This window comes from Pristiophorus japonicus, chromosome 12, assembly GCF_044704955.1.
Source record: "Pristiophorus japonicus isolate sPriJap1 chromosome 12, sPriJap1.hap1, whole genome shotgun sequence".
NCBI lineage: Eukaryota > Metazoa > Chordata > Chondrichthyes > Pristiophoridae > Pristiophorus > Pristiophorus japonicus.
In genome coordinates, this window is record NC_091988.1 from 58,968,289 (window position 1) to 59,040,377 (window position 72,089).

Sequence of the window (72,089 nt, forward strand, 5' to 3'; positions counted from 1 at the left end):
TGAAGCATTTTCTCTGCCCTCCTGGGACTCGCCTGCCGTGACGTAGCTCAGAGTGCTTGTTTCTGGAGTCTAGTATCAGGCATGAGGACAATGTGGCCCATCCATTGGAGCTGATCGAGCGTGGTCAATGGTTGGGGATGTTGGCCTGAATGAGAACACTGATGATGCACCTATCCTGCCAATGAATTTGCAGGATTTTGCTGAAGCACCGTTGGTGGTACTTCTCCAGTACTTATGATCTAGTTTAATTAAATATGTTGTAGGCAAATACCAATTTCCCATGCTTGTCTAAAGCATGTACGAAGTTCACTACTTATGATCTAGTTTAAATAATTGTTTTGTAGATTAATATCAGTTTTACATGAAGCATTAATCCCTTTTGTAAAGAGATGGGCATCACATTTAAATGCATTACTGCTTTCTGATACGAGTTGCTATAAACGGTTAAGGTCAAACGTGTTTACTTTCTTATAGGACAAAAGAAGAACGAAAAGCCCACGGCGGCACTGCACTGGAGGGTCAGCCTAGATTTAGGTGCTCAAGTCCCTGGAGTAGAACTTGAACCCACAACCTTCTGACTCAAAGGAGAGAGTGCTACCTACCCACTGAGCCACAAAGGTGATACATAAATGAAAGGCGCTACAGAAATACAAATCTTTCTGTCTGGCTGTTGTTGCTCAGGCGCTGGCGTGTGGTTGCAAACTACAAGTCCCGGCTGGCTGCTACAGAAAGGGGCGGGAGAGAGGTGCTTCCTCATTGCGATGCTGGTGGTGACCTCTATGATGCAAGGAGTAGGTTTCCGCGAGGAATGAGACGTCCTTGTGGACTCGGGAGCAGAAGCCGGCAGGGTTAGGACCCGCAACACCACCAAAAGCACAGCAGCGAGGAAAGGAAAGGGAAGGACACATACACATACACATACACCAGTCTCTGCGAGAAACCCGCTGTCCTTCCTCCCGGAATCTGCACACAGGCCTGAAGACTGAGCAGGTTAGTGACAGCATCAATCGATTGCATTGTCTCGGTGAATGATATCATCGGGAATTAATGATTAATGATCGATAAGGAGGGAGGAAAAAAAGTTCCCTTTCAATATTTATTGCAGGGGTTACTTCCTGTACGTCTTTTGTCGATTCAACATTGGACGTGAATCGCTCGAGGCACACATTCTGAGTACGACTGTATGAACAATAATATTGCATTATAAATATTTGCATGCATAAGTCCCTGTTGTCCTTTCCCGATAGATGTACCCTCGCATTTTCTGGTATCGCGGATGGGTAATGTGTTGGGGTATTGATAGTTTGCAGTCACACATGTGTGGAGGGGAAAGGAGAAAGAGAGAGAAGGGGAGTGTGTACCTGCTTACATAGGGATTACAGCACAGAAACAGGCCATTCGGTCCAAACAGCGTCCTCCCACCTTTCCTCCTCTAACTATCAGCATAACCCTCTATTCCCTTCTCCCTCATATGCATGTTAAATGCATTTAATCGCTTCAACCACTCCCTGTGGTAGCCAGTTCCACATTCTCACCCTTCTCTGGGTAAAGACGTTTCTTTTCAATTTCCTATTGGATTTCTTGGTGACTATCTTATATTGATGACCTCAAGTTTTGCTGTTCCCCACAAGTGGAAACATTCTACTCTATCAAAACCTTTCATAATTTTAAAGACCTCGATTAGGTCACCCCTCTGCCTTCTCTTTTCCCCAGCCTGTTCATCCTTACCTGATAGATGTACCCGCGCATTATTTGGTGGTATAGATGGTGATGAGTATTGGATTATTGATTGTTTACAGTCACAATTAATTATCTGGACAGGGGAGTGAGGGGTTAAACCATGTATATTTGGAAGTTTTGATTCAAAATAATCAAACCATAGCCACCAGTTTCTTGCTGAAAAGGGGAACTGAAAGCTGAGATATTTCATAATCTCGAGGTGTGGGGACCCGAGCTGCTTGTGAGTGAAGATCAGAAATATGTGGTCTTTTTAATTCTATCCCTGTTATTTATTTAGCCTTTGCTTGCCCTCTTTAGGTTTCCCTCATGCCACATACCATCCCCCATGCAAAAGGACGGGTAGCTGGGGGCCGGATGTGGTTTTGTAACTAGCAGCTACAGATGTGCATGGGTGATTCGCATTCAAATTTAGATTTTTAGCTACCAACTTCCTCCCTGTGAGGGAAGCACCTGAACTCCACTTGACAGCACCTCATTACATGTCGAGCAGCCACCATTACATGACTACCTACGCTGGTTACATATTGCATAAGGACATAAGAATTAGGAGCAGGTGTAGGCCATTCGGCCCCTTGAGCCTGCTCTGCCATTCAATGAGATCATGGCTCATCTTCTACCTCAACTCCACTATCCCCATAAACCCTTGATTCCCTCAATATCCAAAAATCTCTGTCTTGAATATACTCAAAGACTGAGCCTCCACAGCCCTCGGGTAGAGAATTCCAAAGATTCACCACCTTCTGAGTGAGAAAGTTTCTCCTCATCTCAGTCCTAAATGGCTGACCCCTTATTCTGAGACTGTGTCCCCTGGTTCTAGACTCCTCAGCTAGAGGAAACATCCTCCCTCATCCACCCTGTCTAGCCCTGTAAGAATGTTGTATGTTTCAATGAGATCACCTCTCATTCTGTAAACTCTAGAGAATACAGGCTTAGTCTACTCAATCTCTCCTCCTAGGATAATCTCCCCACCCCAGGATCAGTCTGGTGAACCTTTGTTGCACTCTCTTCTTGGCAAGTATATCCTTGGGTAAGGAGACCAAAACTGTACACAATACTCCAGGTGCGGTCTCACCAGGGCCCTATATAATTGCAGTAAGACGTCTTTACTCTCGTACTCAAATCCTCTTGTAATAAATGCCAACATACCATTTGCTTTCTTAATTGCTTGCTGTACCTGCATGTTAACTTTCAGTGATTTGTGTACAAGGACACCCAGGTCCCTCTGAACACCAACATTTCCCAATCTCTCACTGTTTAAAAAGTACTCTGCTTTTCTAATTTTCCTACCAAAGTGGATAACTTCACATTTTTCCATGTTGTACTCCATTTGCCATGTTCTTGCCCACTCACTTAGCCTGTCTATATCCTCTTGCAGTCCCTTTGCATCCTCCTCACAACTTGCATTCCCACCTAGCTTTGTATCACAGAAACAGGCCATTCGGCCCAACCAGTCCATGCTGGTTGGAGGGTGGCCACACAGAAATTTACCGTGGGGTAGATTTTCATCTTCACTGCCCTCCCTGCCGGTAATCTGAATACTTGGCCTTTATAAAAGCTGCCTGATATTTATTCCATTGATACAAAGCAGGGGCGCTCTGCTCCGACAGATCGCCAGTCAGGTGCTGAAGGTGGAAAGCTACTCCATCATTTCAATTCATAGAATTGTACAGCACAGATGACCATTAGGCCCATCAAGCATGTACCGGCTCTTTGAAAGAACTATTCGATTTAGTCCCACTACCCCTGCTCTTTCCCCGTAGCACTGCAAATTTTTCCTTTTTATGTACATATCCAATTCCCTTTCGAAAATTACAATTGAATCTGCTTCCACCATTCGTTCAGACAGTGCATTCCAGATCATAACAGCTCACTGTGTAGAAAAAAAAAATCTCCCTCTGGTTCTTTTGCCAATTATTTTAAATCTGTGTCCTCAGGTTCCTGACCCTCCTGTCAGTGGAAACTGTTTCTCCCTATCTACTCTTATCAAAACCCCTCATCATTTCAAACACTAAATTGTTGCACTTTTATTTTTTTTTAATAAGGTGTTGTGTACAAGAGCAAGTGACCTTGTTCCACATTTGTTTATGCAGGAATTGATCTTTTTATATCTGTACACCGTTTCTTTTATAGGAACATAAAAACATAGGAACAGGAGGAGGCCATTTAGCCCTTCAAGCTTGTTCCGCCATTCAATGAGATCATGGCTGATCTGTGATCTAACTCCATATACTCCCTCTTTCCCCCCCCCCCCCCCCCCCCCCTTGGTTTTGGTCTGCATCAAGGTGGCAATCTGAATCACACACAGAGTATGACATGATGGGCATGAACCCAGAAACTGGAGTTTTTAAAATTATTTGTTCATGGAATGTGAGCGTCGCTGGCAAGGCCAGCATTTATTGCCCATCCCTAATTGCCCTTGAGAAGGTGGTGGTGAGCCACCTTCTTGAACCGCTGCAGTCCGTGTGGAGAAGGTACTCCCACAGTGCTGTTAGGGAGGGAGTTCCAGGATTTTGACCCAGCGACGATGAAGGAACGGCTTAACATTTCCAAGTCAGGATGGTATGTGACTTAGGAGGGGAATTTGGAGGTGATAGTATTCCCACGTGCCTGCTGCCCTTGTCCTTCTAGGTGGTAGAGGTCGCGGGTTTGGCAGGTGCTACCGAAGAACCCGTGGTGAGTTGCTGCAGTGCATCTTGTAGATGGTACTGCAGTCATGGTGCGCTGGTGGTGGAGGAAAGAGTGAATGTTTAAGTTGGTGGATGGGCTGCTTTGTCCTGGATGGTGTCGAGCTTTGAGTGGAGAGTATTCCATCACACTCTTGACTTGCGTCTTGTAGATGGTGGAAAGACTTTTGGGAGTCAGGAGGTGAGACACTCGCCGCAGAATACCCAGCCTCTGACTGTTCTTGTAGCCACAGTATTTATGTGGCTGGTCCAGTTAAGTTTCTGGTCAACAGTGACCCCCAGGATATTGATGGTAGGGGATTCGGCGATGGTAATGCCGTTGAATGTCATGGGGCGGTGGTTAGACTCACTCTCTGGTTGGAAATAGTCATTGCTTGGAACTTGTGTGGCGCAAATGTTACTTGCCACTTATCAGCCCAAGCCTGAATGTCGTCCAAGTCTTGCTGCATGTGGGCATGGACTCCTCCATTATCTGAGAAGTTACTAATGGCACTGAACACTGCAATCATCAGCAAATATCGCCACTTCGGACATTCTGATGGAGGGAAGGTCATTGATGAAGCAGCTGAAGATGTTTGGGCCTAGGACACTGCCCTGAGGAACTCCTGCAGCGATGTCCTGGTGCTGAGATGATTGGCATTCAACAACCACAACCATCTTCCTTTGTGCTAGATATTACACCAGCCAGTAGAGAGTTTTCCCCCTGATTCCCTTTGACTTCAGTTTTACTAGGGCTCCTTGACACCACATTTGGCCAAATGCTGTCTTGTTTCACATTGTGGTAAAGAATATTTGTACACTCAGAGTTGGTCACTGGTCCTCCTACGTGATGCTGCTTTTGAAATCTAATTGTCATCCCAAGGAGACAGAATAGCAAAGAGTGAATCCAATCTGAATACATTTATTTCAAATATCATCAAATTATTTTGAGGAAAAATTACATTTGGTGGGGTGTAGATGCAAACGTACTACAGGCGTAGTGTAGATTACTGTATAATGGCATATTTTCCGGAAAGTGCTGCAGAACTGTAGCAATGATAAAAAAGTAAAATAGTGCTGACTGGTAGAATTCCCCAATATCTTGTGTATGTGATCAATAATTTAATTATGCAGTGACTACAGTGAGGTGTTGTTTAACAGTAGAAATCCAACACTCATTAAAGATGCAATACTCAATCACTTGGAAACGAACTGACCATCGCTCCATACTCTTTGCATTACTGTCCAAACCTTCACACTATTTTCCTCTCCCTCATTGTAAAGTGTGTTTTTCCCGCTTTCCACTCTGTCCCTGCCATGCTAGGCCACACCTTGGAACATGCTGTTTACTGAAGGCAGGCAGGGCATCTAATCCTCTGACCGATGCTACACTTGAGCTTGCGGCCCGCAGGTGAACAAGGAAAGTGTGACGTATACATCACTCGTTGCCTCCCATTCAATGTCGTCTCCGCACTGTGGCTCGGCTGAGGTTTGAGAATTGATCCAGTGGGTCACAGAGTCTTGTGTTGTTGGAACACAAAGGCACCAGGCTACAACCATATGGAAACATTGATATCCTATTATAAGCCTTGCTTGGCATACACTTCCAGTCCAGAAACCTTTGGTCCCATTGTCACAATTTTAGGTCACGTTTTGACATCAACGTTTTAGTTTATATTGGATTTGCTGTGTCAATGGTCATGGTGTAGGATGGTCAATGTTAGCGTCCTCGACCAGGCCAACATCCCCAGCATTGAAGCACTGACCACACTCGATCAGCTCCGCTGGGCAGGCCACATCGTCCGCATGTCCGACACGAGGCTCCCAAAGCAAGCGCTCTACTCTGAACTCCTTCACAGCAAGCGAACCAAAAGTGGGCAGAGGAAACGTTACAAGGACGCTCTCAAAGTCTCCCTGATAAAGTGCAACATCCCCACTGACACCTGAGAGTCCCTGGCCAAAGACCGCCCTAAGAGGAGGAAGTGCATCCGAGAGCTGCTGAGTACCTCAAAGTCTCATCGCTGAGAGCATGCAGAAATGAAGCACAGGCAGCAAAAGGAGCGTGCGGCAAACCAGACTCCCCACCCACCCTTTCCTCCAATGACTATTTGTCCTGCCTATGACGGGGACTGTGGTTCCCATATTGGACTGTTCAGCCACCTAAGGACTCATTTTTAGAGTGGAAGCAAGTCTTCCTCGATTCCGAGGGACTGCCTATGATGATTGATTTGTCATAGTGTAGTTGCAGACTCTGACCACTAGGTGGTGCTGTTTCTGGAACCTCCCCACTCCAGCGCCATTTTGTATATATATAAAAAAACTCATTTACCCACTGACCATGGGCAACTAACCAGTATATTCTAAACATTCCAGGAAAATATCCATTGTGATTCATTGGAAAGCACCAGGAATATATTACAAATACAGTACTGTCGAGGTGGCTGAGTTAACATCTAGTCTACATGTGACTTAGCAGGAAGCAAACATGATTTAACCCAGTGTAAAGTGGGCAGGGGAAGGGTACTACAATTGGCACTCATTCATTAGGGAAGAGAAAACTGTTGAGGGTTGCCACTCCTGCTGACTGCTATACAGACCGCCTTGCTGGAAGTGTGTATGTGTAGATGATGGGTGAGGACTGGGTTTGGCTCACCTGTGATATCTGTCACAGTCTTTTACCTTGCACGGTCTTAATAGGGTCCTGACACTCAAAGAAAAACTTGCATTTATATAGCGCCTTTCACGACCACCGAATGAAGTACGTTTTGAAGTGTCGTCACTATTGTAATGTAGGAAACGCGGCAGTTAATTTGCGCACAGCAAGCTCCCACAAACAGCATTATGATAATGACCAGATAATCTGTTATTATGTCGATTTGAGGGATAAGTATTGGCCAGGACACCAGGGATAACTCCTCTGCTCTTCTTCAAAATAGTGCCGTGGGATCTTCAGCATCTACCTGAGAGAGCAGATGGGGCCTCAGTTTAACATCACATCTGAAAGACGGCACCTCCGACAGTGCAGCGCTCCCTCAGTACTGCACTGGAATGTCAGCCTAGATTTTTGTGCTCGAGTCCCTGGAGTGGGACTTGAACCTTCTGACTCCGAGTGCTACCCACTGAGCCACAGCTGACACCTAAAAATTCTCTCTGTCAGGGAATTGAACCCCAGTGTCCTGTGTGACAAGTAGTGATACTTACTACTGTCCCTGGTACCATTCTCTGCTACAAGTATCCCTGATTTCTCATACCTTTACAATGATAAACCTATTTGAAAAGTTGTATCAATATTATCTCAGTAAATGTACACTCTGCTGATATTGATCCTAGCCATTGTTCTTTTTGCCATGGCAATTGCTGACCAGTGGGATGTCTCCTATGTTTAACTTACGAGCACACCGTCTAGCTGTCTTTTGTTTACATGCCCTTCATTTGTATAATCATCTTTGCTATTTTTAGTACTGCTTACATTTCTCTCAAAGTCATTTGTCCTCCATCTGTCTGGTTGCTGAAGGACTACAGGTCTATTTGAATGATGCTTGTCTCCTTGTACCATCCACCTTTTCCCCACAACTTTGTACCCCAAGTACGAGTCGATGAGTCAGAGAATCTTATCGTTTTCACATTTACAAATCACAGATTAAATTCCCTTTTCCATACTGTGTTGTTTATAAGTTATCATTCCATAGCACATATTTAAGTACAGTATAGTTTCTATTGGTTAGTTTTTAAACTTGAAAAGAAATACTTGGATTTATATAGCGCCTTTCACATCCACTGGACGTCTCAAAGCGCTTTACAGCCAAATTAAATACTTTTTGAAGTGTATTGTGGGAAATGTGGCAGCCAATTTACGCACAGCAAGTTCCCACAAACAGCAATGTGATGATGACCAGATAATTTGTTTTAATTATGTTGATTAAGGGATAAATATTGTCCGGGACGCCGGGGGATAACTCTCCTGCTCTTCTTTGAAATAGTGCCGTAGGATCTTTTACACCTCTGACAATGCAGCGCTCCCTCTGCACCGCACTGGAGTGTCAGCCTACAGTTTTGTGCTCAAGTCCCTGGAGTGGGATTTGAACCCACAAACATCTGGCTCAGAGGCGAGATTGCTACCCACTGAGCCGCAGCTGAAAGCTAAAAACAAAATGATTTGTTACTGTAGCGTACAAAAGTATATGTATAAATACAATTTACAACTCGGAAATAGTGAAGATGGGACAGTAATCTCTGAATTGTGAGCTTTGTCTTTTGCAAGTGTCCCTGTCTTGTGATGCTTGGCTTTCCCAGATGGTTCCGCATTGCCTGGAGACAGTTCTGGCTTTCCCAGATGCGCTACCTGGTGTTATAGTGAGCTGATCAAACCAGGAACTCCACGGTTTCAATCCCTGGTTTGTACCCAATTTCAGTAGAGGAGCATGACAATTGGCCTCCAGTGTTCGTGGACTTGAGAGGGGGAAGAAAGTGATCAGTCAGGGATCCTGCTGCAGATCACTACCCAGTGACATGCAGGACTTGAACACATGTATCTGCTGGATTACCAGTGCAGAAACACAACCACTACACCACACTACCATACCCTACCATATCGTGACAGGTTATGCAGTAACATCATTTGCCACTCGTTGAATCTACTGCTACAAATATAAAGCCTCAATCAAAAATAGTTCAGATATTTTCAGCTTGAGTTTGCCACTGCGGCAAACTCAACAGCCTCACTTAATGGCAAGATTTCTTTCAGCAGACTTCACCCAAGCAGTTGTAGGAACTTGTCCCTTTTAATGCCCAACGTGTAGACATGTATCTGCAGAGTCCTTTTTAATTCGGAACCAAATTCTAGGCCAATGTATTCCCCTTCGGGGTTTTGAAGTAAAGGGAGTCTGTTGACTTAAATGTTTCACAATGAAACATGTTTCACAGGGCAGTTATTCCCAAACTTGTCACAGATGATCAGCCTCAAATCAAAAAACTAGAATCTGGACATTATGAAAAAGAAAGAAAGACTTACATTTATATAGCACCTTTCACGGCCACTGGACGTCCCCAAGCGCTATACAGCTACTGCAGTACTTTTTTGAAGTGTAGTCGCTGTCGTAATATAGGAAACGCGGCAACCAATTTGTGCACTGCAAGCTCCCACAAACAGCAATATGATCATGACCAGATCATGGCCAGGGTGCCGGGGAGAACTTCCTGTTTTTCTTCGAAATAGTGCCATGGGATCTTTTACATCCACCTGAGAGAGTAGACGGAGCCTCGGTTTAACGTCTCATCCGAAAGTCGGTGCCTCCGACAGTGCAGCACTCCCTCAGCACTACACTGGAGTGTCAGCTTAGATTTTTGTGCCGATGTCTCTTGAGCACAAAAAGCTATGCTGTGGGGTATTATCGAACAAAGTCTTGGTATTAAACTTCTCTGTTCTCTATTTTAATTGAGACGTCAATTCATTTTTAATTAACTCCATTAAAGTAGCTGAAGGAAGAATATCACATGAAAAGTTAAGTGTTTGTCTACTAAGATAACCAACATCATTTCTAGCCTCGATTAAATCTATAACATAAAGCACTTTATTATATCTTGAGCTGTCCCAAAGTAGTTAATATACGAACATATGAACAATGACGGACAGGTAAAGATCCTATGGTCCATTGAGCCTGTCCCACACAATTGCGATACCTTGTGTATCACAATATATATTCTCCACTCCACCCCCAACCATGTGATCTTCTGGGAGAAGCAAAAAGCAGATTTAAAAAAAACCTAGGCCAATTTGAAACATCTGAAGTTCCTCTCCGACCCATCTCGGCGATTGAAATGAGTCCAAGAGGTCACTGAATCCCTGGCAGTACCTACCTGCTGTACGAGGTGATCTGCGCCCCAGCCAGAAACACAACCAGCTCTCGCTTGAAGGAATTCAGCGAATCAGCATTCTCCACATGAAATGTTCCACAGGCCCACTATTCTCTGGGAAATGAACCACCTCCTGACATCTAATCCAGATCTGGCCTTAGACAAATTACATTTGTGACTCCTGGTCCTCCCTAACCTTGGAAATAATTACTTTGAAGTGGAGCTACCTTTGCAGTGTGGGCAAATGCAGCAGCAAATCTGCACACAGCAAGATCTCTCAAACTAACAACATTAATAGCTCGTTAATCTGTTATTTTGATGGGGCGTGGGGACTGTGTGATGTTGTTTGAGGGAAATGTGTTGGCCAGGTCATAAAATTCCTCCTATTTATTGAATAGTGCCATGGAACAGGCAGGCAAGGCCTTTGTTTGACATCTTAGTTGAAGGACAACAATGCAGCACTCCCCCAGTACTGCAGTGAAGTATCAGTCCAGATTATTTGCTCAAGTTTGGGAGCGGGACTTGAACCCACAATACCGATATTTTAAAAGCGGCAGACACAATGTTACCCTGGTGTCTCGCAACGACCTTCAGCTGATGGAAAGAGCAGATTTATCACAAACTTGGAACTTTACGTGCATTATACAGGTGTCATGGAAATGGTAAAGTAGTATTTTTCTTTTCCCTTTACTCCTTCTTACTGGAGGATGACAACTTGCATTGAGCAGGTCAGAGGCTGGGTATTCTGCGGCGAATGTCTCACCTCCTGTCTCCCCAAAGCCGTTCCACCATCTACAAGGCACAAGTCAGCAGTGTGATGGTATAGTCTCAACTTGCCTGGATGAGTGCAGCTCCAGCAACACTCAAGAAGCTCAAAACCATCCATGACCAAGCTGCATGCTTGATTGGCACTCCATCCACCACCTTAAGCATTCACTCGCTCCTCCATTCTACCTTCTCAAGGGCAATTGGGATGGGCAATAAATGCCGGCCTTGCCAGCGATGTCCACATCCAGGAACAAATTTATTTTTAAATAGGGAGATGGTTCCATGGGCCACAGTGGTCCTCTCATTCCAAGTTTCCAATGATGCGCACATCTGAATAGTGAATATCTGTTGGCTACTCAACTCTGGGACTATCACAGCGATTCAGATCCTGCCCTTGTATCCACAACTGTGCAATTTTGGCTGTGCTTGTCAATAACAATTTGGACTGGGGATCCTGGCTGCTTACTCAATGTTTCCCTTCCCTGGCCCAGGGATATCGAGACCAGACTGCAGGTACAGCTGTGGTCAACTCACTGCACATAGACCAGCGACCCAACCTGGTCTACATGGATCAGTGCCACAGCATGTGGTGCTCACTGATCCACACAAATTGTTCGTCAAAAAAAAACGACACGCCTAGTATAATTACCCAGTTGATCCAACATGACTAATTGCTCCTCAAGCGAACAGTGCAATTCGAACTTCAAGATTAAAATTATTGGGATTTATCACTAATGCTAACAAGCCTGCAATAGATAGGTGTGTTTGTGTGTGGGGGAGTGTGATATAAGAAATAGGGGCAGGCCATTTGGCCCCTCGATAAGATCATGGCTGATCTGGAAGCCTGAGCTAATTTAAAAGGATTATGAATATTACAACTGTACAGGACATTGGTTAGACCACATCTACAGTTTTGGTCTCCTTATTTAAGGATTGGATATACTTGCATTGGAGGCAGTTCAGAGAAGGTTCACTAGGTTGATTCCTGGGATGAAGGGGTTATCTTATGAGGAAAGGTTGAGCAGATTGGGCCTATACTCATTGGAGTTTAGAAGAATGAGAGGTGATCTTATTGAAACACAAGATTCTGAGGGGGCTCAACAAGGTAGATGCAGAGAGGATGTTTCCCCTTGTGGGGGAATCTAGAACTAGGGGGCATAGTTTCAGAATAAGGGGTCGTCCATTTAAGACGGAAATGAGGAGGAATTTCTTCTCTGAGAGAAGTGAATCTTTGGAATTATCTACCCCAGAGAGCTGTGGAAGCTGAGTATTTGAATATATTCAAGGCTGAGATAGACGGATTCTTTGAACTATAGGGGGAGTCAAGGGTTATGGGAAACAGGCAGGGAAGACTATCCGGGGCACTAATGCCCACTTTTGCACTACCCCTCCCCAACTGCTATTGGTGTTAAATCCTTGAGGAGCGGAGCTAATTCCAAGAGGGACTCCTCCCTGCAACCTCCAGGAGACCATGGCAAGGAATTTCTTTACTCAGAGGGTTGAAAATCTTTGGAATTCTCTACCCTAGAGGGCTGTGCATGCTGAGTCTCGAGTGTATTCAAGGCTGAGATAGATAGATTTTTGGACTCTAGGGGAATATGGGGATAGGGCAGGAAAGTGGAGTTGAGGTTGAAGATCAGCCATGATCTTATTGAATAGCTGGGCAGGTTCGAGGGGTCTTACAGCCTACTCCTGCTCCTATTTCCTATATTCTTATGTCAGTCATGGGATGCACTATTGCCTCTGACTCAGAAGGTCATGGGTTCAAGCCCCACTTCAGACGCTTCGGCGCATAATCCAGACTGACACTCCAGGTGCCGTCCTTTGGGTGAGACGTTAAACCGAGGCCCCTTCTGCCTTCTCGATTGGACCTAACTAATCACCAGGCACCAATGTTCAATCTGATTGGTTTTGCACCTTTAACAGGCTGTGCGGGCCCATTCAAATTCTCGCACATGCGCGGTTTTTCCATTTAAAAGCCGATGAGTGGCCTGCACGGGACCTCCAGACCGAGGCTGCGCAGCTTAATGGGAACATTGCCTGGTACTATTTCAAAGAAGAGCAAGGGGAATTCTCCCCGGTGTCATGGCCAGCATTTATCCCTCAATCAACATAACTAAAACAGACGATCTGGCCATGCTCTTTGTGGGGCCTTGCTGGGTGCAAATTGCCTTCATTACAACAGTGACGGCACCTCTGAAGTATCATTGTTTCCCTGTATTCTGCAAATAACCTGGTTCTAAACCCTGCCAGTGCTCTATACGTGGTGGTGTTTCCATCCATTCGCTGTAGGAAGTGCTTGCAGGGTGCAGTGCTCCACACTACAAATCTCTGACAGCCCGGCTGATAGCAAGATGGCATCCTGTGGCAAATTCCACACAAAAGGTCATAGTGCCCTGGAACTCCAGCATCCTGTGCTACAGCACAAAAGCGAAATATTGTGGATGCTGGAAATCTGAAATGAAAACAGAAAATGCTGGAAATACTCAACAGGTCAGGCAGCATCAGTGGAGAGTGAAATAGAGTTAACATTTTGGGTCGATGACCCTTCGTCTGAACTGGAACAATTTTGAGATGTAACAGGTTTTTAAGCAAGTGCAGAGGCAGGGAAAAGGGGGGAGGGGAGGAGAGAAAAAAACAAATGGGAAGGTCTATGATAGGGTGGAAGGCAGGAGAGATTAAGAGACAAAAGGAATGATGGTGCAAGGCAAAAAGAGATGGTAATGGGGCAAGTCTAGACTCCACTTTTGTTTAAGAACAATTTGTCCTATTACCATCTCCTTTTGTCTTGCACCGTCATCCTTTGTGCACAGAGTTTGGGCCGTTTAATCCAGTTTGTACTGACCATGGGACAAAATTGCCTCAAATTTGTTAATAATTGCCACTAAGTTGGCGACCTCACTTAGAGAGGTCTAGTATGGGGAATTGAAAACTGGTCCAACGGGGTCGATGCATATTGCTGGGGCGGTTTACTCTGCATTTGACCCATTCTGTACTTGGGAGTGTTTGATGTGCAAATTTACAACTTTCCACCTTGGTAACCAAAATATTCCCCCAATTCAGGAGAAAAATGTTGCATTACTGAGGTAAAAAGAACAAAATGCATTGTCCACCATCAAAAAAAAATATTGGGACTACACTGAATCAAATTGGTACACAACCTTAAAAGGACATATGTGTACTCGCATTCCCATCATGGCTATGTTGCCTGTTTCAAAATTGATGCTCTGAGCTGATCTGGGAGAAGATGGAAACGTTAATATAGTGGTTATGGTACTGGACTAGTAATCCAGAGTTGTACCAAATCCACATCAAAGAAATAGACTACTCCCTCCCTAACAGCACTGTGGGTGTGTCTTCATCCCACGGACTACAGTCCAAGAAGGCGGCTCATTTCATTCATTCATGGGATGTGGGCATCGCTGGCAAGACTGGTTTTTATTGCCCATCCCCAATTGCCCTTGCGAAGGTGGTAGTGAGCCGTCTTTTAGAACTGCTGTATTCCGTGTGGTGAAGGTACTCCTCCAGTGCTGTTAGGGAGGGTGTTCCAGGATTTTGACCCAGCGACAGTGAAGGAACGGCGATATATTTCCAAGTCAGAATGGTGTGTGACTTTGGAGGAGAACTTGCAGGTGATAGTGCTCCCATGCGCCTGCTGCCCTGGTCTTTCTAGGTGGCAGAGGTCGTGGGTTTGGGATGGGCAATAAATGCTGGTCTTCTCAAGTAGAAATGGGCAATAAATACAGGCCTTGCTAGTGACACCCACATCCCATGAATGAATGCAAAAGAACACTTGATGTTAAAATCCCCTGTAGTAATGCTATGAAGCTTTGCTTGAGTTATCTCAAGAATCAGGAGACAATGGGACGTGACCTTCCCTCTTTATATAACATTTGCAATTGTGCAAGAGTTCAGTCAAGTTTGATATTCTTTAGTATAATGCTGGAATACAGATGAGCTACAGAAGGGATTTAAGGGCACAGTTTTGGTCTCCTTAGCTAAGGAATGATATACTTGCCTTGGGGGCGGTGCAACAAAGGTTCACTGGTTGATTCCTGGGATGAAAGAGTTGTCTTATGATGAGAGATTGTGTAGAATAAGCCTATACTCTCTGGTGTTTAGAAGAATAGGAGATGATCCTGTTGAAACATATAAGATTCTGAAGAGGATTGACAGGGTAGATGCTGAGAGGTTGTTTCCCTTGGCTGGAGTGTCTGGAACTAGAGGGCACAGTCTCAGGATAAGGGGTAGGCCAGTTAAGACAGAGATGAGGAGGAATTTCTTCACTCAGAAAGTTGTGAATCTTTGAACTTCTCTACCCCAAAGGACTGTGGATGCTGAGTCTCTAAGTGTATTCAAGGCTGAGAGAGATAGATTTTTGGAGTCCAGGGGAATCAAGGGAGATGAAGATTGGGCAGAAAAGTGGAGTTGAGGTCGATGATCAGCCATGATCCTGTTGAATGGGGGAGCAGGCTCGAGGGGCTCTATGGCCTATTCCTGCTCCTATTTCTTATGTCCTTATGGCATACAATCAGTTCTGTCATTACCTTGTCATTAATGTGATATCCTGACCTTTCTGTCTCCTGAAAGCTCAACATTTCCAGGCCTGTTAATTAATGTTAGAATACATGCGGACTCTTCCCATAACAGCTGATGTCCTTTTGCCTGTCTACAGTCACCCAAGGAATGAGAGTATGGAGGCTGATGTTCACAACAAGAAAGTAGCTTGGGAGGTCAATGGCTCGTTGGCCCCAGCTGAGCTCCAGCGCAGTAGCAGATCGGAGAGTCCCACGCCCGGGCTGGTGGAAGGCACAGAGCCAGGTAAGAAATTCGTGTCTAGAGCAAGGGAAAGAATGAGAGAACTGAGGGAGAACATTCAAGGTTCTCGTTTGGGGAGTGTGAATTGTGTCTGACAGTTAAATTGAACTTTCCAACACTTCAACTGAAGAAGAACAACAATAACATGTATTTATATAGCGCCTTTAATGCAGTAAAACACCGCAAGGTGCTTCACAGGAGTATTATGAGACACAGAATTTGACACTGAGCCACATGAGAAATTAGGGCAGGAGCTTGGTCAAAGAGGGAGGTTTTAAGGAGCGTCTTAAAGAAGGAAAGAGAGGTGGAGAGGTTTAGACAGGGAGTTGCAGAGCTTGGTTTTTAGGCAGCTGAAGGCACGGCCACCAATGGTTGAGCGATTATAATCAGGGATGCTTAAAAGGGCAGAATTAGTGGAGCGCAGATATCTCTGGGGGTTGTGGGGCTGAAGCAGATTAGAGATAGGGAGGGGCCAAGCCATGGAGGGATTTGAAAACAAGGATGAGAATTTTAAAATCTAGGCGTTGCTTAACCAGGAGCCAATGTAGGTCAGCGAGCACAGGGGTGATGGGTGATCGTGACTTGGTGCGAGTTAGGACACAGACAGCTGAGTTTTGGATGACCTAAAGTTTACGTAGGGTAGAATGTGGGAAGCCAGCCAGGAGTGAATAGTCAAGTTTAGAGGTTACAAAGGCATGAATGAGGGCTTCAGCAGTGAATCAGCTGAAGCGAGGGCGGAGATGGGCGATGTTATGGAGGTGGAAATAGGCGGTCTTATTTATGTTGCAGATATGCGGTCGAAAGCTCATTTCAGGGTTAAATGTGACACCAAGGTTGCAAACAGTGTAGATCAGCCTAAGACAGATGTTGGGTGTGAGGGGTAGGTGCGGTGGAAGGGGGATGTGGGTGGAGAGCGATACGAGGAAGTAGTCAGGGATGGCCTTATCTGCGATTGACACGATGGGAATAGTGAGGACACGAGAGCTGGCAAGGTCGAGGGGGAGGCTGTGAATATGGGTTGGGGAGTTTACATGGAGGAAGAGATTAAGGGAGGATAGGAGGCTAGTGAACTTGGAGGAGAGAGCGCGTGATGAATTGAGATGGAGGTAAAAAATTACAGAGGATGAGAAGTCGTTCGGTGCAGAGGCTAAGGGAGGAAAGCAGTTAAGATATATATTGGTAACATTTTTATTGTACTTGGGTGGGCGGTGGAGAAGGAGAATTTTAAATAAGAGGGGTAGAACAAGGTGAGATGCTCAAAAGAGCAGAAAGTGCCAGAGGTGTAAGGGGGACAGACCATGGTGTAATTTGGTGATGCCAGATGTGTTGCCCTCAACTGAGATTAGCTGACTGAGCAACACTGGGAATCGAACCAGGGACCCTCTCTGTCAGTATGGCTTTGTTACTCTGCCTTTACTCACCAACATCGATGCATATAAGGGGAAACTAGATAAGCACATGAGGGAGAAAGGAATAGAAAGGCATAATGATTGGGTTAGATTAAGAAAGGTAGGAGGAAGCTCGTGTGGAGCATAGACGCCAGCATAGTTAGGCCAAATGGCCGGTTCCTGTGCTGTAGACTATATTGTGTCAGAAATTGTGCATTCTTTCTTTTCAAGTGAAAAAAAGAACGACCTGTGTTTCTATAGCGCCTTTCACAACCACAGGATGTCCCAAAGCACTTTACAGCCAATGAGGTGCTTTTTTTTTCAAGTGCAGTGTTGTAATGCAGGAAACACAGCAGCCAATTTGTGCACAGCAAGCTCCCACAAACAACAATGTGATAATGACCAGATAACCTTTTTTTTTAGTGATGTTGATTGAGGATTAAATATTGGCCAGGACACCGGAGATAACTCCCCTGCTCTTCGAAATAGCGCCATGGAATCTTTTACGTCCACCCGAGAGAGCAGATGGGGCCTCGGTTTAATGTCTCATCCAAAATATGGCACCTCCGACAGCGCAGCACTCCCTCAGCACTGCACTGGGAGTGTCTGCCTGGATTTTTGTGCTAAAGCCTCTGGAGTGGGACTTGAACCCACAACCTCCTGACTCCGAGGCGAGGGTGCTATCCACTGAGGTATGGCTGAGGCTCTGTAAATCTAGCTGTGCCCACAATTTTATTTTAAACTCCCTTCCTGAATTTAAAATGTGCAGGCACGGCTGGCAGCTGACTGAGGAGTAGGTGCCCTGAGCTCCCAATAACACTGGCTAACCCCAGAGGACAAAGTACAGGTCGACCTTAGAAAATACAAGGAAGTACAGATAGGCGAGACACACTGCTTCATATCTCCCTGCTTAATAACATATGTAGATCAGAGTTCAACTCATTAGAATCTGAAAACCTTTAAACGGAAGAAGGAGGAGAACATTTAAAACCCTTTGGAGGATTGCAGTACCTTCTAGCAGTTGGTTATAAAATGATCATATTGGCTGAAGCCTAGAAACATAAAAACATAGAAAATAGGTGCAGGAGTAGGCCATTCGGCCCTTCGAGCCTGCACCACTAATCAATAAGATCATGGCTGATCATTCCCTCAGTACCCCTTTCCTGCTTTCTCTCCATACCCCTTGATCCCTTTAGCCATAAGGGCCATATCTAAATCCCTCTTGAATATATCTAACGAACTGGCATCAACAACTCTCTGCGGTAGGGAATTCCACAGGTTAACAACTCTCTGAGCGAAACAGTTTCTCCTCATCTCAGTCCTAAATGGTCTACCTCTTATCCTACGGCTGTGTCTCCTGGTTCTGGACTTCCCCAACATCGGGAACATTCTTCTCACATCTAACCTGTCCTGTCCTCTCCGTTGGGTGCTGGTTCATAGTGTGTTTGTGTCGGGGTGTGGTACAGCTAGGGAGAGGAACTATGTTTTTGAACTTCAATCAGACATTAATGGTTAAGAAGCACTTTTGTAATAAGGGAGAGCCGAGTGTTACTGTTGGATAGAATAGAGTCCTTTTGCCTCTGGGATCCAAGGATTGATTCAGCTCAGATTGGTGTCAGGATTTCTACATGTTTTGACAGCCTCAATCCGATGCTAATCCACAGCAAAAAACTGTTCATAATTTAATACAAATTGGCACTGAACTGGCACATCTCACTCGGGTGTCACAAGGGACAGCCATCATTGGAAATGGAAAAGTGAAGCTGGTGGAGTGAAGGTGCCTTTGGACCTGACTCGTGTTGTACTTGTCCTGGGTACAAGGCGAGGAACCTGTTTCACATCGCAGAATTGATATTCTTCCTCTTATTGACCACAAGGGGGTAACCAAAAATATGAATTAAATAAAAATGGTGTGTTCATGTCCTACATCTAAGTGCATCTTGCATGTGCATGCAAAAATATTTAATTCAAGCCAGTTGCTTACAGAATGATGTTCTGTTGTTGATGCGTGAGGGTATTCACACCAAAGAATTGACAACTGTCACACGCTCATTGCAAGATGATCAAGCAATAATCCCCGATTTAAAAAAAAAAATCGCTCAACCATTGGTGGCCGTGCCTTAAGCTACCTGGGCCCTAAGCTCTGGAATTCCCTCCCTGTTCCTCTCCGTGCTCTCTACCTCTCTCCCTCTTTAAGACTACTCCTTAAAACCTACCTCTTTGACCAAACTCTTGGTCACTGTCTTAATATCTCCTGTGGCTCGGTGTCAAATTTTGCTTGATAATCGCTCCTGTGAAGCATATTTTTACTACTTTAAAGGTGCTATATAAATGCAAGTTGTTGTTGATCAACAAGATATGTTTAACAGGAAATTTACTGTAGCCTTACATGTTTCTGCCAGATAGCCAGTATTTCACTAAATCAGCTAAACTGCTCAATTAGATTGCAGCCCACAACTCAATCCCAAGTATATCTTTTTTTGATTGGAAACAATTGTTTCTTGTCCCAGTGCCCTTTGTACTATACATATACCACCTGAACCCCATGATAAGATTACAGTCTGTAGTCCATTCACAGATAGATGTTCCTCTATATCTAACAATGCTTTTGGACCCCCTCAATGACGAGACAGTCTGAAAGTTCACTCAGTTACTCATTGTTCATGTTGCTTACTGCCGGTGACGAGGCAGGCATGAGAATAAATGTATTTACACATATCTTTGATCTAGGGGCTGGACAAGAGAGTGCAATGTTTGTCCACACGAGATCCTATGAAGACCTGACTGCGGATGATGACGTGCAGAGGGGTCTGGACAGCGTTGACGAGGCCGCCACGGAACAGTCCCAAATCGAAGAGATCAGCAAGGATTTCAACGAGCTGAGCACCCAACTGACGGGCGTGGCGATGGATGTGAACAAGGAGATGAGGGATAGCGACGCAGAGGGCGAGGGGCCGTCAGGCTTGTCCCGCAGAGAATCTGCGCTGTCCGAGAAGGAGGAGGACGTCACCGCAGACTCGTGGCGGCAGCACCGCAAGCACATGTTTGTCTTCAGCGATGCTGGCAAGCCAATTTATTCCCGTTATGGGACAGAGGAGGCCCTTTCTTCCATGATGGGGGTAATGGTCGCGCTTGTGGCCGTTATTGAGGCAAGCAAAAACGTCATCAAGTCCATCCATGCAGGTGCGTTTGATGGTCTTAATGACCTTTCGTCGCGTTACGCTGTTCCATATGAATTTGTATCTTGCTTTCCCTTGTACTGGGCCCAGCCAATAGGATGAGTGGGTGAAAGTGGTGATGAAGGCATTCCCAGAACGATATGTAAATAATGATTTTCCAAATCACCGTCCTTCTGCAATGCACATATAGTAATTATTTCTCAGCACAATAGTATTGCAGTGGCGAATTGCATTTTTCCCTCGTTTGTCTTATTTCGATGGAACACACCCTGTCCGGGGTTGAGAAGGTATGGCCCGTTCAAAGGAACATATGAAATAGGTGCAGGAGTAGGCCATTTGGCCCCTCGAGCCTGCTCCACCATTCAATAAGATCATGGCTGATCTAATCTTGGCCTCAACTCCACTTCCCTGCTCGCTCGCCATAACCCTTGACTCTCCTACAGTTCAAGAATCTGTCTATCTCCACCTTTAAATATATTCATATTCAATGATCCAGCCTCCACAGCTCGCTAAGGTAGAGAATTCAAAAGATTCACGACCCGCTGAGAAAATAAATTCTTCCTCATCTCTGTTTTAAATGGGCGGCCCCTTATTCTGAAACTATGCCCCCTAGTTCTAGATTCCCCCATGAGGGGAAATATCCTCTCTGCATCTACCCTGTCGAACCCGCTCATAATCTTATACGTTTCAGTAAGATCACCTCTCATTCTTCTAAACTCCAATGACTACAGGCTCAACCTGCTCAATCTTTTTTCATGACAACCCCTTCATCTCGAGAATCAACATAGAGAACCTTAGAATCAACCTAGTGAACCTTCTCCGACTTCCCCCAACAACATCTCTCAACCAGCCACCAGGAAAGTGTTCAGGTTTTCCCTACCTTCTCTTTGAGATACACTTGCTCCCCATGGCACCACGTGAGAAGAAAACCTGTGCTCCAACCTTCTAATGTTATTCCCTATTTTCTCTCCACTTCCCTACACCCCTTGAGTTTCTTCATGCTGTACACCTTCCCCGGTAGGTGATGACCTGCTCCCAGCTATCAATAAACAATTTCTATTGTCAACCATCAGGGAGTGTACAAGAACAGCCCAATGTGACTGATATTTTCCCTTATCGAAACTCCTCATAACTTTAGACCCCTCTATCAGATCTCTTTTTCACCTTCTGAAGAAAAGAGCTCCAGTTATTCTTGTCTTGTCCCATAACTAAAGCCTCTTGATCCCTGATGCCATTGTAATGAATCTCTTCTGCACCCTCTCCATGGCCTGGACCCCTTTCGTAAAGTACTGAACACAGTATTTTATTTTGTAATGTATTTGCTTCATGTGTTCTTTGCTTAAGAATTCATAGCAACACATTGCTATTAAGAACTTGTTGGTTTAATAACAAAGGTTTAACAATCACATCACATATTACCAGTTCATCCACTAAGCTCACAACTACATACCTCATCGTGGATGACCTAGACACAACTGACTGGGGTTTTATTGAGGCTTGTGAACATCACGTGACTGGCTAAGCCACTCACAATGTAGCAGCTCTACAACTACTACTATTTTTAGTTGTATTAGTAATCAAGTACCCCCCTGATTAAAGGGGGGGGGGGCAGGCACACTCCAAAAACTTTTCAAGTGCCCCCTTTTTTTTGTTTTGTAATTTTTTTGGATGATGCACTCCAGTCCCTCCGGCGCCCACCTCTTGCGGAAAGCCGCGAGCGTACCGGTGGAGCAGCAGCTCTACAACTATTTTGTTGAAAATTTGACACCGAGCCAAGTAAGGAAAACATATATTTAATTAGCTAAATTCCCCAGCTGCCATGGTGGGAATTGAACTCTGGTCTCCGGATCATTAGTCCAGGTCTGTAGACCAGTACCATAACCACTACATGACCGTCAGTCTATCGCACCTGGTATACCCAATCGGTCTCCCTTCCAAGAACTAATCAGGCTTTACTCTGCTACGCATCCGAGATCAGACGGGATCAGGCTTTTTCAGACCAGTATGGCCGTAGGTCAGCAGCTCTACAACTATTTTGTTGTAATCAGAAAATCAAGTGCCCCCTGATTAAAGGGGGGGGGGGGGGGCACACTCCAAAACACTTTTCAAGTGCCCCCTTGTTTTTTTTTTGAGGGATCAGTCGCTCTGCAAACCGGTGAGCATCCTCATAGTGCATACATTACATAATTGTGGCCTAACCTTTAACCAAAGCTGTCTGCATGGCCCATGCAGTATCCAGTTGAGCCTCTGAATGGGGAGCAGAGAGTCACTCACCGTCTGTGGGTGAAAGAAACCGGAAAAGGCAATGGCAGTCGGATCTGCTGTCTGTATTTCTAAAGAACAGAAACAACACTGCCGCCACCTCCCTTCACCAGTACATAAGAAATAGGAGCAGGAGTAGGCCATACGGCTTTAATTGCAGCAAGTACATACGCAGCAGGGATTTTGGGGTTGTTGTCATTTTCATTCAAATTAAATCATTATGCAGTCGCCCAACACTGACAGTCCCCACCTTGAACAGCCCCTTCCCAAAACCACACAGAGTGGATCGACTAAGTCTATGCTTTCTCTTGCAGAGGGTTACAAGGTGGTTTTCATCCGCCGCAGCCCCCTGGTCCTTGTGGCGGTCGCTCGGACCCGCCAGTCAGAGCAGGAAGTAGCCAAAGAACTTCTGTACGTTTACTACCAGATCGTCAGCCTGCTGACTCTAACCCAGCTCAACAGGATCTTCGAGCAGAAAAAGAACTATGATCTCCGCCGGCTGCTCTCTGGGTCTGAGAGGATCACTGACAATCTCCTCAATCTAATGGACAAGGATCCTAGCTTTTTGATGTGCGCGGTGCGATGCCTGCCGTTGGCCTCATCCGTGAGAGATGTGATCAGCAATAGCCTCCAGCAAGCCAAAGACAAAAGTCTCGTCTTCTCTATTCTGGTTGCCCAGAACCAACTGGTGACGTTGGTGAGGAAAAAGGACCAATTTCTACACCCCATCGATCTCCATCTTCTCTTCAACCTCATCAGTGCGTCCACCTCCTTCCGAGACGGAGAGGTCTGGACGCCGATCTGTCTCCCCAAGTTCAACTCCAGCGGTTTCTTTCACGCCCACATCTCCTACCTTGATCAGGCAAGCAGCCTGTGCCTGCTCCTCATCTCCACGGACCGAGAGCACTTCTTCACCATCTCAAACTGTAAGAATAAATTTCTGGAGCGCATGAAGAGGCGGAATACCTTCCAGACCTTGCTGGAAGAGTTACGGACTCCATCCTACAGTGTTTCTCAAGTGGGCATACCAGACCTCAGGCACTTCATTTATAAATCGAGAAGCTCGGGTCTGTTCACAAGGTAGGAAGCCTGTTCATTTCTGCACTGCACTCACCGAGTTATCTAAATTATGTAACAAAAGAAGTCCCCAAAGCGCTTTACAGCCAATTAAGTACTTTCTGAAGCGTAGTCACTGTTGTAATGTAGGAAATGCGGCAGCCAGTTTGCGCACATCAAGCTCCCACAAACAGTAATGTGATAATGACGGGATAATGTTTTTAGTGATGTTGATTGGGGGATAAATGTTGGCCAGGACACCAGGGTTAATCCCCTGCTCTTCTTCAAAATAGTGCCATGGGATCTTTTACACCCACCCGAGAGGGAAGATGCGGAATTGGCTTATCGTCTTAAAACAATCTCTCACTAGAGAAAAAGTACTAGGCAAACTAATGGGACCAAATGATGACAAGTCCCCAGAACTGGATGGCCTGCATCCCTAGGGTCTTAAAAGAAGTGGCTGCTGAGATAGTGGATGCATTGGTTGTAATATTCCAAAATTCCCTGGAAAACCACAAATATAATGCCCCTGTTCAAGAAAGCTTGAGCAGGTTGGGCCAATACTCATTGGAGTTTAGAAGAATAAGAGGTGATCTTATTGAAACATATAAGATTCTGTGGAGGCTTGACAGGGTAGATGCAGAGAGGATGTTTCCCCTCGTGGGGGAATCTAGAACTAGGAGGCATTGTTTCAGAATAAGGGATTGCCCATTTAAGACTGAGATGAGGAGGATTTTTTTCTTCTGAGGGTCGTGAATTCTCTTCCCCAGAGAACTGTGGAGGCTGAGTCGTTGAATATATTCAAGGCGAGATAGATAGATTCTTGAATTACAGGGAAGTCAAGGGTTACGGGGAGTGGGCAGGAAAGTGGAGTTGAGGCCAAGATCAGATCAGCCATGATCTTATCGAATGGTGGAGCAGACTCGAGGGGCCATATGGCTTACTCCTGCTCCTATTTCTTATGTCTCATCCAAAAGACGGCACCTCCGACAGAGCAGGTCAGCACCGTACTGGAGTGTCATCCTAGATATATGTGCTCAAGTCCACGGAGTGAATCTTGAACAATGTTCCCTGTAATTGTCTTGGGCTGCGGCCCATTCAAAAGTCCGCGCATACGCGTTTTTTTTCAATTTAAAAGCCCGTTCACTGGCTGCGTGAGACTTTGGGAGTGGCTGTGCAGCTTAAAGGGAACATGGGGCTTGAACCTACAACCTTTCGGCTTGGAGGCACAAGTGCTACCACTGAGCAAGTATAAAGTAAATGGGATATTTTTGTTCCAGTTTAAAAAAAAAAAAATCCTTCTTGAGCAGTACCCAGTCAGTGTGCTATCCTTATTCATCTCCGGTCTGATGGGACAATAGGTCCAAAATTAAAATGGGTTTGGGGCAGTCCCGGTCCAATTTAGAGTTAATGCAAGTTCCCCAGTCAAACAATGCCTTTAGATTAACACTGATTGACTATCACAGTAGAAGAAAATAAGAAGTTGTAGGGACTACTCCAGTAAGATTTGCTGTTGAGTAGAATTGGTATCGTAACTATTCCAGAATGGATAGCTAGCTGGCTTCAAGACAGAAAGCAGAGAGTAGGGGTAAACACTAATTGATTTTTAGTGTGTAAGCAAGTCATCCTTGACTCCAAGGGACTGCCCAAGACAAAGAAGGGGTAAAAGGGTAGCTATTCACAGTGACAGAAGGTGGGTCATGGTGTTCCACAAGGAACAGTGCTGGGATCACCGCTGTTCACAATTTATATTAACGATTTAGACTTTGGAATCAGAAACATAATTTCTAAATTTGCGGATGCCACCAAATTGGGGCGATAACAATGAGGAGGACTGCAACAAATTACAGGTGGACGTTAATGAACTTGCAGAATGGACATATAATTGGCAAATGAAGTTCAACACAGATAAATGTGAGGTATTACATTTTGGTAGGAAGAATAGGGAGGTCACTTATTACTTGGAGGGTGCGAGTCTGGGTGGGGTAGAGGAACAAAGGGATCTCGGATACAAATCCACAAATCACTAAAAGTTACAACACAGGTTTTCTTTCTTTATCTTCTTTTGTTCGTTCTTTCGTTCGATCCGGCAATGACATTGAATGTTTTGTGTGTGTTTTTTGCAGCCCAGAAGTTGAAGCTCCCTACATGGGTGAGGAAGAGCAGGAAAGGCTACTGGAACTGTATCAGTATTTGTATAGCCGCATCCACAACTCTGCACGGCCTCTGAAATACATCTATTATGCAGGAGAAAGGGAGAACCTTTTGGCGTGGGTAAGAACCGAGACTTGGAACATTAAACCGAATGGACAGCACAGAAACGGGCCATTCGGCCCAACTGGTCCATGCTGGTGTTTATGCTGCACACGAGCTTCCTCCTACCTTACTTCATAAGAACATAAGAAATAAGAGCTGGAGTAGGCCATTCAGCCCCTCAAGCCTGCTCCACCATTCAACAAGATCATGGCTGATCATCTACCTCAACTCCACCTTCCCCATATCCCTTTATTCCCTTTGTTGCCAAAAATGTATTGACCTCTGTCTTGAATATACTCAATATGCTCTCTAGGGTAGAGCATTCCAAAGATTCACAACTCTTTGAGTGAAGACATTTCTGCTCATCTCAGTCCAAAATGCCAGACCCTTTATTCTGAGACTGTGACCCTTGATTCTGGACTCCCCAGCCAGGGTCATTCAGTAGGTCCCAAGAGTCTTAATGAGACCTCATCTCTTTCCGCCGCCGCCCTCCCCCGTGGCCAAACAGGAAAGTGAGAGGTTACTTTGTGTGTCTCTCTAATTTCGCTGCATTTAATTTAATAGCCAAATGTACAATAATACAAATAATTTGGTAAAATAGTAATCAATGAAATAAAATGATGAGTTTTGGCATGGTGCGGGGGAGAATCTGAACAGACCAACAGGAAATTGGGTGACATCTTGGGATGGAACCCATTCCTTCCACCTCTGGACTGGAGCCGATGGAACAGAAAGTCTCTCAGTTAATGTTCTGATAGTGAAATGCACCTGGGCATTATCGATGCAGTTCATAACGGGCATGGGTCTATCGCACAAAACAGGCAATTGTTGAGCCCTGCCTATCCGGAGCGCAGCAATTTTGGCATCTCCCCCTCCCACTCCTCCCCGATTTTAACGATCACTGGGGTGGGTACCCGAATTTCCAAAAGTGCTCCTGGCAGATGATGCTCTGCTCTGGGAATGCAACCTCGCGGTGAAGAAGGCAAATGGTATGTTGGCTTTCATAGCTAGGGGGTTTGAGTATAGGAGCAGGGAGGTCTTACTGCAGTTGTACAGGGCCTTGGTGAGGCCTCACCTGGAATATTGTATTCAGTTTTGGTCTCCTAATCTGAGGAAGGACGTTCTTGCTATTGAGAGAGTGCAGCGAAGGTTCACCAGACTGATTCCCGGGATGGCAGGACTGTCATATGAGGAGAGACTGGATTGACTGGGCCTGTATTCATTGGAGTTTAGAAGATGAGAGGGGATCTCATAGAAACATATAAAATTCTGACGGGACTGGACAGGTTAGATGCGGGAAGAATGTTCCCGATGTTGGGAAGTCCAGAACCAGGGGACACAGTCTAAGGATAAGGGGTAAGCCATTTAGGACTGAGATGAGGAGAAACTTATTCACTCAGAGTTGTTAACCTGTGGAATTCCCTATCGCAGAGAGTTGTTGATGCCAGTTCATTGGATATTCAAAAGAGAGTTAGATATGGCCCTTACGGCTAAAGGGATCAAGGGGTATGGAGAGAAAGCAGGAAAGGGGTACTGAGGTGAACGATTAGCCGTGATCTTATTGAATGGTGGTGCAGGCTCGAAGGGCTGAATGGCCTACTCCTGCACCTATTTTCTATGTTTCTATGCAAAATTTCCATGGTTGGAATTGGGTGGATGTGGAAGAGCTACGGGCCATTGTTGGAGGGGAGGCAGGGATCCGTTCTCCACTGTGTCCTCGGGCCACTTTGTCCCTTAACCAGCATCACTAAAAACCAGAACTAGGGGACATCAATATAGGATAGTCACCAGTAAATCAAATGGGGAACTCAGGAGAAACTGCTTTACCCAGAGAACGGCGAGAATGTTGAACTCGCTACCGCAGTGAGTGTGCTATTCACCTCAACCAATCATTTTAGGGACAGCTGCATAAATACATGAGGGAGAAAGGAATCGAAGGATATGTTGGAGGTGGATGAAGTAGAGGTGGGAGGAGGCTTGTGTGGAGCATAAACACTGGCCTGGATATGTTGGGTCAAATGACCTGTTTCTGTGCTGTAAATTCCTTACCTAAGGAAGCATATGCTTGCCATCTATTCTGTGTCTAACTGGCAATGTGCCTCAGCCGGGAGCAATAGATGAAGGTTGTGTAGAAGAAGGAGCTTTACTTTGCTTTTAATCCCTACTCACCTTGGCCTGAGAGTTTTTGAAAATTTGTTCCTGGGATGTGGGCATCGCTGGCAAGGCCAGCATTTATTGCCCATCCCTAATTGCCCTTGAGAAGGTGGTAGTGAGCCGCCGCCTTGAACCGTTGCAGTCCGTGTGGTGAAGGTCCTCCCATAATGCTGTTAGATAGGGAGTTCCAGGATTTTGACGATGGAGGAATGGCCGATATATTTACAAGTCAGGATGGTGCGTAACTTGGAGGTGATGGTGTTCCCATGCGCCTGCTATCCTTGTCCTTCTAGGTGGTAGAGATCGCGGGTTTGGGAGGTGCCGCCAAAGAAGCCTTGGCGAGTTGCTGCAGTGCATCTTGTGCGCCGGTGGTGGAGGGAGTGAATGTTGGTGTTTGATGGGACAGTTTAACACAAGCTTCATGTTGCTTTGTAACCACACTGTATCTCAGCTGGGAAGCTCGATGTTCGCACTTCAGACCGTGAGAAAACTCTTGAGCCCACTTATATTAACTGAGTTACGACTGACGTTACAATGATGCTAATCAGAAACTCTAGGCTCCTGGGCTTCCATGTGGAAATGCCTAACCTCAAGAGTGGGGGCGGGGGGCAAAAAGAAAAGTTGAAATAAACAAGAAAATGTTAGTAAACGTAGACCTGTCTTTCTGTTTTTTAACTCCCGCGTTGTTTCTCCCTCGCTGTGCAGGTTACAAGTGGATTTGAACTCTACATGTGTTTCACTCCAATGGGAACGAAAGCGGCCGCAGGAAATGCCATTACCAAACTGATGAAGTGGATTAGGAAAGAGGAAGACAAACTCTTCATCCTCAACCCAGTGACTTACTGACACAGTGGCTCCACTCCGACTGACCGACTCCCTCACCGCCCACCAAAAACACAAACTGACCAACCCACGGGCAGATGAACTGCAAGTTTAAAGACCACTACATTGGGCACCGAGATTTTAAGGGAGGTTGAGAAACACGACCGTACCCATTCATAAAAACACTACTTCCATTACAAAAACCTTTACACCAATTAATAGTCACAGCCATTAAGACTTTGGTTCCCACACCCCCTTCCCCCCACAATGCCCCCTAGTGTCTGTCATCTTATCCAGCCTTGAAGTCTCAAGGTATGTTTGGAGGTTGAGCGGTTTTATAGGGGCAATAAACAATCCCATAGGATTCGCTATACTGATACAAAAGGGTCACTGCTCCAAATTGGTCAGATGTGCCTGGGACAGTCCACCTTACTACAGGTAGGACCACGGTTATCACCAATACTTACAAAATCCTGCACTGAAACTTGATCCAAATATCCAACAAAGAAAGACTCCAGTTTTATTACATAAACTCATTAAATCTAACGAGAATCTCCTAAAGCAGGAGGGAACCCCATGGGCTAATGCACTTCAGCAAGGACTGGGCCAACAAAACGCCTTGGTTCTCATTTAATAGAAACTATTTCCTTGTTGGCCAGTAGATTGGGAGTGAAGCTAAGGTTGGTGGAACCTGTGACAGTGGGACATCGGAACAGGAGTAGGCCATTCAGCCCCACACCAGCCTGTTCCGCCAAAGTACAGAGATGTGTTTTGATGGGGGAGGGTCTTGTTGCAAGTTCCATTTAATAATAAACTGTGGGTTACACTAAATACAGAAGCTCGAACTTTGACTTCCCTGACAAGAGGGCACTTGTGGCGCTACCTTAAAAGTAAATCTCTGTCAATTCTGACGGCTTATAAATCACTTATTGAAAAGCAATGTTAAGAAAATATATAAACTAACGGTGAAAAAAAAGAAATTGTCAAAATGCCACTGGTTCTCGGACTGTTAGTGTTTGATGCAACACTTGTGATGGTGCTCGCTGACGTTTCTGTTGACTTAAATCGATGGAAAACCAGGCAGTGTCTGATACGTGTTTGCAATCCTTTCCCATCCGATTTTCGTCTCTCCTCTGTGCCCACCCATGCACAGTACAGGGAAATCTGCCCAAATAGGCTAAATCTTAGTCACATTATCTATGATAACGACAACTTGTATTTATATAGCATCTTTAACATAGTCAAACGTCCCAAGGCGCTTCACAGGAGCATTATAAAACAACATTTGACACCGAGCCACATAGAGGTATTAGGAAAGGTGACCAAAAGCCTGGTCAAAGAGGTAGCTTTTAAGGAGCATCTTAAAAGGAGGAAACTGAGGTAGAGAGGCAGAGATTTACAGAGGGAATTCCAGAGCTTAAGGCCTGGGCAGCAGAAGGCATGGCCACCAATGCTGGAGCGATTAAAATCAGGGATGCTCAAGAGACCATACTTATAGGAGCACAGATATCTCGGAGGGTTGTAATTGTAAATCCATTCAACGTAAACGGGTGTACAGTTTTGTTACATGTAGTGTGTGGTGGAAATCTTCTCCCGGAGTAGCTTTGCTGAAGGAAAAGTTTGTATTTCGTTTTTTACATCATGTTGTTTGCCAGCTCAGGATGGAAGGGTTCAGAGATAATAACTTTTTGCGAGCTTTCCCTGGAGTCAATCCTGCAAATGGTGGCTAAATAGTAGTTGTGTGTTCTCTCTCCCCCTCTCTCCCCCTCTCTCCCCCTCTCTCCCCCTCTCTCCCCCTCTCTCCCCCTCTCTCTCTCCAGCCTGGGGGAGGATGTGCACTGGCAAAAGAACTTGAAAAGAAGTCAACTGGAGGGGAGGGGTGGGGAGTCTGAGGACATAAAAGGTAATTTGATTAAATAAATGAAATGGGTCCATTTTATGCAAACTTAGAAAGTGTGTTTGAGAGAGGGAGAGAGCTGGATTTTCCTGTTGAGCAGGTTTTTCGCACTGTGACCAGACTGGTGTTTTAATATACTGTGAGCACTATAATGTAAAACAGTTTCTTAGGCAAGTGGCTTTAAAACAGTTTCTTAGGCAAAAGTGGCTCACTTTTGGAACTAGGCTGACGAAATAAACTGTAGCTGTTGCAGTTTATGACATCACTTAATATCATGAGGAGTTTATTCTCAATGCAAGATGTTAAGTTTATAGGATAGTTACTTATCCTTTTGCTTGATACAAGTTTGAGGATCAGGAAATACTGAGACATCTGATTAATACACTTTATTGATCAAAAAAGCAATATAATCCAGTCCATGAGCTCATGAACAACAGGCTCATCGGTGGTCCCATAGGCATATTGTTTTGACTGTTCACACTAGCCTAAGCACGACTAGGTAAAGGTCCCCAAGGGGCTCCGGTGCACTGTATTTTTATTGGGTTACTTACAGCCCCTGAATGTGACATTACAGCGCAAGCCCAGTCCATCTACGTGCGGTTAGTACGTGGGTACATTCACTTGATATGCCTCTGCACCAAATTACGCTACTGCTCCTTACTCTAAGCACACTTGCCTGATATTGTTCTCTGTTCTTTATACGAGTACCAAGGCCTATTACATAGGATTACATCGGATATTCGGCCCAACCAGTCGAGCCTCCTCCTGTCTTTGCTCATCTAAATCTATCAGCATAACCCTCTATTCCCCCTTCCTCATATGCTTGACTAGCCTCCCCTTTAATGCATCTATACTATTCGCTTCAACCACTCCCTGTGGTAGCGAGTTCCACATTCTCATCTCTCTCTCTCTCGGTAAAGAAGTTTCTTCTGAATTCCGTATTGGATTTCTTGGTGACTATCTTATTTTGATGGCCTCTAGTTATGCTCTTCCCCATAAGTGGAAACATTCTCTCTCTATCCACTCTATCAAAACCTTTTATAATTTTAATGTCCTCGATTAGATCACCCCTCTGCCTTCTGCCATGCCTCTCATTTTGAAAAATTTTAAATCTCGTTTAAAAAAAAAAATGTTAAAAATTATTCATGGGATGCGGGCGTCACCGGTAAGGCCAGCATTTATTGGCCGTTCCTAATTGCCTTGAGAAGGTGATGGTGAGCGCCAGCTTGAAAACAACTGAGTGGCTTGCTCGGCCATTTCAGAGGCCAAGTTAAGACTCCCAGGCCTCTGGCCAATGACGCCCTATGCACAAGGAGCTCGGCAATGCACCAGTGCCCTCCTGCTCCGATTTCCTCCCTCTGGTGCTCGCCGTTTGCTCATCTTTTAAACTTCTGGATGGGCGGAAGATCATTCCCAAACGGAATGATCGACAAATGGAACAGACTCACAGCAAGGTGGAGACAAACTGCCCGGAATCACCCAAGAACCAGCTTTACTTTGTGTGATGGAGGGACTGTAGGTTCTTTTTGGATGGGCGAGCTGGGTTGGGACAAATTATCTCCTTCATTTGTATTTAGCTTGCCATCGGCGCAGCCAAGACTGAAAACCCTGCAGAGCCGTATGGCAGTGTTAGAGAAAGAAAGACAGACTTACATTTATATTGCGAGTTTCACGACCCCTGGGCATCTCAAAGTGCTTTGCAGCCAATAAAGTACTTTTGGAGTGTGGTCACTGTTGTAATGTGGGAAACACAGCAGCGAACTTGCGCACAGCAAACTCCCACAAACAGCAATGTGATAAACTGTTTTTGTTACATTGATTTAGGGATAAATATTGGCCCGGATACCGGGGATCTTTGAAATAGTGCCATGAGATCTTTTACGTCTGCCTGAGAGTGCAGACGGGGCCTCGGTTTAACGTCTCACCTGAGAGACGACACCTCAGACAGTGCAGGGCTCCCTCAGCACTACACTGGAGTGTCAGCTTAGATTTTTGTGTGTTCAAGTTCCTGGACTGGGACTTGAACCCAGAACCTTCAGACTCCGAGGCAGGAGTGCTACCCACTGAGCCACAGCTGCCACCTAGAGCACCAAGTTACTCCTTGCCCACAACTGTAAACAAGGACACAAGCTGTCAAATTCTAAATAATATAAAGAACTCTGTGGGGATTCCGTGCGATGCAAGTCTGAAGCCTGGATCCATTCCTGCAAAGGATGCTCGACCATCCCAATCATTTGTTCAGATATCAAATGCAGCTGTTACCGTGAGGTGCTGAGAACAGTCTGACAATTCTTTCTTTGTTGTCTGCCGATATGTTCAGATGAATGTTCTTTACTAGCCAGATTCTGAAGGGGATTTATAGGGTAGATGCTGAGAGGCTGTTTCCCCTGGCTGGGGAGTCTCGAACTGGGGGGCATATTCTCAGGGTAAGGGGTCAGTCATTTAAGACAGAGAAGAGGAGGAATTTCTTCACTCAGAGGATGGTGAATCTTTGGAATTAGAAATGGCTATGGATTCTGAGTCTCTGAATATATTCAAGGCTGAGATAGATAGTCTAGGAGAATCAATATAGGGATCGGGCGGGAAAGTGGAGTTGATCAGCCATGATATTGAATGGCGGAGCAGGCTTGAGGGGCCGTACGGCCTACGCCTGCTCCTAATTCTTGTGTTCTTATTTGACCCCATCGCCAGAGAATAACACGGGTTGGGGGAGGGGGTTGATGGGGAGAAGTTTAGTGGATCTTACGACCTGCCAATGCCAGAAATCACGCAGCGTGTTTTACGATGCTACTGTGGATTTAAGACCGCTGGAGCTTGTACGATATCACTGGTAGCTTAAAAACTTCATTGTGGCGATGTGTTGTCTCAGGAATGTGAGCCGGCACTGCTGTGGAAGATTGAGTGGGCCCTGGGCTTACCGGATGATGGAGCACTGATTAGTCAGCATCTCCAAGGGGAGAGTGAATTCTCCTGAATACTGGCTAAATCCTAAATATTATGGAGGGATGCAACAAAATGTTTCTCGGAACATGCCCATCAGTCATGCCCTCCTGCCCATCTTCATTCTTTGTCAGAAACAGCCCTGGGGCGGGCACTGTGTGTGGAACTTATTGGGAGCATCATCGGAACCCCCCCGTTTGGGTTACAGTTTGTGACGCAGTCCTAAGAAAACTGTTCTTCCATACAAGAGTGGTTCCAGGGATGAGGGACTTCAGTTACGTGGATAGAGTGGAGAAGCTGAGGTTGTTCACCTCGGAGCAGAGAAGGTTGAGAGGAGATTTGATTAGAGGTGCTCAAAATCATGAGGGGTGTAGACAGAGAGAAGCTGTTCCCATTGCCAGAAGGGTCGAGAACTAGAGGACACCAGAGGTGGTTGGCAAAAGAACCAAAGGCGACATGTGGAAAAACTTCTTTACACAGCGAGTGGTTAAGATCTGGAACGCGCTGCCTGAAAGGGTGGTGGAGACAGATTCAATCGTGGCTTTCAAAAGGGAATTGGAGAAGTACCCGAAGGAATTTTTTTTACAGGGCTACAGGGAAAGGGCAGAGCAGTGGGACTGGCTGAGGTGCTGTTGCAGAGAGCCGGCACAGGCCCCGAAGGGCTGAATGACCTCCTCCTGTGCTGTAACAATTCTACGATTCTATACCAATCGGTTTGCTGATCTTTTTCTTGAACATGTGTAAGCAGTCACGGGACTGCGAAGTCCAGAACTGCCCTCTGCAAGGGCGAGTCTGATGGCGGCAGAGTGGCCATGTGGCCACGGGGCACTGCTCGTTTCCAACGCTGCAGGGTGCGTCACACGGCATGACGTGACAGAAAATGCAAGGGATACGTGTAGAGATTGAACAAACTGCAGCAAATGCTGGCAATCAATCGGAAACAAAAAAAAAACTGCGCTGGAAAAGTAAAGCGGGCCAGTCAGCATCTGAGCGGTAGGTCCACGAGATGGGACCCACCTGGGTTCCGACGGTGAAATTGTGTTCTATACACAGGCACAGATGCTGTTGTGATGACATTGGCTGGAGACGTTTCAATCAACAGTCAGTGTGGAACGCCTCCGCCCGTTGTGTTATATCGGAACCAATCGAAAGTATTTCTCTCAGAAAATCAAAGCAGACATGTGTCAGCTGTGGCTCAGTTGGTAGTACACTCGCCTCTGAGTCGGATAAAAATCTCAACAGTGCCGAGGGAGTGCTGCACATGCTCTGAACAGCAGGTCCTGATACTGTGCTTACCTTTATACAAGAAGGACTTGCATTTATATAGCGCCTTTCACGACCATTGGACATCTCCAAGTACTTTTGAAGTGAGCCGTTGTTATAATGCAGCAGCCAATTTGTGCACAGCAAGCTCTCTCAAACAGCAATGTGATAATGACCAGATAATATGTTTTTGTTACATTGATTGAGGGATAAATATTGACCCAGGATTCCGGGAATAATTCTCCTGCTCTTCTTCGAAATAATGCCATGGGATCTTTTAGGCCAACCTGAGAGCAGACGGGGCCTCGGTTTAACGTCTCTCATCTAAAAGATGGCACTTCCGAAAGCGCAACACTCCCTCAGCACTGCACTGAACTGTCAGCCTAGATTGTTGTGCTCAAGTCGTTGGAGTGGGACTTGAACCCACGACCTTCTGACTCAGGTGAGAGTGCTACCCACTGAGCCATTGTGAGGTAATTCCTGGTAATGTAAAATCATTGGGTGCCACCACAGAAAACCTGTCTATTCTCAAGACACTGGGCTCAAATTAGGGGCTTGGGAAGTGACCGAGAATTCCAAGTCCAACCTCTTCTATCCTGTCGACACGATCACCTGGGAAAGACTGACTCGCAAACTGGCATCAAGGGTCAGTAGTCACCTGGCAGCTTTGTGACTGCAGTGAAATCTTTGCCTTCTGGCCACCTGCCAAGAGTGCGCCAATTCTGGACAATGGGAATGGTTGAGTGGAACCAGAATTGCCAATCTTGGCTAATGTGGCTTTAGCCAGTAGTGAATCGCAGTAATCTTCTTCTCAAGTGCATAATGGCTTCCTAGAACGTCTTGTATGCTGAACCAGAGAGGAAACATTCCTCAGGCTTTGGGGTGGGTGGAGGGTGAATAGTAGTGTAAAGAATCTTGCAGAAATAAGTTTCTAAAAGCTAGGGCCCATGTATTAAGTTAAAATGTCACAGCATTGACCTGTCAGAAGATAGTGCTCGAGTTTCATAGCTCTCTACTACCACCTGGTGTAGATAGCTGGCATTACAGAGCTGCTTTCCTGGGCAGCTACTTTCAAGGCTAGAGAGATGAAAAGCCTGAAGGATTTAACACTGAAAAGCATCAAGAGCTCAAGGTAAAGATTCATTGGTGAGAAACAGAATCTTTAATTTTCAATGACAATTGTTGAGTACTCAATGGTGCATAACTCACGTGGGGGGGGGGGGTTGGTGATGGAGGGAAATGGGACCAGAACTCTATTTGACTGTATTATTATTAAAATTGTATTTAAATACATGCTGTTATTGTCCATTCCTGTTCTAGCCTCCTAATTAATGTAAAGGTATACAAGAACTGAACTAACTCTGTGCAGTACAGTGCACCTGCTGGAGGTCCTGAGTGACTGTGGAGAAATGGACCCTCTAGTGGCAGAGAAGTGTTACATTTGTCTGTGAAATTGGGAACATTTATGTTGAAAATCACCTGTAATTAAGGAGGATGCAAATAAACTTACTATTTTGCTTGAATTTTCATGATTGCTACTTTTCTTCAGTGAAAAATGTGAAGAAAATATGTCCCTTAAATAAATGATTGCAAGAAGGAAATCAATTTTCCTGTCAATTATTTTGTGGCATACATCACAACAACTTCCACTTATTAATAACACATTTATTGTAGCAAAATACCCAAAGGCTTTTAATAAAGTGGACGGTGATTACTGAGCAGGAATTAGAATAATTAAGGGAGCCAACCAAAAGGTAGGGGTGGGGGGTGGGGGGGTGGGGGATGTTTGAAAGGGAGGGTTTTGAAAAAAAAAATAAGTCAGTCTTGCATTTGTATAGCACCTTTCACGACATCCTAAAGCGCTACACAGCCAATGAAGCACTTTTTGAAGCATAGTCACTCTTGTAATGTAGGAAATGCAGCAGCCAATTTACGCACAGCAAGCTCCCACAAACAGCAATGTGATAATGACCGAATAATCTGTTTTTTAGTGATGTTGATTGAGGGATAAATATTGGCCAGGACACCGGGGATAACTCCCCTGCTCTTCTTCGATATACTGCCATGGGATCTTTCACATCCACCTGAGAGAGCAGTCAGGGCCTCTGTTTAACGTCTCATCCAAAAGACGGCACCTCCGACAGTGCAGCACTCCCTCAGCGCTGCATTGAATTGTCAACCAAGATTTTTGTGCTCCCTGGAGTGAGACTTTAACAACCTTCTGTCTCAGTGACGATTGTTACCCACTGAACCACAGCTGACATAGAGTTGAGCAAAAATGACAGACTGTGAATCACATGAGGCTTTTCTGCTCTGGAAAGTACAACCCGTGAAGCCTACACTGCTCATTCCTATTTGTGCTTTTATTTCTTGCTTGCTGGTTTTTCTTTTCCATTCTCGGGATGTGGACGTCAATGGCAATGCCAGCATTTATTGTCCATCCCTAGTTATGTGGAGTTTGATGTGACGGAGTGGCTTGCTAGACCACTTCAGAGGGACACACATAGGCACGCACACACAGCACCTGCCCCTGTTGTCTTCATGTTAGTGTTTCTACACCTCTCATTATGCTTTGATCTTTGTTATTCATTTTCTTTTTGTCTCTGTCCTCTTGCACTTCATTCCTCTCTTCTATTCTTTTGGATAGCAGGTGTTTGTTTTATATGGTCCACGTCTCTGAGCCATACAGGAGGGCGGGTATCACTACTGCCCTGTAGACTTGAGGTCCTGGTCTTCAAATATTCTCTTCCTCAGGCGACCAAAGGTTGCGCTGGCACACTGGAGGCGGTGTTGGACATCGTCATCGATATCTGCCCTTGCTGATAGTAGACTCCCGAGTGATGGAAAATGGGATATATAAAGCAGACATCTCAAAGCACTGGAGCTGCCTCCACAAGATCCTGCAAATCCACTGGGAGGATAGACACACCAACATCAGTGTTCTCGCTCAGACCAACATCCCCAGCATCGAAGCACTGACCGCACTCGACCAGCTCTGTTGGGTGGGGCACATCGTCTGCATGCCCAACACGAGACTCCTTAAGTAAGTGCTCTACTCGGAACTCCTACACGGCAAGCAAGCCCTAGGTGGGCAGAGGAAATGCTTCAAGGACACCCTCCAAGCTTCCTTGATAAAGTGCAACATCCCCACCGACACCTGGAATCCCTGGCCCAAGACTGCCCAAAGTGGAGGAAGAGCATCTGAGAGGGCGCTGAACACCTGGAATCTTGTCACCGAGAACCTGCAGAAAACAAGTGCAGGCAGCGAAAGGAGCGTGCAGCAAACCAGACTCTCCACCCACCCTTTCCTTCAACCACAGTTTGCCCTATCTGTGACAGAGACTGTAATCCCTGTGTTGGACTGTACAGCCACCTGAGAACTCACTTTTAGAGTGGAATCAAGTCTTCCTCGATTATCGAGGGACGTGATGATAATTTTGTTTTATTCATTCACGGGATGTGGGCATTGCTGGCAAGACCAGCATTTATTGCCCATCCCTATTTGAACAACTGAGTGGCTGGCTCGGCCTTTTCAGAGGGCAGTTAAGAGTTAACCACATTGCTGTGGATCTGGAGTCACATATAGGTCAGACTGGGTAAAGGCGGCAGATTTCCTTCCCGAAAGGACATTAGTGAACCAGATTTTACAACAATCCAGTAGTTTTATGGTAGTTTTACTGATACTATCTTTATATTCCAGTTTTATTTAATTAACTGAAGTTAAATTTCCCAGTTGTCGGTTGGGATTTAAACACATGTCTCCGGATCATTAGTCCAGGCCTCTGGATTACGAGTCCAGTAACATAACCACCATACTATCACACCCATATCCCTCACCTCTTCCTCCCTCGCGATGTTCTGTGAAGGGAGCTGTTGAGGGCTCTGGGTCTGGTGGTGAACATGAGGAAAGTGCACCTTGTAGATCCTGGCTGCTCTCTTTCCATCTCTTTGTACGGTCAGCCTTTATATAGCACCTTTAAAGTAGCAAATTGTCTCAAGGCGCTTCACGGAGGCATAATCAAAAACCAGAGATGTTCTCCAAGCCAAAGAAACATGAAACATAGAAAATAGGTGCAGGAACAGGCCATTCGGCCCTTCGAGCCTGCACCAGCATTCAATATGATCATGGCTGATCATTCACCTCAGTACCCCTTTCCTGCTTTCTCTCCATACCCCTTGATCCCTTTAGCCGTAAGGGCCATATCTAACTCCCTCTTGAATATATCCAATGAACTGGCATCAACAACTCTCTGCAGTAGAGAATTCCACAGGTTAACAACTCTCTGAGTGAAGAAGTTTCTCCTCATCTCAGTCCTAAATGGCTTACCCCTTATCCTTAGACTGTGTCCCCTGGTTCTGCACTCCCCCAGCATCGGGAACATTCTTCCTGCATCTAACCTGTCCAGTCCCATCAGAATTTTATATGTTTCAATGAGATCCCCTCTCATCCTTCTAAACTCCAGTGAATACAGGTCCAGTCAATCCAGTCTCTCCTCATATGTCAGTCCTGCCATCCCGGGAATCAGTCTGGTGAACCTTCGCTGCACTCACTCAATAGCAAGAACGTCCTTCCTCAGATTAGAAGACCAAAACTGAACACAATATTCCAGGTGAGGCCTCACCAAGGCCCTGTACAACTGCAGTAAGACCTCCCTGCTCCTGTACTCAAAACCCCTAGCTATGAAGGCCAACATGCCATTTGCATTCTTCATCGCCTGCTGTACCTGCATGCCAATCTTCAATGACTGATGTACCATGACACCCAGGTCTCGTTGCACCTAATCTGTCACCATTCAGATAATAATCTGCCTTCCTGTTGTTGCCACCAAAGTGGATAAACTCACATTTATCCACATTATACTGCATCTGCCATGCATTTGCCCACTCAGCTAACCTGTCCAAGTCACCCTGCAGCCACTTATCATCCTCCTCAAAGCTCACACTGCCACCCAGCTTAGTGTCATCTGCAAACTTGGAGATATTACATTCAATTCCTTCATCTAAATCATTAATGTATATTGTAAGGAGCTGGGGTCCCAGCACTGAGCCCTGCGGCACCCCACTAGTCACTGCCTGCCATTCTGAAAAGGACCTATTTATCCTGACTCTCTGCTTCCTGTCTGCCAACCAGTTCTCTATCCATGTCAGTAGATTACCCCCAATACCATGTGCTTTAATTTTTGCACACCAATCTCTTGTGTGGGACCTTGTCAAAAGCCTTTTGAAAGTCCAAATACACCACATCCACTGGTTCTCCCTTGTCCACCCTACTAGTTATATCCTCAAAAAATTCTAGAAGATTTGTCAAGTATGATTTCCCTTTCATAAATCCATGCTGACTTGGACCGATCCTGTCATTGCTTTCCAAATGCGCTGCTATTTCATCCTAAAGAAGGAGATATTAGGATGGGTGACCAAAAGCTTGGTCAAAGAGCTGGGTTATAAAGGTGGAGAAGGAAACGAAGGGATTTAGGGATGGAATTGCACAGCGAAGTGGCAGGCCTGTAAAGTCTTTGGGCTAGAATTTCCCCAAAGCCTGCCAGTGTCCGATTGCCGCCCAAAAAAACCACTAAGGCTGGGAAGATTATCGCCGGCGAAAACTTGCCGAAAATCTTTTTGAAAAATCTGCCCAGCGAAAAATTTGGGCCTTGCACCCATAATCTGGGTGAAAAAGTGCAATTAGGGCCAGATTGGGCGGTGCCTAAAGAAAATGGGCGATAAAATTAAAAATCAATAAAAATTTACCTCGATGCTGCTGAGTTGCAAATGGAACTAAACACTGGTTAATCATCAGTGAACGTCCCCACTTCTGACCTTATGATTGTAATACAGGGTAGTATCCCGAATTCCGACCGAGGCAATTCCAGATTCTGCATTTTTCCGGACTTTGGAACATCTTTGACGTCACAAATCTGAAAACACCCGAGCCTAGGTTTGGGTATTTCCGGATTTTGGAACGTCAGAAAGGGGGGGGCGGGTGGTGCCGGGTGTTGGCCGAGGAGCTGTTCGGGTCGCTGGCCCCGTCAATGAGGTCATCTGGTGGGGCTCCGCTGCCGAGGAGGAGCTGGCCAGGCAGGGCCCCGCCGAGGAGGAGCTGGTCGGGCGGGCTGGCGAGAAGGCCCCGAGGTAAAGGCAGCGGTAGTGAGGAGCGGTGAGGCGAGGCCCGAGGTCGGACAGTGGCAAGATCTCGAGGTCGGCAGGGTTGGTGGTTCCAGATTCCGGAACATTTTACGGATTCCAGACGACCCTGTCACCAATCGGTCCGGATTCCAGAACTCCGGATTTTGGACGCTACACCTGTATATAGCTCCACCTAGTGGACTACTATGGTAGTGCATCTACTCATGTAAATACAATAAAAGCATCAGGTGGCAGGTTGGGGATGAAGGATGGTTTAATCGGATTCCCCAGCTGAAATTTTTCTTGGTGGATAATTCCAGCCAGAGAGACCTTTAGAGGTCCTTTGTTTTGCAGAACAGCTAAAAGTCCAAGGTAAATTTGAAGCACATATGGGTGAACTTGGAGTCCAGATGGCTGTGCCTATGGGAATAATATGGCACTTGGGTGAGGTCCAACGCGATCAAGAGACTTTTGGAGCATATGTGGAGCGGCTAGAAATATTTTTCACCGCTAATAGTATCATCGAAGTCCCCAATGATGAAAACCGTACCCGGGTGGTGTTAGAAAACAAGCTATTTTCTTGACTAAAACAGGCCCCAGGTGTATGAAACCCTGAAAAATGTGCTTGTTCCCATCAAGCCAAAGGACATATCACTGATGCAGATTCTAAGCAAGTTAGAACAACACCAGTCCTCAGCCCCTGGACTTTGCTGAAAGTTATCATTTGGAATATCGAAATCAATTAACTGACGAGGGCATCAGTGAGTACATTGTAGCATCATAAAAACTATCCATTCACTGTCATTTCAGAAGCTTTCAGGACCGAGCATTGCATGACTGATTTGTTTGCGGGATGAAAAATGAAGCGATCAGAAACATGGAAACATAGAAATCTATAACGCAGAAGGAGGCCATTTAGGCCCATCGTGTCCGCACCGGCCGACAAAGAGCCACATGGCCCTCGGTCAGCAGCCCTGAAGGTTACATATAAAGGTATGAACAATGGCGGAAAGGCAAAGAGTACCCGGCCCAACCAGTCCGCCCCATACAACTACGACACCTCTTGCACCGAAACATTCTACACTCCACCCCAACCGGAGCCATGTGTTCTCCGAAGAGAGGCAAAAACCAGATAAAACTCCAGGGCAATTGGGGAAAAAAAAATCTGGGAAAATTCCTCTCTGACCCATCCAGGCGATCGAAACTAGTCCAGGAGATCACCCTGGCTGTCTTCGATTCCCTGCAGTACTTACCATCATATCTGCGCCAGCCAACAAGAGGTTATCCAGTCTAATCCCACTTACCCTGCAGGTTACGGCACTTCAAGTGCCCATCCAAGCACCTTTAAATGTGGTGAAGGTTACCGAATTCACCACTCTTCCAGGCAGTGAGTTCCAGACCCCTACAACCTTCTGCGTGAAGAAGCCTCCCCTCAAATCCCCTCTGAACCACCAACCACTTTAAAACTATGCCCCCTCGTAATTGACCCCTCCACCATGGGAAATAGGCCCTTGCTATCCACTATATCCAGGCCCCTCAAAATGTGTACACTTCAATGAGGTCTCCTCTCAGCCTCCTCTGTTCCAATGAGAACAAACCCAGCCTATCCAGTCTGTCCTCATAGCTAAGATTCTCCATTCCAGGCAGCATCCTAATAAATCTCCTCTGCACCTCTCCACTGCAATCACATCCTTCCTATAATACGGCGACCAGAACTGCACACAGTACTCTAGCTGTGGCCTAACCAGAGTATTATACAATTTAAGCATAACCTCCCTGCTCTTGTATTCTATGCCTCGGCCAGTAAAGACAAGCGTTCCGTATGCCTTCTAAAGGTAGATAAATCCCCTGGACCTGACGGCTTGCATCCTAGGGTCTTAAGAGAAGTAGCGGCAGGGATAGTGGATGCACTGGGGAGGTCCTAGCAGATTGGAAAACTGCAAATGTAATGCCCCTATTCAAAAAAGGAGGCAGACAAAAAGCATGAAACTATAGACCAGTTAGCCTAACATCTGTGGTTAGGAAAATGTTGGAGTCCATTATTAAAGAAGCAGTAGCAGGACATTTGGAAAAGCATAATTCGGTCAGGTAGAGTCAGCATGGATTTATGAAGGGAGAAGTCATGTTTGACAAATTTGCTGGAATTCTTTGTGGATGTAATGAAGATGGTGGATAAAGGGGAGCCAGTGGATATGGTGTATTCGGATTTCCAGAAGGCATTTGACAAGGTGCCACATAAAAGGTTACTGCACAAGATAAAAGTTCACGAGGTTGGGGGTAATATATTCGCATGGATAGAGGATTGGCTAACTAACTGAAAACAGAGAGTTGGGATAAATGGTTCATTCTCGGGTTGGCAATCAGTAACTAGTAGGGTGCTGCAGGGATCAGTGCTGGGACCCCAACTATTTACATTCTATATTAACGACTTGGAAGAAGGGACCGAGTGTAACGTAACCAAGTTTGCTGATGATGCAAAGATGGGAGGAAAAGCAATGTGTGAGGAGGACACAAAAAATCTGCAAAAGGACATAGACAGACTAAGTGAATGGGCAAAAATTTGGCAGATGGAGTATAATGTTGGAAAGTGTGAGGCCATGCACTTTGGCAGAAAAAAATCAAAGAGCAAGTTATTATTTAAATGGAGAAAGATTGCAAAGTGCTGCAGTTCAGCGGGACCTTGGGGTACTTGTGCATGAAACACAAAAGGTTAGTATGCAGGTACAGCAAGTGATCAGGAAGGCCAATGGAATCTTGGCCTTTATTGCAAAGGGGATGGAGTATAAAAGCAGGGAAGTCTTGCTACAGTTATACAGGGTATTGGTGAGGCCACACCTGAATACTGCGTGCAGTTTTGGTTTCCGTATTTACGAAAGGATATACTTGCTTTGGAGGCAGTTCAGAGAAGTTTCACTAGTTTGATTCCAGAGATGAGGGGTAGACTTATGAGGAAAGGTTGGGCCTCTACTCATTGGAGTTCAGAAGATTGAGAGGTGATCTTATCGAAACGTATAAGATTATGAGGGGGCTTGACAAGGTAGATGCAGAGAGAATGTTTCCACTGAGACTAGAACTAGGGGGGCATAATCTTAGAATAAGGGGCCGCCCATTTAAAACTGAGATGAGGAGAAAATTATTTTCTCAGAGGGTTGTGGATCTGTGGAATTTGTTGCCTCAGAGAGCTGTGGAAGCTGGGACATTGAATAAATTTAAGAAGAGATAGACAGTTTCTTAACCGATAAGGGGTTATGGGGAGTGGGCGGAAAAGTGGACCTGAGTCCATGATCGGATCAGCCAAGATCGTATTAAATGGCGGAGCGGGCTCGAGGGGCCGTATGGCCTACTCCTGCCCCTACTTCTTATGTTCTTATTAACTACCTTATCCATCTGACTTTCAGGGATCTGTGGACAAGCACTCTAAGGTCCCTTTGTTCATCTACACCTTTAAGTGACCTAACGTTTAATGTGTATACCCTTTCCTTATTAGCCCTTCCAAAGTGCATCAGCTCACACTTCTCTGAATTAAATTCCATTTGCCACTGCTCTGCCCACCTGACCAGTAGATTGATATCCTCCTGCAATCCATGATTTTCCTCTTCATTATCAACCACACAGCCAATTTTAGTGTCATTTGCAAACTTCTTAATCATGCTCCCTATATTCAAATCTAGATAATTGATGTATACCACAAAAAGCAAGGGACCCAGTACTGAGCCCTGAGGAACCCCACTGGAAACATCCTTCCAGTCACAAAAACATCCATCAACCATTACCCTTTGCTTCCTACCTCTGAGCCAATTTTGGATCCAACTTGCCACTTTGTCATATGCACTACCCTCAAGGACCCTCCTGGTTACCTTCTCGAAAAATTCAATCAAGTTAGTCAGACACGACCTTCCCTTAACTAATCCATGCTGACTGTCATTGATTAATCTGTGTCTTTCTAAACGTAGATTTATCCTGTCCTTCAGGATTTCTTCCAATAATTTCCCCACTACTGAGGTTAGGCTGACTGGCTTGTAATTACTCGGTCTATCCCTTTCTCCCTTCTTAAACAAAGGTACCACATTAGCGGTCCTCCAATCCTCTGGCACCATGCCTGAATCAAAAGAGGACTGGAAAATGATGGTCACGGCCTCTGCTATTTCCTCTTTTACTTCGCTCAACAGCTTGGAATGCATTTCATCTGGGCCTGGGGACTTATCTTCTTTCAAAGCTGCTAAACCCCTTAATACCTCCTCTCTCACTATGTTTATTTCACCCAGAATCTCACACTCCTCCTCGATAGCAGTATCTGCATTGCCCCTTTCCTTTGTAAAAATAGACGCAAAGTATTCATTCAGAACCATACCCACATCTTCCGCCTCCACACAAAGATTACCCTCGTCGACTCTAAAATGCCCTGTCCTTTCTTTAGTTGTCCTCTTGATCTTAGTATATTTCTAGAACATTTTTGGGTTGTCCTTAATTTTATTAGCCAAGAACTTTTCATGCTTTATCTAAGCATTCCTAATATCCTTTGTAATGTTACCTCTTAACTTTCTATTCCTCCAAAGATTCTACAGTATTTAGCCATCGGTAATGACATAAGCTTCCTTTTTTTCTTTATCTAGACATCCATAGGGCTCTAGAATTGTTATTCCCACCCATTTCCTTTAAGGGCACATGTTTGGCCTGAGCCCTCCAGATCTCCTCCTTGAATGCCTTCCACTGTTCCGACACTGATTTACCTACAAGTAGCTGTTTCCAGTCCACTCTGGCCAAATCACTCCTCAACTTAGCAAAGTCAGCTTTTCCCCAATTTGGGACTTTTATTCCTGGTCTATCCTTGTCCTTATCCATAACTAACTTGAATCTGACTGAATTATGGTCACTGGCACCCAAGTGCTCTCCCACTAATCCCCATTCCACCTGCCCAGCTTCATTCCCCAAAACTAAATCAAAAACCGCTCCCTCTCGTATTGAGCTTGTTACATACTGACTAAAAAAGTTCTCTTGAATGCATTTTAAGAATTCCGCACCCTCTACCCTTCATACTATATTTGTCCCAATCAATATTAGGATAGTTAAAATCCCCTACTATTACTGTCCTATGGTTTTTGGATTTCACAGCAATTTGCCTACATCTTTGCTCCTCTATCTCCTTCCCACTGTTTGGGGGTCTATAATACACGCCCAGCAGTGCGATCATCCCTTTTTTATTTTTCAATTCGACCCATATGGCCTCATTTGATGATCCCTCTAACATATCATCCCTCCTCACCATTGTAATAGTTTATCTAATCAATACAGTGACCCCCCCACACACACATTTTTACACTCCTCTCTGTCTTGTATAAAAATCCTGTAACCAGGAATATTGAGCTGCCAAACCTGCCCCTTTTTCAGCCATGTCTCTGTAATGGCTATAATGTCATAGTCCCAAATGTCTACCTGTGCTCTTAGCTCCTCCACCTTATTCGATATACTCTTTGCATTAAAGTATATACCATTTAGCACAGGAAGACCTCCCTGATTGCTACCTACTAACCCTTGTTTCCTCTAAATTACAGGTTCGCTTTCTAAATTTATGCTGTCCAATTTCAGCTTTACTTCCTTCCCTATTGTATTTGTTCTCAGGTTCCCATTCCCCTGCCAAACTAGTTTAAACTCTCCCCAGAAGAAAGTTGTTGACAACTCCTAACTTGTCTTTTGATTTAGCTTGTCACACTGCTATGTCGATGGATATGGCCGACCAATACTCCTGAGAATTTTATGTTATTTCCAGTCATCAGACAACCAAGGTGAATCGCCTGCAGGTTAAAAGAAAAAGGCAGTTGGGTCCCAAGGCCTCAGCAACAGGCTAAGATAACAGCACTTTGAATGTGTGCTATATCGGTGGCTGGGACAACACATTGCTCAAAGTTGTCCACATGTGAAGGCAGAGTGTTTCTTCTGCAAGGAAACTTGGCATCTTGCGAAGGCATGCCAACTGAAGAGTAAACCAACTTTCAAGACTATATGTAGAAATTCCCAGAGACTACAGCATGGAAGAAAAGCAACAGAATGAAGAGATACACGTCATCAGGAGCATAAGGGGACCTAACCACAATTCGCAAAGTATCGTCATCCACGTGGACGTTGCAGGAACCAGGATATCCATGGAAATTGACACTGGTGGATGATTGAGTGTAGTATCGGAATCGCTATATCTCGACATGTTGAGTGATTTTCCACTGGAGAAGTCAAAGATAGAGCTGCGAGGCTACTCAAGGTTCATTAGGTTGATTCCGGGGATGAGGGGGTTGACTTATGAGGAAAGGTTGAGTAGGTTGGGCCTCTACTCATTGGAATTCAGAAGATTGAGAGGTGATCTTATCAAAACGTATAAGATTATGAGGGGGTTTGACAAGGTGGATGCAGAGAGGATGTTTCCACTGATAGGGGAGACTAGAACTAGAGGGCATGATCTTAGAATAAGGGGCTGCCCATTTAAAACAAGGGGCTGCCCATTTAAAACAAAGATGAGGAGAAATTTCTTCTCTCAGAGAGTTGTAAATCTGTGGAATTCGCTACCTCAGAGAGCTGTGGAAGCTGGGACATTGAATAAATTTAAGACAGAAATAGACAGTTTCTTAAACAATAAGGGGATAAGGGGTTATGGGGAGCAGGCGGGGAAATGGAGCTGAGTCCATGATCAGATCAGCCATGATCTTTTGAATGGTGGAGCAGGTTCGAGGGGCCGTATGGCCTGTTCCTATTTCTTATGTTCTTATGTTCTAAAATCCCTATGGTAGGACGTATCACCGTACCGGTGAAATACAAGGATCAGTTTCAGAGCTTGCCTCTCTTAGTAATGGCAGGAGACAAGCCTGCCTTACTAGGTAGAAATTGGTTGGGATCATTGAAGCTGGATTGGAATGAGATTTTTCGTGTTGAAATGAGATTTGCATCGAAGGATGATGTCATCAAGAAGTATCCGAAGGTGTTCTGCGAAACAGACAGTCCAATCCAAGGCTTCAAGGCATGAGTCAGAGTACAGAAGGATGCTAGACCAGTTTACTGCAAGCCACGTTCCGTACCATACGCACTCACGGAGAAAGTTGAGCAAGAACTCAAAAGACTAGAGACTGAGAACATTATTTCTAAGGTAGATCTAAGTAATTGGGCTACACCCATTGTTGTTGTACTTAAGTCAGATGGTAAGGTAAGGTTGTGTGGTGATTATAAAGTAACCATAAACCTGGTTCTAGAGGGTAACTTACCAAATACATTGCGAAATGTAGAAGATTTGTTCACATCTCTGACAGGTGGTCAGATCTTTTCAAAGTTAGATCTCACAAATTCATACTTACAACTTGAACTAGATAAGGAGTCCAAGTCATGCTTTACTATAAATACTCAACTAGCCCTATATCTATTTAATAGGCTACAGTTTGGAGTGTCCACCGTCTCTGCCATATTCCAAGGGGTGATGAACCAGATTTTGCAAGGCATTGAAGGGGTAGTATGTTATTTAGATGACATACTCATTTCAGCACCAAACAGGCAAATCCATAATAACATATTAAATGAAGTGCTCAAATGACTACAGAAGCACAGAGTACGAGTGACTGCTCAGAGTGTGAGTTATTTTGAAACTTAGTGGAGTACTTAGGGCACAGAGTAGACAAATATGGTTTACAACCAACCGAGGGAAAGCTGGGTGCAATCAGAAGTACTCCCACTCACAAGAATGTCACTGAACTTCAATCATTTTTGAGTCTTTTGAACAATTATGGGAAGTTCCTACCAAATTTGGCTACAGTATTACATCCACTGAATGAGCTATTGGAAAAACAAGTCCATTGGAAGTGGTCAGAAGAATGTGACACAGCATTCAAGGAGTGTAAAAGCCAGTTGGTAGAGAGCACCATGTTAGTTCACTATGATTGATAGAGTATTCAAACAGGCTCATTTAGACAGACTGTGAAAATTCACAGACCCCCAAGTCAAGGCTGCTACGTGCTGCTCAGCATGTTGCATTAACTCATCAATCACCTTGACATTTTCGGACCTTGGGTAGCGAGCCAATTAAAATGTTAAAAGAATATTGATTGAGCCAATAAGGTCAAAGAAGGCGAGTTCTTTTCTGTAAATTGATCCAAGTATAAAATACAGCCATTTTGACCATGTGTCTCAGTAAGACAAAGAAACTGGCAATCAGCCAGCAGTTTGTTGCTCTCTCCCAGTATTAAAAAGTTAAAACTACTATCGGAGTTCGTATTTCATTGGAAATTAAGAGATCTAACAATTTTGGTGCTGCGAGCAGGGTCGCTGAGGAAAGAAACTGAATTTTGGACATCGGACCTATATACGGTTTTAAAAAAAAGTCCTCGGTCAAAAGTCTAAATTCGCCTCTCCTTCTACGCGATTCCGAAAGCCTCCGGTTTGCGAACCCTCCGGTTGGTAGTCGGCTCGAGGTCCCATAGACGTCTAAACTTCGGCGGTGTGTTAGTTAATTAATCACCGACCTATTGATCGGCTAGCAAGCCTACGACTCGAGACCCCAGTAAAGAACTTAGTAAAGAAATGGCAGCAGGAGAAAAGGGCAAAGAATTGCCTACAACTGTTAAAGGTGGACAGGCACCACCTCAAGTTTCGGTAGATTTAATTCTCGAACAGTTGAAAGAATACACAGAGCAACAATTCAACTTATCTAAAACCTGTATTAAGATCGAACAAAAGTACGGAACCTCCAAAGGACAATGGTCCTTGGACGAGATTAAAAGGGTCTGGGGAAAAACGACCCGTATGAAAAATAAAGAGTGAACTAGATGGTCCCTAGCGGTTATGGGCCAGATCCGAAACCGGAATGAAATTATAATGCGTTCCCAACATGATCGAGAGCTGACCAGTACAAAGGATCAATTGCAAGCTGTTTGTGCACAGCTGCGACAGAAAAAGCTTGAACTTGAAAAGCTGGAAGCGGAAGTTAAAGATCTTAAAGGTGAAATTAAAGAATGGAAAAAATCATTAGGTCAAGAGACAGTAATAGGAAAAGGAAAATGTATTGATCAATTCCCAGGGTACCCATGTTTGGATAAATTAAAAGCGCAAACCCGAAGACACGACCGAGGAATAGATACGGTTTCTAAATCCTCCGACAATACAGTGTCGGAGGATGATGAAGAATTAGGGGTGCGCTTTGCCCCATTTAAAAAAAGACGAGTTGTAGTCAAATCAGAAGAGACTGCGGATGAGGGCGGAACCAAAAAAACAAAGAGAAGGGTGTATGGAGAATACTTAGTTCATGATCCGGCAGACCCAGAGAAAATTGATAAATGGTCCAAGGAATTGCCCAATCCAAAGAAAGGGGGAGTAAAAACGTGGGACCAATTGGATCGCTTAAGAAATATATATCAACTTCATCCCTGGGACGGAGTGCAAATTTTGACCATAATGGTGCCAAAAACACAGGGAAGAAAATTGCACGACAAGGTAGATGAAGCTTTGGGGCAGAATGAGCAAGAATTAGACGCAGGATGGGAGGCGATTAAACACTGGCTGCAAGCCTTCAGTCCAGCTAAGACAGACTGGGGAAAAATTGCAGCCTGCCAACAGAAAGGAACAGAGGAGGTCTTGGAGTATGACGAGCGGTTTAGATGCACGTGGCTAGAACATTCGGGTATGAATAATATGGATGAGGAAATGGATGAACAAGCATTTGGACCCCTGAAAGCAGCTTTCGTGGCAGGTCTAAAGCCAGAACTGTCCAAAATGCTTAAGGTAGTGTTACCGGACTGCGAAGGTAGAGGAACTACCTTTGCAGCATTGGTGGATCGATGTAACCAATTAGATTGGGATATGGGAGCTAAAGTCCGAGCTGTACAGGCTATGGGATGGAAATCCCAGGATTCCGATAAACAGTTATTAGGAAAATTACCCGGAAAATTTCATTATTGTGGGAAAGAAGGTCACTGGGCCAAGACGTGCAGGGCAAAACAGAAAGGTCGAGGCTGGGGAAGAGGACACAGCCAGGGATACAATAACGACCTCATAAAAGCATTTAAGCGACTGACAATACAACAACAGAAGGAGTTACTTGGGATAGCAAAAAACGATTAGAGCCTACCCTGGCCCCCCTCCTCGCACTAATACAACAAAGGGGAGATGGGCTATATATAACTGTGAGGGTGGGCGATAAGGATGTGGACTGTCTTTTAGACACAGGGGCAGAATTAACATGCTTACCCCTAAAATATGGAGACTTTTTGCCGTTGGATGGTAGGGCACGTACAGCCTATGGAGTTGGGGGCCATAAAATGGAAATTAAAAGAACAACACCGGTACTTATAGGGCTGGGTCCACATGAACTAACCACGCTGGTCTGGATAGGCCCAGTAGATCAACCCCTTTTGGGAATGGACATTCTAATCCAAGTAGATTCATCGTTGCATTTCGAGGATGGTCAGGTGACATGGTCAATTAGAACTTTGAAGAAAGAAGAATTGAAGGAACACCCGATATGGGCTAAAGATAAGAACGATTGTGGCCTACTCCAGATGGAGCCTGCGTCATTTACAGGGACCAAGCCTCCATGCACTAAACAGTATCCCATCAGTCCAACTGCCATCGCGGGAATCTTACCGGTTATTCAGCAATTGGAGAAACAAGGGTTGCTTATTAAAACGCATAGCTCCTCCAATAGCCCCGTGTGGCCGGTACAGAAATCTAATGAGACTTGGCGTTTGACTGTCGATTATAGGAAAGCTAACCAGTGTATTGATCAAAAAGTTCCTTTGGTCGCAGATCCCTCCACCATTTTTAATGCCCTCAAACCGGAACATAAATATTTCTTGGTTATAGATATGGCCAACGGATTTTGGTCGGTGCCTCTGGCACCGGAGGTTCGACAGTGGTTTGCTTTCACGGTCCAAGGACAACGGTATACTTGGACCCGGTTACCGCAGGGTTTCCACAACAGCCTTACGGTATTCCACATGGCTTTACAAAGCCATTTGCGAGAATTACCTCCCCTGTCATCCACAGTCATCCAATATGTAGACGATATCCTGCTAGCTTCAAACACGGAAGAACAGCATGAACAAGATTTACGAGCTTTGTTGGATCACCTTCGGCTGAAAGGACATAAAGCCAGCATCGACAAAGCACAAATATCCCAAGAAGAGGTTGTATACCTGGGACAAAAGATTTCACAAGGAAAGAGAGAACTTACCCAGGATAGAACTGCAGCCATTCGGGCTGCTAAAAAACCCACCACTATTCAGGAACTAAGGTCTTTTTTGGGATTGTGTAACTTTAACAGAAATTGGATTGACTCCTTCACACAGCTTGCTCAGCCACTGAATGATATTTTAAAGGGGAAACGTGCCTCTAAAGAAGCCATCGCCCTCACTAAAGAACAGCAAGAGGCCTTCCTGAGTTTGAAAAAGGCTTTGTATTCGACACCGGCTCTGGGAATCCCCAACAGTGGTAAGCCATTTACCCTGTTTGTTCATGAGAAAGAAGGATATATGACAGCTATACTGACACAAGAACATGGGGATCGGCAAAGACCTATTGGCTATTATTCGGCAAAACTGGATGCGGTAGCCCTCGGATGGGGAAGTTGCCTAAGGGCCATGGAAGCTACATGTCGAGCGGTAATGATCACTGCGGGTCTAGTCCTCGACCAAAAGCTGATTGTCAAGTGTCCCCACACCGTACACGCTTTGCTGTCTATGAATAGAATGTCTCAGGTGACAGCAGCAAGATGGACCCGCTGGACAGCAGTTTTGGAAGCTCCTAATCTCCATATCGTCCGGGCCAGCCCGGTTAATCCCGCAACTATGCTCCCGATGTCAGAATCGAGGGAGCAAGAGGGGGGAGAATGTGAAGAGCATGACTGCGTGGAGATTTTAAAAGAAACAGAAGAAGCAGCCTTAGCAGCAGAGGAGCCTCTGCACAACCCAGACCTCATCCTGTTTACAGATGGTTTCTCCTTTGTTGACAATGGTACCAGAAAAGCAGGATGGGCAGTTACAACCTTATATGAGGTAGTGGCAAAAGGACGTTTACCCTCAGGAACGTCAGCACAACAGGCAGAGTTACGGGCCCTGTCAGAAGCATGTCGAATAGCAGAAGGACAGACAGCTAATGTCTACACAGATTCGCGTTATGCTTTTGGAGTCGCTCACGACTTTGGTATTTTATGGCGGAAAAGAGGATTCCTCACTGCTGCTGGTACACCTATCCGAAATGGAAAAGAAGTCCAAGACTTACTGGAGGCCATACAATTACCTCAGGAAGTGTCCATCCTGAAGTGTAAGGCCCATACCAAGGAAAATACCACAGAAGCACAGGGAAATGCCCTAGCCGACCAGGCAGCTAAAGATGCCGCCTCACAGGGCGTTCCTCCAGAAGAACCAACACAGATGTGCAGATTGAAAGCACTCAGGACTCTGACACGAGACCTTCAAACAATGCAAGGCGAGTGCTCCCGAGAGGAAAAATGGACATGGATCGAGGCAGGAATTAAGCTATGCGAAGATGGTGTCTGGAGACAAAGAGTTACCGACAAGCCAGTCGCGCCACAAGCGCTTATGCCTTTTTTAGCCCAACAGATCCACTCGTAGGGACACTTGGCCTCACAACAGATGACGGCATGGTTCCAGAAAAACTGGTGGGGTCGGGGATTTAAAAAACATGCCCAGCTGGTAACAGACCGCTGTGTGGCCTGCCAGAAAAATAATTCTGGACCCATCACGGTAATGCCCCAACTGAGGCCCCCTGCCCCTGTCAGACCATTCCAGCATCTGCAGGTTGATTATATATCTCTTCCTTCATGCCAAGGATACACGAACATTCTTGTCATGGTCGACAGATTCTCTAGATGGGTAGAAGCTGTCTCAACTAAAAGAGCCACAGCCAATCACACTGCAAAGGTCTTGTGTAAGGATTACATTCCCCGATGGGTAGTTCCGAGTAGCATTAACTCAGATCAGGGAACACACTTCACAGGTGCTGTCTGCCAAGAAGTCTGTAGGTTACTGAACATTACGTGGGATTTACACTGTCCTTATCATCCACAATCATCAGGACAAGTAGAGCGAATGAATCGAACTCTGAAACAATGGCTTGCCAAATATCACCAAGAAGGAACACCATGGCCCCAGGCACTACCAATAGTGCTATGTAGCATTAGGGAAACCCCGAACAGAACTACAGGTCTAAGCCCATTTGAAATTATAACAGGAAGACCCATGTCGCTGCCAGGAACTATCGATTTACGGAAAGCTGATGTTCACTTAATGAGTGACACTTTGTTATCATACTGTCAGAACTTAACCGATGCTATTAGTTCTGTTTCCCGACAGGTATCGGCAGCTTGGGGTAATCCACCCGAAGGAGGACACGACATCATCCCGGGAGTCTGGGTCTATGTGAAAAAGTTGCATAAAGAACCTTTGGGTGCCAAGTGGGAGGGACCTTATCAAGTGTTATTGACCACCCAGGCAGCTGTTAAAGTCCAAGGAAAGAAAGCCTGGATCCACGCTTCACACGTTAAACGAGCACCCGTAACTGAAGCTGAAATCTAATAAGGACAATTACATTTTGCGAAAATGTATAAATTTACTGTATTATTGATTGTAGGTATTCTAGGCATAGGCCTACTTCTTACTAGCCGATCCTCTGCACTAAAGGGAAATAGTAGGGTAGCAAGGAAATTACATGTAAATACCTTTTACTTTTATATTGCTTATTTATGTTATGCTTAAGGAAAGGTGGTTTACTGGTTGAATTAAGATATTGATTTGGATTAAATGGGAATAAGGTTAATTAACCTACTAAAACCAGACTTCCATTGTGGCCACGATGGAACTTGGGTTGGTGTAAATTTGTGTGGAAGCTACTAGTCCGGACATGTGGCGAAACACATCAACAAATTTTAGAAGGAAACTCTATTAACATATATGAAATTATTTTGTAGAATGTTTAACCAGTGATACCTGAAGTTTTATGATTCAGTTTGTGAAAGAATCAAAGGGGGGATTGATAGAGTATTCAAACAGGCTCATTTAGACAGACTGTGAAAATTCACAGACCCCAAAGTCAAGGCTGCTACGTGCTGCTCAGCATGTTGCATTAACTCATCAATCACCTTGACATTTTTGGACCTTGGGTAGCGAGCCAATTAAAACGTTAAAAGAATATTGATTGAGCCAATAAGGTCAAAGAAGGCGAGTTTTTTTCTGTAAATTGATCCAAGTATAAAATACAGCCATTTTGACCATGTGTCTCAGTAAGACAAAGAAACTGGCAATCAGCCAGCAGTTTGTTGCTCTCTGCCAGTATTAAAAAGTTAAAACTACCATCGGAGTTCGTATTTCATTGGAAATTAAGAGATCTAACAATGACGTATCTAAGGAGATCAAGCTAGCATGTGACGCGCTCCGTATGGAATTGGGGCAATGATCTCATGTACCACATAGTGGGGAAGAAAGACCAATTGCTTTTGCTTCACGCACTCTCAGTGCCAGTGAGCGTAATTATGTGCAAATCGAAAGAGAAACTTTGGTATTAATTTTTAGGGTCAAGAAGTTTCACAAATACTTGTATGGTTGTATTGTAATGGGTCATAAGCCCCTGACAGCAATCCTCTATCCATAGTCCCCAGTTCCAACCTTAGCTGCAGCCCTAATGCAGAGATGGGCTTTGATTTTGTCAGCATATATGTATTACATTGAGTTCGTGGAGCGGGAGTCCTGGGCAGCATCGGAGAGGCCTATAAAAGGCCCAGGAGTTCGAGGAAGGCAGGAGTTCGTGGAGCGGGAGTCTGGGGCAGTGTCAGAAAGGCCTATAAAAGGCCCAGGAGTTCAAGGAAGGCTAGCCGGTGCAACTGCAGGGCAGAAGGTAAACAAAGAAGTCGAAAGAAATCGAAAGGTGACGTCACAGCCAAGGGGGTAAGTGATTGGCTGGTGATTGGTGAGTAGTTTTTCTTTTTCTTTTCCCTATCGGTAGGTAACCTTTATCATTGTTGTTGCCAAATTAAGTTAATCTAAGGATTAAGTCATGGCAGGAGAGTTCGGACACGTGTCATGCTCCTCCTGTGCTTTGTGGGAACTCAGGGATGCTTTCAGTGTCCCTGATGACAACATATGCGGGTAGTGTACCCTGCTGCAGCTCCTGACATCCGCATTGCGGCACTGGAGCTGTGGGTGGATTCACTCTGGAGCATGCGCGATGCTGAGGATGACGTGAATAGCACGTTTACCGAGTTGGTCTTACCGCAGGTAAAGGTTACACAGACAGATAGGGAATGGATGACCAACAGGAAGAGCAGTGGAAGAAAGGTAGTGCAGAGATCCCCTGTGGTCATTCCCTCCAAAACAGATACACCACTTTGGGTATTGTTGCGGGGGTTGACTCATCAGGGCAAGGCAGCAGCAGCCAAGTCCATGGCACCGTGGGTGGCTCTGCTGCACAGGAGGGCAGGAAAAAGAGTGGGAGAGCTATAGTGGTAGGGGATTCAATTGTAAGGGGAATAGATAGACGTTTCTGTGGCCGCAATCGAGACTGCAGGATGGTATGTTGCCTCCCTGGTGCAAGGGTCAAGGATGTAAGGGAGGGGATGCAGGATATTATGAAGGGGGAGGGTGAACAGCCAGTTGTCGTGGTGCATATAGGTACCAACGATATAGGTAAAAAACGGGATGAGGTCCTACATGCTGAATTTAGGGAGCTAGGAGTTAAATTAAAAAATAGGACCTCAAAGATAGTAATCTCAGGATTGCTACCAGTGCCACGTGCTATTCAGAGTAGGAATCGCAGGATAGCTCAGATGAATACGTGGCTTGAGGAGTGGTGCAGAAGGGAGGGATTCAAATTCCTGGGACATTGAAACCGATTCTGGGGGAGGTGGGACCAGTACAAACCGGACGGTCTGCACCTAGGCAGGACCGGAACCATGTCCCAGGGGGAGTGTTTGCTAGTGCTGTTGGGGAGGATTTAAACTAATATGGTAGGGGGATGGGAATCTATGCAGGGAGACAGAGGGAAGTAGAATGAGGGCGGAAGCAAAAGAAGAAAAGTAAAAGTGGAGAGCAGAGAAACCCAAGGCAAAAATCAAAAAGGGCCACTTGCAGCAAAATTCTAAAAGGGTAAAGTGTGTTAAAAAGACAAGCCTGAAGGCTCTGTGCGTCAATGCGAGGAGTATTCGTAATAAGGTGGACGAATTAACTGAACAGGCAGCAATTAATGAATATGATATAATTGGCATCACGGAGACATGGCTCCAGGGTGACCAAGGCTGGGAACTCAACATCCAGGGGTAATCAACATTCAGGAAGGATAGACAGAAAGGAAAAGGATGTGGGGTAGCGTTGCTGGTTAAAGAGAAAATTAACGCAATCGTAAGGAAGGACATTAGCTTGGATAATGTGGAATCTGTATGGGTGGAGCTGCGGAAGACCAAAGGACAGAAAACGTTAGTGGGAATTGTGTACAGACCACGAAACAATAGTAGTGAGGTTGGAAAAGCATCAAACAAGAAATTAGGGATGCGTGCAATAAAGGTATAGCAGTTATCATGGGTGACTTTAAACTATATATAGATTGGGCTAACCAAACTGGTAGCAAAACGGTGGAGGAGGATTTCATGGAGTGTATTAGGGATGGTTTTCTGGACCAATATGTCGAGGAACCAACTAGACTGGGCTGGCCATCCTAGACTGGGTGATGTGTAATGAGAAATAACTAATCTTGTTTTGTGAGGCCCCTTGGGGAAGAGTGACCATAATATGGTAGAATTATTTATTAAGATGGAGAGTTAATTCAAAGACTAGGGTCCTGAACTTAAGGAAAGGTAACTTCGATGGAATGAGACGTGAATTGGCTAGAATAGACTGGCAAATGATACTTAAAGGGTTGACGGTGGATAGGCAATGGCAAACATTTAAAGATCACATGGATGAACTTCAACAATTGTACATCCCTGTCTGGAGTAAAAATAAAACGGGGAAGGTGGCTTAATCGTGGCTAACAAGAGATATTAAAGATAGTGTTAAATCCAAGGAGGAGGCATATAAATTGGCCAGAAAAAGCAGCAAACCTGAGGACTGGGAGAAATTTAGAATTCAGCAGAGGACAAAGGGTTTAATTAGGAGGGGGAAAATGGAGAATGAGAGGAAGCTTGCCGGGAACATAAAAACTGACTGCAAAAGCTTCTATAGATATGTGAAGAGAAAAAGATTAATGAAGACAAACGTAGGTCCCTTGCAGTCAGATTCAGGTGAATTTATAATGGGGAACAAAGAACTGGCAGACCAGTTGAACAAATACTTTGGTTCTGTCTTCACGAAGGAAGACACAAGTAACCTTCCTGAAGTACTAGGGGACAGAGGGTCTTGTGAGAAGAAGGAACTGAAGGATATCTTTATTGGGCAGGAAATTGTATTAGGGAAATTGATGGGATTGAAGGCCGATAAATCCCTAGGGCTTGATAATTGCATCCCAGAGTATTTAAGGAAGTCGCACTAGAAATAGTGGATGCATTGGTGATCATTTTCCAACAGTCTATCGACTCTGGATCAGTTGCTATGGACTGGAGGGTAGCTACTGTAACACCACTTTTTAAAAAAGGAGGGAGAGAGAAAACAGGTAATTTTAGACCGGTTAGCCTGAGATCAGTCATGAGGAAAATGTTGGAATCAATTATTAAAGATTAAATAACAGCGCATTTGGAAAGCAGTGACAGGATCAGTCCAAGTCAGCATGGATTTATGAAAGGGAAATCATGCTTGACAAATCTTCTGCAATTTTTTGAGAATGTAACTAGTAGAGTGGACAAGGGAGAACCAGTGGATGTGGTGTATTTGGACTTTCAAAAGGCTTTCAACAAGGTCCCACACAAGAGATTGGTGTGCAAAATTAAAGCACATGGTATTGGGGGTAATGTACTGACGTGGATAGAGAACTGGTTGGCAGACAGGAAGCAGAGAATCGGGATAAACGGGTCTTTTTCAGAATGGCAGGCATTGACTAGTGGTTTGCCGCAGGGCTCAGTGCTGGGACCCCAGCTATTTACAATATGATTTGGATGAAGGAATTGAGTGTAATATCTCCAAATTTTCAGATGACAACTGGATGGTGGTGTGAGCTGTGAGGAGGATGCTAAGAGGCTGCAGGGTGACTTGGACAGGTTAGGTGAGTGGGCAAATGCATGGGCAGATGCAGTACAATGTGGATAAATGTGAGGTTATCCACTTTGGGGGCAAAAACACAAAGGCAGAATATTATCTGAATGGCAGCAGATTAGGAAAAGGGGAGGTGCAACGAGACCTGGGTGTCATGGTACATCAGTCATTGAAAGTTGGCATGCATGTACAGGAGGCGGTGAAGAAGGCAAATGGTATGTTGGCCTTCATAGTTAGGGGTTTTGAGTACAGGAGCAGGGAGGTCTTACTGCAATTGTACAGGGCCTTGGTGAGACCTCACCTGGAATATTGTGTCCAGTTTTGGTCTCCTAATCTGAGGAAGGGCTTTCTTGCAATTGAGGAAGTGCAGCGAGTTCACCAGACTGATTCCCGGGATGGCAGGACTGACATATGAGGAGAGACTGGATTGACTGGGCCTTTATTCACTGGAGTTTAGAAGTATGAGAGGAGATCTCATAGAAACATATAAAATTCTGACAGGACTGGACAGTTTAGATGCAGGAAGAATGTTCTCGATGTTGGGGAAGTCCAGAACCAGGGGACACAGTCTAAGGATAGGGGTAAGCCATTTAGGACTGAGATGAGGAGAAACTTCTTCACTCAGAGAGTTGTTAACCTGTAGAATTCCCTACCGCAGAGAGTTGTTGATACCAGTTCATTGGATATATTCAAGAGGAAGTTAGATATGGCCCTTACAGTTAAAGGGATTAAGGGGTATGGAGAGAAAGCATGAAAGGGGTACTGAGGTGAATGATCAGCCATGATCTTACTGAATGGTGGTGCAGGCTCAAAGGGCCGAATGGCCTACTCCTGCATCTATTTTCTATGTTTCTATGTTTCTAGTACAGATGATCAGCTGATCACAGTAATTATGATGCTATGTCCAGGTTGCCATCCCAATCACAAGTTACACCCAATAGGGAAGAGGTGTTCTATTTTTCATACATTGATGAACTGCCCAGCACAGCTGAAGAGATTGGTAGAGCAACCAAACATGATGCAATTATTTCAAAAGTGTATGATTATATAGCAAGTGGCTGGCCAAACCAGGTATCAGGGAAAGGTATTCATCCATAATTCGTTCGTAGGAATGAATTGTCCATGAATAAAGATTGTATCATGTGGGGTGCAAGAGTTGTTATCCCAAATAAATTCAGGTCCAAATTATTAGGAGATCTTCAGGAATGTGCTTGACAAAGAGTTTTGCATGCAGTTATTTATGGTGGCCAGGTCTAAATGAAGATATAGAGTACATCGTTAGTCAGTATATAACATGTCAATTGGTAAGCAAGAAACCACCATCAGTACCATTACAGCCATGGAAATGGCCTCCCAGGATGTGGAAAGGTCGCATATCAATTTTGCTGAGCTAGAAGGACAGCAATTGTTCATTGTGATTGATAGCCATTTGAAGTGGGTGTGGATGTTTCTGATGCGAAAAATAACAACAAATAAAACAATAGACAATTTACGAAGATTATTTTCTTCATATGGCCTTCCAGAAGGACCTGGACACCCAATCACAGTAAAGTATTTTCTCATTCATAGTAATAGGAATTTCGTAAGTCCGAAACGCCTATTACTATGAATGAGAAACACACCCAAACACTACATTAAAACATTTTTAAAAAACCTCACATAAATACATTACAGAAATTAAAGTTGATAGAAATGTTTTTGAACAAAGAAAATGTGCCAATTTTTTAAAAAAGTTTAAATTATGGTTTAAAATAAAACTACCTGAGTGGGCAGGGTTTTTAACATAAATATGTATTTTTAAATATTATTTTGATATGATTTGGATATGTTTTAAAATTATTACGCTGGTAAAAGTAGGCTACGCACCTGCTTTTACCAGGCACAAGAGTTTTAAGGACATTCGCAGGGCAAGAGATAGGCAAATAGCCCAATTTCTGTCTTGGGAATGTCTTTGTCCCCGAAATGACACGATCTGTCAAGCCAAAAACTTGACAGATTGGAAAAGCTGGTTTTCGGCGCACGCTGAAAGCCGGCTTTTGTGATGCCTTCCCGGGTCCATACACACTCCGTATGGACCCAGGGAGGCTGGAATTTCAGGGTCATTGTGTCTGATAATGGGCCTAAATGTTGTTCAGAAGAATTTGCACAGTTCATGAGAAGAAATGGTGTGAAACATACCAAGGTTCCACCGTAACACCCTGCTTCAAATGGTGCAGCAGAGCGCATAACACAAATTGTAAAACATGCTTTCATCAAGCAAATGTTGGATCTAAATCCAAAGAAATGGCAGTTATCGTTGGACCAAAAATTGGCAAATTTTCTAATTACTTATCGTAATATTCCCCATACAACTACTGGTAGAACACCAGCAGAGTTGTTTCTCAAATGACAGCCATGAACCAGGTTCTCGTTGTTAAAGCCAAACTTGGCACAGTAGAAGAGAAATAATTAAGATAGAAAGAGAATCATGATAGAGGTAGAGTAAGAGAGAGAAGTGTGAAATTGAATTAGAAGGTTAGAGTGAAGGACCATGATCATAAATGGTTAAAGTGGTTACCAGGAAGAATAGTGAAGATATGTGGACCTCGCACATATTTGGTCAAGATGTTTGATCATGGACAGGTTAGGTTTGTTTATATTGATCATATTTTAACTACAGATGTGGAAGGAGTTGAAAGTTGGAATGATTCGATTATTTCTGATGAGTCATATAGGGCTAGATTTTACACTTTTGCGCAGATCGCCCAAAAATGGGCGTTATTTCTGGCGTGGGCGGTAAAAATGCGTTTTCAGATCGCCAGCTTCTCGCCCATTCTCAAAGCACCTAGTCTCCATTTTTGACATTGGGCGTTCCCGCTAGCTATATGAAATGGGCGGTAGCATTAAATCTCTCTGACCTTTTGCCGTAAAGTGTTGCCGTCCTTAGCAACGGCATAGCAATGCATGATTCCCGCAATTCAGGAGGTCAAACATAGAAACATAGAAACATAGAAAATAGGTGCGGGAGTAGGCCATTCGGCCCCTCGAGCCTGCACCCCATGCAATATGATCATGACTGATCATGCACTTCAGTACCCCATTCCTGCTTTCTCTCCATACCCTTTGATCCCTTTAGCCGTAAGTGCCACATCTAACTCCCTTTTGAATATACCCAACGAACTGGCCTCAACAACTCTCTGCGGTAGAGAATTCCACATGCTCACAGCTCTCTGAGTGAAGAGGTTGCTCCTCATCTCAGTCCAAAATGGCTTACCCCTTATCCTTAGACTGTGACCCCTGGTTCTGGACTTCCCCAACATCAGGAACATTCTTCCTGCATCTAACCTGTTCAATCCCGTCAGAATTTTATATGTTTCCATGAGATCTCCTTTCATTCTTCTAAATTCCATTGAATATAAGCCTAGTCTATCCAGTCTTTCTTCATATGTCAGTCCTGTCATCCCGGGAATCAGTCTGGTGAACCTTTGCTGCACTCCCTCAATAGCAAGAATGTCCTTCCTCAGATTAGGAGACAAAAACTGTACACAATATTCAAGGTGTGGCCTCACCAAGGCCCTGCACAACTGAAGTAAGACCACCCTGCTCTTATACTCAAATCCTCTTGCTATGAAGGCCAACATGCCATTTGCCTTCTTCACTGCCTGCTGTACCTGCATGCCAATAACTGATGTACCATGACACCCAGGTCTCGTTGCACCTCCCCTTTTCCTAATCTGTCACCATTCAGATAATAATCTGCCTTCCTGTTTTTACCACCAAAGTGGATAACCTCACATTTATCTGCATTATTCCGCATCTGCCATGTATTTGCCCACTCACCTAACCTGTCCAAGTCACCCTGCAGCCTCTTAGCATCCTCCTCACAGCTCACACAGTGACCCAGCTTGGTGTCATCTGCAAACTTGGAGATCTTACAATTAATTCCTTCATCTAAATCGTTAATGTATATTGTAAATAGCTGGGGTCCCAGCACTGAACCTTGCGGTACCCCACTAGTCACTGCCTGCCATTCTGAAAATGACCCGTTTATTCCTACTCTTTGCTTCCTGTCTGCCAACCAGTTCTCTATCCATGTCAGTGTATTACCCCCAATACCACGTGCTTTAATTTTGCACACTAATCTCTTGTGTGAGACCTTGTCAAAAGCCTTTTGAAAATCTAAATACACAACATCCACTGGCTCTCCCTTGTGCACTCTACCAAGTACCAAAGAATTCTAGAAGATTTGTCAAGCATAATTTCCCTTTCGTAAATCCATGCTGACTTGGACCGATCCTGTCACTGCTTTCCAAATGCACTGCTATTACATCTTTAATAATTGATTCCAACATTTTCACCACCACCAATGTCAGGCTGACTGGTCTATAATTCCCTGTTTTCTCTCTCCCTCCTTTTTGTAAAAGTCTGGTTACATTAGCTACCCTCCAGTCCATAGAAACTGATCCAGAGTTTATAGAATGTTGAAAAATGACCACCAATGCACCCACTATTTCTAGGGCCACTTCCTTAAGTAGTCTGGAATGCAAACAATCAGGCCCTGGAGATTTATCGGCCTTTAATCCCATCAATTTCCCTAGCACAATTTGCTGACTAATAAGGATTTCCTTTAGTTCCTCCTTCTCGCTAGACCCTCGGTCTTTCAGGAAGGTTATTTGTGTCTTCATTAGTAAAGACAGAACCAAAGTATTTGTGCTGCCATTTCTTTGTTCCCCATTATAAATTCACCTGATTCTGATGGTAAGGGAGCTACATTTGTCTTCACTAATCTTTTTCTCTTCACATATTTGTAGAAGCTTTTGCAGTCAGTTTTTATGTTCCCTGCAAGCTTACTCTCATATTCTATTTTCCCCCTCTTAATTAAACCCTTTGTCCTCCTCTGCTGAATTCTAAATTTCTCCCAGTCCTCAGGTTTGCTGCTATTTTTGGCCAATTTTTATGCCTCTTCCTTGGATTTAACACTATCCCTAATTTTCCTTGTAAGCCATGGTTGAGCCACCTTCCCCGTTTTATTTTTATGCCAAACAGGGATGTACAATTGTTGAAGTTCATCCATGTGATCTTTAAATGTCTGCCATTGCCTATCCACCGTCAACCCTTTAAGTATCATTCGCCAGTCTATCCTAGCCAGTTCACGTCTCATACCGTCGAAGTTACCTTTCTTTAAGTTCAGGACGCTAGTCTCTGAATTAACTGTGCCACTCTCCACCTTAATGAAGAATTCTACCATATTATGGTCACTCTTCCCCAAGGGGCCTCTCACAACAAAATTGCTAATTAATCCTCTCTCATTACACAACACCCAGTCTAGGATGACCTGCTCTCTAATTGATTCCTTGACATATTGGTCTAGAAAACCACCCCTTATACACTCCAGGAAATCCTTCTCCAATCTATATGTAGATTAAAGTCACCCATGATAACTGTTGTACCTTTATTGCACGCATCCCTAATTTCCTGTTTGATGCCATCCTCAATCTCACTATGACTGTTTGGTGGTCTGTACACAACTCCCACTAGCGTTTTCTGCCCTTTGGTGTTCCGCAGCTCTACCCATACAGATTCTACCTCATCCATGCTAATGTCCTTCCTTACTATTGCGTTAATCTTCTCCTTAACCAGCAACGCCACCCCACCACCTTTTCCTGAATATTGAATACCCTTGGATGTTGAGTTCTCAGCCTTGGTCACCCTGAAGCCATGTCTCCATAATCCCAATTACATCATATCCGTTAACAGCTATCTGCGCAGTTAATTCATCCACCTTATTACGAATGCTCCTCGTATTGAAGTCAAGGTTCATCATGACATGCGCAGAAGAGGAGACAGAGAGAGAGGGAGCTGAGAGGGACTGAACACATGTGTAGATGTGGTGTGGCTGCTTTGGGAGGAGGAAGGGCAAATTTAGAGCTTTAGACCAAATAGGGGAACAAAAATTAGCTGTTACCAGCCACATATTTGCCCGAATTTGGCCTATAGTGGAGGGAGAGAAGGAGGTGACACAGCACACTGTGGAGGCTGACGCTGGCGACAGCAGTGAGCTGGGAGAGGAGCACATTGAAGGGTGCAAAGGAGCGAGGAGGTACTCGGATAAGGCAAATACCTCCCTCCTGCAGGAGGTCGAGTTATGCTGGGGTGATTTGACACAGGGAGGGTGTGGGAAGCCCACTCCAAAGGCCTACCAGAAGATATGGACCGAGATAGCAGAGGTGGTCTCCTCGGCGACCAACAAGATGCGTGAGGGCAACCAATGCTGCAAACGACGGAACGACCTTGTGGGATCCGCAAGAGTAAGTATTACATTTATTTACATGTACTTATGTATTTATATAATTTGATTTGTAACAGTCATGAGTGACTATCAGCAGATGTGGGGTCTTTCACCTTTACCAGGAATGTTGTAGTTAAAGCCTGTGGTCACAGTGTGCGTCTTTTGGTAAAGAATGATAATTATCATAATAATCATGATTACATCTGTCGGTTATGTGTTGTATCAGTCCCTGTGACAGTACCTAGCAATGATATCATGCAATTATCTCATGCCATGCCATCCTGTCACCTTTTATAGAAGAAGCTATCAATGATGAGGTCCATGCAGAGGTGAACGGGTGGAGGGCCACCAGTCCCCAGCGACATCACAGAGTTGGAGGAGCGTGTGCTCGCACTTGTGGGGAAGCACCCCGGACAGCCACGGAAGCATCTGCAGACCCTGAAGTGATGCCACGTGAGTAAAGCTTACACTATTATGTGATGTAAAGTCAATAGATGCCACATCCACTCATATCCGAACAATAATATATGATAGATGATTTCTAAAATTGCCCTAGAAATAATGCTGGCCTAATGAAAACCATTGCAATGCAAATGTGTTAATGGTCATGAAATGGTGATGTCTGTGATGATTTTGATAGCGGTGGTGCTTTTGTCGTGCATATGCTGTGTGTAGCGCTGGAATTAATTTGTGACCCGAGCACCCCCTTCTCCTCTAATAGCCTCATTTGTGTTTTGAAGCTCAGCCAGCCGCACGGCCCCAGGCAAGACCACAGTGGCGAGAAGGTGGAGGCGCGGGGCCGGACTCGCTGGACGATCCTAAATTTGGTGCTGAGGAGCTCCGATTCTCGCCCGTCAATCCGCTGGATCTGTCCTCTACGGATGAGAGCGCGGACTTCGAGGAACCCGCATCGCCACACTCCAGAAACCATTCCACCCCAAGGCCATCTAGTGCTCCTCCGGTTATTCCCTCCTCCACTCTGGAGGTACCGGCCCCAAGCACCTCGCCACAGGACAACCCATTTGTTCCCAGGACGGAGGCCTCGTGGACGCGGCAGGTTTGGTCCATGAGCGCCACATGAGAGCGGAGAGATGGTACAGTTGTCCAGGAGGACTGTAGACATTGGTGACCAGCTCCTCAAATCATTGGGGGGCATGTCCTGACAGCTGGCCACCATGACTGAGTACGTTCCGCGGATGGCGGAGGCCCTGGAGGCGATAACCAGGAACACTGCTGGCACAGGCACTCCTCCCCTAGGTTCTGCACCACCACTGCGAACGACAGATGAGAGGCAGGACCAAGATCCTGCTTCTGCATCAGAGAATGTTCCCCCCTCGGCACCCCCTGCTCCCATACCCGTGCAACCACCGCTTCTGCCTTCATCCCCCCCCCCAATGAGGCATCGTCTGAGGAGCTCTTCGGCCAGGCGCCGTGGAGCGAGGAGGGAAAGGGGTAGAGGTGGGGAGAAGAAGGGGAGGGGGAAGGAAAGTGAGGTGTATGTCCGCAGGTGATGGCTGTGTTATATCTCCATCTGGGTGTATGCAATTTGTTGTAATGTATGGGGGGAGGGGACCACCCTCCTGCTTTGCTTTTGTATTCTGTGTTGCTGGACATGTTGAACATTTGATTGATGTCAATGGTGAAAAAAGTGGGGTGTGGGTGGGGGTTGGATGTTTTTGCCCGTGATACTTATGATTTCAGACCAATGGTCATATAAAATGTTTTTTCTTCAACATAACCTTGTTGCGCATTATTTCAGATAGTTGGACCGTTACACACTGGTGATTCCTTAACATGAAAGGGTTAAATAAAACATAACTTCACTCAATGTAAACTTTAACTGGCACCAAGGTGATGGGTACCATTGATGTCTGAGCTGTGTGTCAGCGTTGTCACTCACAGCAACGTTCTTTCAGGCAAATCGTTCATATATCAGTTCCTCATGTAAGAGTCTTGCAGCTATATAGCCACCACGGACCCTTTCCTGCGGTCTGGAGGGGATTGTGAGCATGGTTGCATAGCTAGCCTGATTGCCTGGCCCTAGGTCAGCGTCCAGTCCTTCGTCCTCCTCTTCCTCTCTCTCCTGAGGTGGACCATCAGTCCCTTCTGGCAATTCTTGGCCCCTTCTGATAGCCAGGTTGTGGAGCATGAAGCACACGACCACAAATTTAGCTACTTGCTCAGGGTTGTATTGTAGCTCCCCTCCTGAGTGGTCCAGACATCTGAAGTGCTGCTTAAGCACAGATATTGTTTTCTGGACCACATTGCGTGTGTCTCTGTGGTTCTGGTTTTATCGCTGCTCGGCCTCGGTGTGGGTGTCACGCGGGGGGTCATCAGCCAGGTGGCTCGGCCATATCGGTTATCACCAAGTATCCAGCATTGTCCTTGTGGCTGATTCTTAAAGATGTCAGAGACAGCGCTCTCACGCAGGATGTGAGCCTCATCGAAGCTACCCGGACATTTGGCATTCACTGTCATTATAATCTGGTTGTGGTTGACAACTGGTTGGACCTTCAGGGAGTGAAATCCTTTTCTGTTGCGAAAAAGCTCCGGGTCCTGAGAAGGTGGCTGCATGGCGATGTGAGTGCACTGTATTGTTCCCTGCACCGTAGGGAACTTAGCAATGCGATAGAATACTCCAGCCCTGTCAGTCTGAGCCTCCGTGGTCATGGGGAAGCTGATAAAACATAGAAACATAGAAACATAGAAAATAGGTGCAGGAGTCGGCCATTCGGCCCTTCGAGCCTGCACCGCCATTCAATGAGTTCATGGCTGAAACATGCAACCTCAGTACTCCATTTCTGCTTTCTCGCCATAACCCCGATCCCCCCAGTAGCAAGGACAACATCTAACTCCCCCTTCCCCCCCCCCCCCCCGCCCCCCCCGCCGAACACATCCAGTGAATTGGCCTCAACAACTTTCTGCGGCAGAGAATTTCACAGGTTCACCACTCTCTGGGTGAAAAAGCTTCTCCTCATCTCGGTCCCAAATGGCCCACCCACCATCCCCAGACTGTGACCCCTGGTTCTGGACCTCCCCAACATTAATAAGAACATAAGAACAGAAGAACATAAGAATTAGGAACATCTAGCCCCTCGAGCCTGGTCCGCCAACCAACAAGATCATGGCTGACCTGGCCGTGGACTCAGCTCTACTTACCCGCCCGCTCCCCATAACCCTTAATTCCCTTATTGGTTAAAAATCTATCTATCTGTGATTTGAATATATTCAATGAGCTAGCCTCAAGTACTTCCTTGGGCAGAGAATTCCACAGGTTCACAACCCTCTGGGAGAAGAAATTCCTTCTCAACTCAGTTTTAAATTGGCTCCCCCGTATTTTGAGGCTGTGCCCCCTAGTTCTAGTCTCCCCGACCAGTGGAAACAACCTCTCTGCCTCTATCTTGTCTATCCCTTTCATGATTTTAAATGTTTCTATAAGATTTCCCCTCATCCTTCTGAACACCAACGAGTAAAGACCCAGTCTACTCAATCTATCATCATAAGGTAACCCCCTCATCTCCGGAATCAGCCTAGTGAATCGTCTCTGTACACCTTCCAAAGCTAGTATATCCTTCCTTAAGTAAGGTGACCAAAACTGCATGCAGTACTCCAGGTGCGGCCTCACCAATACCCTGTACAGTTGCAGCAGGACCTCCCTGCTTTTGTAGTCCATCCCTCTCGCAATGAAGGCCAACATTCCATTTGCCTTCCTGATTACCTGCTGCACCTGCAAACTAACTTTTTGGGATTCATGCACAAGGACCCCCAGGTCCCTCTGCACCGCAGCATGTTGTAATTTCTCCCCATTCAAATAATATTCCCTTTTACTGTTTTTTTTCTCCCATCCTTTGCGTGTACAGGGCTTCTGTGACCTGTCTAATGCAACGATGGGTGGCATGGTGAGACAGAGGGCAAATCTTGACCACGGAGGCCCAAAATGAGCCGGACGCATAGAAAGACAGTGCCGTGGTGACCTTGACCTCAACCGACTGATGTCCTGATGGCAGGCTGCATATGTGGCCTGATGAGCTCACATATTTCATTGATCACCACCTTGTGGAAGCGCAGTCTCCGAAGGCAGGTGTGGTTGGACAAGTCGAGGTAAGACCTCTTTTCCCTCTACGTGCGGGGTATGTATGATCTGGCCCTCCTCCTCATTCTTGCACGTGTTAAATTGGGCACATAATGATGTGCATCACACATTGAGCCATCTACACTCTGCAGCATCTGCGTATTAATCGATGCAGGCTGAGAAATGGCTGGCCCCATTGCAATCAAAGTATAATAGCGATTGATCAGAAACAATAATTTGCTCATTAAATACACCTAGAGTAAAGCCCCAATAGTCCAGAGTCTGAAAATATGTCTGTTGAGATGGTCAATTCACCTGAAAAGAACTCCAGAGTCAATCCAAACTCCCCCGAAGTTGAAGCAGCCTTTTGAATGAAGCGACCTGCAATTTTAAAAATGGCACCCACACCGCTGGCTTTCGTTCAGAACAGTTCCACTTTTTCCAGGCGGTTTTTTGGGTGAGCGATATTGTGGCCGATATGTGTGCGAGGTGGTGAAAGTGACGGTGGGCTATCTCCTGGGCGTTAGTTTCGACAAATATGATCTTTACGACAAAAAAAAATGGACAGGCGGTATTATTGAATCTCGGCATTAATGCTGTGCGGAAACTAACACTGGGCGATATGGCCGTTGATTTTGACCATTCTGATGATTCCACCCAAAAAAGTGGGCGGGCGGTATTATTTTTTCCCGGCATTACGCACATGGGGAAAGTAACGCTCGGCGATAAGTTTCCGAAAAATGCCCGTCAGTTTCCATTTTGTGGCTAAATGGGCGATATCTGGGCGTTATACGTCATTTCAGCGGTAAAATGGACGTTAAGTGGATGTCAAGCATGCAACAAATGTGGAAAATCTAGCCCATGGTCTTGTTACAAGTAGAGTGCCAGTAGCAAATCCTACATCAGATGTACTAGAAACAAGTCCAAGAGAAAGTCCGAATTTAAGTCTGAGTCCAAGTCAGGCAGATAAACAGCCTGAAGTTGTAGAGAGTTCAAATGTAAATCAAGGGCATCCCTTGGAGGAAAACTCTCCTCAGGCTCAGCCTAGAATGAGTCTAAGTTCGACACCCTTTTTGGGAAGTTCTGTTCAACAGTGAAGTAATCCTTTTTGAAACAGAAAACAAGTGGTTAAGTTTGATTTGTAAATTATGGCAAAATGAGTCCCTATCTTTTGGTTTGTATAACCATGCAAGTTATGTATGAGCAGTCGGGAGCAGCCAGCAGGAGCAGCAGTCGGGAGTAGCCAGCGGGAGCAGCAGTCGGGAGTAGCCAGCGGGAGCAGCAGTCGGGAGCAGCCAGCGGGAGCAGCAGTCGGGAGCAGCCAGCGGGAGCAGCAGTCGGGAGTAGCCAGCGGGAGCAGCAGTCGGGAGCAGCCAGCGGGAGCAGCAGTCGGGAGCAGCCAGCGGGAGCAGCAGTCGGGAGCAGCCAGCGGGAGCAGCAGTCGGGAGCAGCCAGCGGGAGCAGCAGTCGGGAGCAGCCAGCGGGAGCAGCAGTCGGGAGCAGCCAGCGGGAGCAGCAGTCGGGAGCAGCCAGCGGGAGCAGCAGTCGGGAGCAGCCAGCGGGAGCAGCAGTCGGGAGTAGCCAGCGGGAGCAGCAGTCGGGAGTAGCCAGCGGGAGCAGCAGTCGGGAGCAGCCAGCGGGAGCAGCAGTCGGGAGCAGCCAGCGGGAGCAGCAGTCGGGAGCAGCCAGCGGGAGCAGCAGTCGGGAGCAGCCAGCGGGAGCAGGGACAAAAGGCAAAATAGAAGTAAAAAGAAATCAAAGTGTGACATCACAGCCAAGTGGATAAGTGATTGGCTGGTTGATTGGTGAGAGCTTTTTCTTTTTCTTTTTCTGTTTCTTTTCTTATCAGCACGAAACCTTTGGCATTGTTGCCAAATTAAGTTAATCTAAGGGTTAAGTCATGGCAGAAGAGCTCAGAGCCATGTCATGCTCCTCTTGTACTATGTGGGAAGTTAGGGACACTTCCAGTGTCCCTGGCTACTATGTGTGTGGGAAGTGTGTCCAGCTGCAGCTCCTGTCAGACCGCATTGCGGCACTGGAACTGCACATGGATTCTCTCTGTAGCATCCACGATACTGAGGTCGTGGTTAGCACATTTAGTGAGCTGGTCACACTGCAGGTAAAGGTTACACAGGCAGATAGGGAATGGGTGACCATCAGGAAGAGCAGGGAAAGGTCCCCTGCAGTCACCTTCCTTCAAAACACATATACCGTTTTGGATACTGTTGAGGGAGGTGGCTCAGCAGGGGAAGGCAGCAGCAGCCAAGGTCATGACACCAGGGGTGACTCTGCTGCACAGGAGGGCAGGAAAAAGACTGGGAGAGCTATAGTGATAGGGGATTCTATTGTAAGGGGAATAGATAGGCGTTTCTGCAGCTGCAAACGCGACTCCAGTTTGGTATGTTGCCTCCCTGA

The 72,089-nt window shown here is 45.4% G+C and overlaps 1 protein-coding gene across 1 annotated transcript; it reads left to right on the top strand.

Moving 5' to 3' along the window:
- Positions 1-774: 774 nt before the first annotated feature.
- Positions 775-36,589, top strand: mon1a (MON1 secretory trafficking family member A). The gene is made up of 6 exons (XM_070895547.1): positions 775-990; positions 15,700-15,845; positions 19,961-20,413; positions 22,986-23,751; positions 25,854-26,001; positions 28,843-36,589. The coding sequence occupies exons 2-6, from the start codon at positions 15,719-15,721 to the stop codon at positions 28,981-28,983; spliced, it is 1,635 nt and encodes a 544-aa protein (XP_070751648.1). The 5' UTR covers positions 775-990; positions 15,700-15,718; the 3' UTR covers positions 28,984-36,589.
- The last annotated feature ends 35,500 nt before the right edge of the window (positions 36,590-72,089 follow it).

What these genes read in the sequence shown, in the direction of transcription:
- mon1a (XM_070895547.1), top strand. Translation starts at nt 15,719, where the DNA reads ATGGAGGCTGATGTTCACAACAAGAAAGTAGCTTGGGAGGTCAATGGC. An exon ending in GGTGGAAGGCACAGAGCCAG is followed by an intron (nt 15,846 to 19,960) that starts GTAAGAAATTCG and finishes TCTTTGATCTAG; the next exon opens with GGGCTGGACAAGAGAGTGCA. An exon ending in AGCTCGGGTCTGTTCACAAG is followed by an intron (nt 23,752 to 25,853) that starts GTAGGAAGCCTG and finishes TGTTTTTTGCAG; the next exon opens with CCCAGAAGTTGAAGCTCCCT.